A 70,646-nucleotide genomic window follows, 5' to 3' on the forward strand; every position below is an offset into this window, starting at 1 on the left:
TATTGCTCATTCAATTATTTATTGTTGTTGGTTGTTGTTTCCGGACTGAGTCCGAGGAGTTTCGGGGGTCGGATGGATGGAGGACGGAGTTGCCTGTTTATTTGATTTATGATTGTTGGATTATTTTATTATGCATTGTTATGGTATTACATGGTGCATGCACGTGTGTTTGTGGATTTATGTGAAAAGCCTGTGTTTTGGCGTAAGTGTATTGCGGGTGCGTGTGTATCACGAGCCCAAGCCGGGATGGGTTATTATCTCGGTGGAACTCCTCTGGTCACTCGGGAGCGGAATAAACTGAGTGATGTCCCCTGAGTTGTCGAGAGCGATGACGGGAGCGGGGCTAGGGGATGCTTGGCTACGAAGGCGCCGGGCGCGGAACCGGGTATAGCCCTACTCACCGACTCCGTGGCCCTTCGCTGGCGAGGGATAGAGGATGCTTGGCTACGCACGCGCGGGGCGCGGAACTGGGCATCGCTTGTTAGGTGTCGCATGCGTGGTGGTACTCTACGGTGTGACACTGGAGCCAGGGTGTGCGGATGACCGCTAGGGGAGGTCATGGTGCATACGGTTAAAATTGGATAATGGTTTGAGAGGCCAAATGGGACTTTTGGCGTGGTATTGGGCCAGATGGACTTCTGGCGAGATATTGGGCCGGATGGACTTCTGGCGAGATATTGGGCCAAATGGACTTTTGGCGGCCAAATGTGACTTTTGGCGTGTTTTTCGGAAAGGATGTGTTTTGGGCTAAATAGGTTTTTGGCGTGTGTGGAAAACTGGTGTTTTATGGGCTTTGTGCATTGGGCATGGTTCATGCATCTTGTTTGAGTTTTATGTGTTTTTATCTGGTAGTGTTTGGGTTTTACTTACCTGCGGTACCATTCGTGGTTCCGTAGCTTTTGGTGCAGAGTTAGAGGACGAAGAGGAGGAGGCTGAGCCCGAGGATGCAGCTCCGCCGGGTTGCTGATGCTATCTTTTATATTTGTTAAAACTGTATTTGTGTTTTGTAATATTTTATCTATGTACGTTTTAAACAGCTTGTATTACGTTAAGAAAAATTCTGGTACTTAGTTATGACTTTCGTTATCCGCTGCGTGTTTCTCTGTACACATCTGTTGCCTTGCACACACTCGGCACCCGTCGATGGGATAGTGACCCGGGTTGTCACCATCCGGATGTCTCAATTTCCCCGTGTTCGGGCGTCACAAACACTATATTAATATCACATCCAATAAAATTTTGTATATTGTAGCATTTATTGTGCGTCTAGTTTTAAATAAAATTTATGCACATATTAACCCGGAAAAGAAATTAAAATTATTTGAAACTCATCGGACATTTTTTGTGCATCTAGTTTTTAAAAAAATCAAATTTTTAAAAAATGGTATTACAATGTTTCTTGCCTGTCAAGTCTTTAATATTATTTATACAAAAACGAAGTTGAAAAGAAAAATCAAAACATTAGAATTTCATCCGCCATCTATGAATCATACAAATATTATATTATCGCAAAACTTAATACATTAAAGCCTGACGTTCCAATGATAAAAAAAAAATATTAGAACTTTATCAGCCATCTATCATTTATACAAACACTACGTTAATGTCGCATCCAATAAAATTTTGTATATTACAACGTTTACTGTGTCTTGATTAAAAAAATAGTTTTAAAATTGTTGGCATTACATGGTTTATTTTAAAATAATTAATTTTAAAAGAATTGGTATTATTGCCTTTTTTATGTTTCTAATTTTAAATATCATATACAAATACTAACCTGGAAAAGAAATCAAATTATTAGAATTTCATCATCCATTCATCATTGATATAAATATTATATCAACGCAGCATTCAATATGTTAAATTTTGACATTTAAATAATAAACTTTGATACTTTCCAACTGTCATTTATACGAACAATTCTAAAATAGATTGATATTACAACTTTATTTATATATTGTTCAAAAATTAATTTAAAACAAAAAAAATTATTCATTAGAATTTCATCATTCAATACTCTAAAATTTGACACTCGAATAAAAAGAATATATTAGAATCTCATTAGATACCTATCGTTCGTACTACAAACACTATATTATTAACCTATCCGATAAAATTTTGTACAGTATAGCATTTCCTGTGTGCCTAGTTTTAAATATCAATTACACATACATAAACACCGAAAAGAAATCAAAATTATTTGAAATTCATCTGCCATTTCTTGCGTGTCCAGTTTTAAGAAATATCAATTTTCAACAAAAATGGTATTACAACGTTTCTTATTTGTTTGGTTTTTAATATTATTTGTACAATAACTAGATTGGCAAAAAAAAAAACAAAATATTAGAATTACATTGCCCATTTATCAATTATACAAATATTATATTAACACAACATTCGATACGTTGAAGTTTGACACCCGAATGATAAAAAAAATATTAGAATTTTATCATCTATCGTTTATACAAATAGCATATTAATATTACAACCAAGAAAGTCTTGTATGTTACAACGTTTAGAGTTTTGACATTACATCTTTTATTGTGTGTTTAGTTTTAAGTGTCATTATACAAAGATTAGACTGGAACAGAAGTCAAAATATTATAATTTCATCATCCATTTATCATATGTAAAAATACTATATTAACACACCATTAAATACGTTAAAGTTTGACATTTAAATAATAAACTTTTACGCCAACCAGCTATCATTTACACGAACAACTTTAAAATGATTGATATTACAATGTTATTTATATAGAGTTTAAAAACAAATAAATCAAAAAAAAATTATTAATTAGAATTTCGTCATCCAATATGCTAAAACTTGACACTCGAGTAACAAGAATTTCGTCATCCTTATTTGAAGTTTGACATTTAAATAAGGGAAATGCTTTCGGTCCCAATTTAAGTGTGTCCCGAATATTTTTTTTTTAAATTATTATTTAGTGATTAAGTAAGTATTTTTTAGCGTTGTTGTGAACTTTGTTATTTTAAAAAACATATTTAAGAATATAAAAAAAATGAATAAAAAAATGCCTTATTCGGTAGGTTCTCGGGTACATCCCTCGGGGAATGTAGTAGTACCATTTAAATAATAAAATTTGATACAAACCAGCTATCGTTTATAGGATCAATTTTAAAACAACCCGTATTACAATATCATTTGTAGATAGTTTAAAATTTTATTTTAGAATTATTTGTATTATAATGTTTATTATGTCTATTTTCTTTTTCTTATAAAAAAAAAAATTTAAAACTTTGGTAACACGGGACTTATTTTGTGTTTAGTTTTAAATGTCAATATACAAATATTAACCTAGAAACGAAAATAAAAATATTATCATTTATTATCCATAAAGGTATTATATTATATTAATTAATAGAGATTAGAATATAGTTTAAAATTTAAAAAAAGGGACAGCGTTGGCCAAACCTGGTATTCAAATGCGGGTCAATTATCGAGCAGAACCTGGCATTCAAATTTGAGTCATTTATCGAAATCGGAGCAGGCAAGCCTGGATTTTTCCGCACAAGTGTCTTTCGGGACGACCGTTGCCTTGGAAATATTGTATATGAACCTGTAGAAGGTTTTATATATATCCAATGTGGGACTTTATAACTTTAGTTTCCGACAAAACCCACGGCCATTTTGACCCCCCCTCTCTCTCTCTCTCTCTCTCTCTCAAGCCCTGCCATGAAGCCATAGAAGTGTGATTTTGGTTGGAGTTTTAGTCGAAGTGGGTCGTAGTCGCAGAGCTTCATCCCTATCGACCGAGTTCAGCCCGTCTCGGAGCTACGCATTGGCAACTCCTCCTCCCGCCGAATGGGAACCTTCGGTACGCTCCTACTCTCTAAGGCGCCGTACAAGAACGGCAAGAGCGGCGTCCAGAGGGTTCTTCACGACGCCTACAAGAAGAAGGAGACGTCGATTCTCGTCCGGCTTCGCGGGGGCGCGGACGAGTACGCCGAGTTGCAGGCTTGTATCGTGCCCAACGACCCGACCGGGAAGAAACAGTACATGCTCAGGTCGATCGCCGATCCGAATTACACCGTCTGCTTCTTGGATCGGACGGTGAGCCACCTTTGACTTTTCAATTCACTTGATGTATTGCTCACACGGGTATTGTCTTCTTAGATTATCAATACGTCTGATTTCGTTTTCTTTTGTTGGTAACGCTTTATATATATTTTCACACACGGGGGAGGGGGATTCGATCCTTGGTTCTCTTAGTGAGAAACCAAGGTGTTTCCAAGATACGAAACTTTTTTGAATTCGTACAAATCTCCTGCTCGGAAAAAATGACCAGATTCCAAAACTTTTTTGCAAGAATTTGTCAAATTGGCATCAGCCCCAGAGGGAGCTGGGGGAAGTGCCCTAAAATAATGATATATTCGCCAATTGGTTCTCTGTGTTCTACAACTTCAACAGATCTGAGCCCAAGTATTGGCCCTAGCTGAGACCTATACTCCCGCAGTTTGTCTCCCATGGATTTATGGATTAACATTTGGTGATTATTTATGGAAATGCTTTTGACAAGGTCATGGCAAGCTGACCTTGATCAGGCCCACTTGGATAAGGGGGGTTGTTCTTTTATTAGATCAAAAATGTGTTCTGGGTAGAGACCTTAGATTGGTTTTGGTTTATGCTTCGGCTTTGTTGGGTTTTTTTGGGAGGCTTTATTCTTTATTGTTCCACGGGCTTCTCCTCAGCCTATCTATGAGGATGATTTTTAATAAGGAGGCTTGACCTCAATCTTTATTAAAAAAAAGGAAAAAATCTTGTTCATCATCTGAAAGCAACTACTCTTTATCGCCCATAACTGTTTGATATTCATGGCCACCTTTTCTTTCCCCTAAAAAGTCACCTGTTTGCTGGTTTGGTTGTCACCTCCCTTTTTTAACCGACAGTCCTATTTGCTGACCAATTGTGAGTATGGTAGTTCATTACTTGTTTGATTTAGCTTGTTGTCAGTCCTATATAAGTTAGATGAACCGTCATTACATTGATTGTCTAAATTTTGATTTCACAATGATAGCTCCTGCCATCGTGTTGGATGTCCCACGGGACTCCCAGGTAATGCAGGAGAAGATACTTGGGCATTTAATGCCAATTCTCGCTGTGAGTGCTATAGTTAGAATTAAGAAGTGCATCTTCCTCTGAGACTTTTTCTAACAAGATGTTGGCATGCCTAATGTCCTTTTTCAGAAAGTAATGGTCTGGGGAAACCATTGCTCTTCTCCATGTAAATGGAACACTTTCTCCCCTCAATTCTCCTTTCTGAAAAATTGTTGCCACGCATTTCCCGGATCCGTGTGCAGCAATGGATTCTGAAAGAAATGTTTCAATTTTTCTTCTGTTTTGTTACGGGTTGAGAACTTGGAAGACAGCTTTGAGGCGATCGACTCAAAACCAAAGCCCCTTGTTACAGTTTTGCTGTAAAATATTTCCCCAATCTCTCTTTTTTTTTTTTTTTTTGGGGGGGTGGAAGTCAGTGTCTCATATCTCAATGCTAGAAGCAGTCAGAAAGCAAGCAAAGACCCGTAAACAAAAATGTTGGCTTTCACTTTTTGACGGGGAAATATTTTCACAATTTTTCTGATTCTCTCTCCACATAAGCATGAGATTGTCTGCTTGACGGGGATTGCTGTCGACGACGTTAATTACAGTATATGATTGTTGATTCGAATTTAGTTGCAGTTCAAATTCTTATTGAATCTCCTGTTGTCTATGAAATGGCAAGTTGCAAGTAAATTCCGAATCTTGAGTTGGGGCTAGGTATATTGTATTGTGATTATCCTCTTTAGAGTAATGCTAAATACTGTCATGGGTTGTGCAAAGTGCCGTGCACTATTGAAATGAGTGGTTTAATTTTATCGAGCAATGGTACACGCTGCATGCCTAGGTAATTTTATCTTTAAAATTATAAAAATATACATACTAAAGTAATGCTCTCTCTCATTTAATAGAAGTAGGGATTGCAAATTGAATTTCTCAATTTTTACATATGGCATCTAAATTTTTACATAATGCAGGAGAAGGTATTTGGGCATTTAATGCCAATTCTCACTGTGAGTGCTATAGTTAGAATTAAGAAGTGCATCTTCCTCTTGAGACTTTTTCTAACGAGATGTTGGCATGCCTAATGTCCTCCTCCAAAAAGTAATGGTGGGGGGAAACCATTGCTCTTCTCCATGTCAATGGAACACTTTCTCCCCTCAATTATCCTTCCTGAAAAATTGTTGCCACACATTTCCCAGATCTGTGTGCAGCAATGGATTCTGAAAGAAATGTTTCCATTTTTCTTCTGTTTTGTTATGGGTTGAGAACTTGGAAGACAGCTTTGAGGTGATCGACTCAAAACCAAAGCCCCTTGTTACAGATTTGCTGTAAAATATTTCCCCAATCTCTCCTCTTTTTTTTTTTTTTAATTGCAAGCCAGTGTCTCATATCTCAATGTTAGAAGTAGTCAGAAAGCAAGCAATGACCGGTAAACAAAATGTTGTCTTTCACCTTCTGACAGGGAAATATTTTCCCAAAGTAAATTACCGGACAATTTTTCTGATTCTATTTGCACATAAGTATAAGATTGTCTGCTTGATTGGGATTGCTTGAAAATTTGAACACTTGGGTGATTTCTGTGTTTATATGCTTGGGGTTGGCATGTGCTCTATCAAACTTTGTGGAATAAAATATTGTATTCTATTGCAGTCTTAGTTTTTCCCTCGCAAGAGATAGAGAAGCAATCCAGTTGTTAGTCTCTTTTAACTGTGCGACTAAACTTCTCTGCTAGTTAAAAACTACAGCATGCTACATGTAATCTACAGTACATCCTAGCTGCTTCTCTTCCCTTCGTCAGGGAAGCAAGGGAACTTGATTTTTCCACTTCCCAACTATTACAGGATTCTTAATTTTAATTTCTTCATTTTCTGATCTAGAGGAGCCTTCGGGTAATAAGTTGTTAGCCACCCCGTATACTTGCGGCGCTCCCATTTGACATGATTAAAATGCTTCTGCAAGAACTAATGGTGTTCTTTCCGGTCCGGTCTGGAAACAGGATATCCTGTAGACTCTGGGCAGTTGACCGCTTGTATTGTTTCATACACGGTTTGGCCAAGCCGTTATCCGGTATCCACACTACTTCTTGCCATTCAACAAAATTTCGTGGGATTTTAATGAATCTTGTGTTTATTTCCTTCACCTTTTTAGAGGTGGAGCTTACAGTAGTTGTTGGGTTCTCACTCTTAACTTTTTAAATCAGATTTAATCCTGATTTTATTCGAACTTTTTAAATCAGATTTGATCCTGATTTTATTCGAACTTTTTAATTAATGTACCTTTTTGTTCGGTGATCTGAAGACAAATCGAGGAATTTGGAAATGGCTTTTTCTTTTTTTCTTTAGTTTTCTGATCGGATGGGAGAGGGCGACAGAATTTTGATAGGGGGAGTTGTTCGGCTTTTGGACGGAGAATTGAGATGGGTTTCTTTGGTACCTACCATATTTGGTTTTTCTGGTTTTGGGATTGGGTTTTGTATCGGTCTTGTTGCTGGATATTTATTTACATGAGTTTTAATATTCTAGAGGAAAATTGATGTTGGTATAGGCGATAGGCGATCTGCGAGCTCCAATCTGCAGCGGGGTTCATCTCGTCGGCACTATCTGTGCTAATCTCTTGCAGTCGGTGTCACTGGGCTGTACTTTTCTGAACCCAAAGTAACCCTCTGTGCATGTCGGCACTATCTGTGCTGGTTTCGCTGGGCTTCTGTGCTGATTTCTGTGCTGGGTTTCTCGGATAGGAAGGAAAACAAAGATAGAAGAATTCCGTCTGTGGGGTTCTGTGAGAAACAGATCTGCTGATCTGTGAGAATGGAAGCAGGCGGCTGTCTGTTTGTTATTTCTGCTCTGAGAATGGAAGCAGGCGGCTGTCTGTCTGTTTGGGTTCATCGGCACTGTCTGTTTTCAGACTAGTGCTCCCTGGGGACATCGGACTGGTCTGTTTTCAGATCAGTTTTTCTGGGTTCTGGATCATACGAGTGGTCTGTTTTCTGGGCAGTTTCTATTCTTTCGAGTGGTCTGTTTTCAGACTTGTGGTCCCTGGGGTCATCGGACTGGTCTGTTTTCAGATCAGTTTTTCTGGGTTCTGGATCATACGAGTGGTCTGTTTTCTGGGCAGTTTCTGTTCTTTCGAGTGGTCTGTTCTGGGCAGGTCTGTTCTTTGGGTTCATCGGCACTGTCTGTTTTCAGACTAGTGCTTCCTGGGGTCATCGGACTGGTCTGTTTTCAGCCTAGTTTTTCTGGGTCATCGGATTGGTCTGTTTTCAGCCAGCATTTTCTGGGTTCTTTCGAGTGGTTTGTTCTCGGCGGTTTCTGCTCTTCCTGTTTATGATGGATGTGGTTAGGCGTTTTCCGATTGAATCAAAAATTTTCTTCTTCGCAAAGGTGGGTGCCAACCTCTTTCGCCTTACCGAAAGAAACAGACGTATGGCCTTATTTTTAATCATTAACGGGACGTCAGCTGCATGGGTGGTCAGAATGGTAATGGAGGCCACTGTTTCTCGTCGGCGAGAAGGTTTCTTCAGAAAATTGAGGTTAGGCAGCGGGGTTCTCATTCTGCAACTCCTCAAAAACTCAAGGGGATGTTATCTCTTGTTGGAGGAATTTAGCAATGATAGAAGAAAAGGCTCACTGATCATACCCGAGGGAGATAAGGGCTGTGGATGGGAGGGTTTTGCTTGTCACCTTAAGAAGGTAGCTGAGTCTGCGGTCTTGGCAGATAAGGGAGGGACCGCTGGTCCAAATCTGGAACCAAACTTTTCAGCAACCTATGCATCGGTCTTGGCTGGCTCCTCGCCAAAACGTCCTTCCTACCCAGCGGTTGGTGGGGGGTCTTCTGATGAGTGCACAAACCTAGGGGATGTAGAAGGAATTTTATGGGCTGTCAGAGCTCAGCTTTCAGGGGTCTTAGAAGAGGTTTCCTTCTTGGTAAAAAAGGTGGATCTGGGTTTGAACATGGTGATGGGACACGGTAGGGTGGTTGAACTGGGAGGAAAGCATGGTGCTGAGAAGGACTTGCAGGTTTTATCGGGAAGACCAGTGTATATAGAGGAGACCGAAGGACAGAGGGAACCTGTCTGCCCTCTATATCAGGCCTCAAGGCCCCATTTGCAGGCTGCTAACCAACGGGTCACAAGCCCTAGTTGCGGGTCACAAGGCCTTGTCCACGGAGCCTTTCACGCGGGCGGGCTAGTTCCAGTTGAGGTAGACAACTGTCCTCAGCCTCGGGTCTTTGGACCCCTTCCACAGACACCCGAAGCAGCCGTTGACCCGGTTCTCTCAAACGCTCCCACACCGGCGGCATCTCAGGCCAACCACCCACCGTCGCGGAACGCCTTGCCGGTCACCGGCGAACCTTCCAACGTGGGTACGGAACTTCGTTCTCCACTGTTTTCGCCGGAAAATACGCACGAGTTGTCCATGGAAAACGCCCCTCAGGCCTTCACCTCGCGGCAGCCACGGAACGGGCCGGTGGCCTCAGATGAAGCCATACGTGGCACTCCGGACCTTGGCACGGGAGCAGTTCCCGAAACTCTCTCTTTAGGTCTCTCTGAGACCTTGTCCCGGGTGTTGTGTACGGTGGTAGATGAGGTGGACGCCTTTTCTTCAAGGGGGGGGTCTTCAGACATAGGATCTGAGGAGCTACAGCTAGTGTGCAAGGAGTTAGGGGCTGGCTTTTTGTCCACTGTACCAGATGAATCCGAGGAACTACCTAGCCCACTTTGCTCTTTGCCACCAGAAGGTTCTTCGTCTGATTTACAATCGGATTGGGTACTCAAGAAGGTGAACGACATGCGGCTTTGCTTGGGTATATCCTGCGAAGGTTTTGAGGATCAGTTGCAAGCTTTACTCATTGCCATAAGCGCAGGTCAGCCTTCTTTGGCTAAATCTGTTGTTAAGAAAGACAGAGAACTTAAAAGATTGGCCTGTTCCATAAACTATGATGCAAGGGAGGGCAGCACGTGTGGGGGTAGGCTTAAGGATAGGGTGAATCTTGGTGATCCATGAAGCCAAAGATTCTAGCTTGGAATGTTCGGGGCTTAAATGATCCGAAAAAACGTCTCACAATCAGGAACCTTTTGCGGGAATGGAAGGCGGATGTTATTTGTTTTCAGGAAACGAAACTAAAACATATTGATAGAAGCATCATTAGAAATTTGTGGCATTGTTCGTATGCGGGATGGACCACTCTCGCCTCTAAGGGTGCTTCAGGGGGTATTCTGGTGTTGTGGGACAAAAGAGCACTTAATCTCGTAGACGAATATGTTGGGGAATTCTCAATAGCTTGCTCGTTCTCTAGTGTGGATGATGGATTTCGTTGGGGTTTTGCAGGTGTTTATGGGCCTAACTTTGATGGTAGCAGGAAATTTCTTTGGGATGAGATAGCTGACCTTTGCAGCTGGTGGGATATACCGTGGTGTATAGGGGGTGATTTCAATATCACTCGATTCCCGAGTGAGCGGTCAGGGGTTCCTAGCTCGGATACAGCCATGGCGGATTTCTCCACACTCTTGTTTGATCTAGACTTGGTGGATCTTCCCTTGGCAGGGGGAGATTTTACCTGGTCAAATGGAAGGGCATGGTCACGTTTGGACAGGTTCGTCGTTTCTTCCTCTTGGGAAGCCCACTTTCCCACTCTTTGTCAAAAGCGGCTCCCCCGCCTTTGCTCAGATCATTTTCCCATTCTCCTAGACTGTGGGGGTATTCAAGAAGGACGCCGCTACTTTAAATTCGAGAACATGTGGTTGAAGACAGATGGGTTCATTGAGAAAGTTAGGGTGTGGTGGGCATCTTACCAGTTCACAGGCAATCCTAGCTTTATACTCGCTGGGAAACTAAAAGCTTTGAAAAATGATCTAAGAATATGGAATCTGGAAGTCTTCGGGAACATTAATGACCAGCGGAACAAACTCTTCGTGGTACTACAACTTTTTGATGAAAAAGAAGTAGAAAGGAGTTTATCAGAAGATGATAGGGCAAGAAAATTGACTGTTGAGGCTGAACTGGAAAAAGTTACTGCTATGGAGGAGATTATGTGGAGACAAAAATCACGGGCCCTTTGGCTGAAGGAAGGGGATAGGAACACAAAGTTTTTTCATAGGGTTGCAAATTCTCATCGAAGAAATAATGCTATAGAGGTCCTCCATGCGGATGGCAGAGTCTTACTGGGTAGAGACGTCATCAAGGAGCATATTGTCCAGTATTATGAGAAGCTTTTGATAGAGCAATACCCTTGGAGGCCCAAGGTTGACGGGCTGGCTTTCGATACCATTGACCACTCAAGTGCGGCTTGGTTGGAGAGGCCTTTTGATGAAAGCGAGGTTCTCAGAGTGCTAAAAGGTATGAATAAAGATAAAGCTCCGGGACCTGATGGTTTTTCTATGGCTTTCTTTTATGCTTGTTGGGACGTTGTCAAGGAGGATCTTATGAAGGTCTTTATTGAATTTCATTCTCTCATGAAATTCGAGAAAAGCCTCAATGCCTCATTCATCGCTCTCATTCCCAAGAGGGTAGGGTCGGTGGAAGTGAATGATTTCCGTCCCATAAGTCTGATAAGTGGGGTCTACAAAATCATTTCCAAAGTTTTAGCGAAGCGGTTGAGCGAAGTCTTGGGGAAGAGTCTTGAAGTCCCAAAACGCTTTTGTAAAAGGAAGGCAAATTCTTGACTCAGCCCTTATCGCAAATGAGTGCCTAGAGAGTAGAATCCGATCCGGCATTCCAGGTATCCTATGTAAACTAGACATGGAAAAGGCTTTTGATCATGTGCATTGGGATTTTCTGTTGTACATCCTTGGTAGGTACGGCTTTGGGGCACGTTGGTGTCAGTGGATAAAGCACTGTATCACAACAGCCAAATTCTCTGTTTTGGTCAATGGCACACCTGAAGGCTTCTTCAACAGTTCTCGGGGTTTGAGACAAGGGGATCCTCTCTCCCCGCTTTTATTTATTCTAGTCATGGATGTGCTAAGTGGAATGCTGGGGAGGGCGGTGGAAAGGGGTTTTCTTTCTGGTTTCACGGTGGGTGGTTCCACACACGGCAGCTTGACAGTTTCCCACCTCCTTTTCGCTGACGACACTTTGATTTTCTGTGACCCAGATCAGGAACAGTTCCGCTCTTTACGTGCACTTCTCCTATGTTTTGAAGCTGTATCAGGCCTTAAGGTGAATTTATCCAAGTCGGAAGTAGTCCCCGTGGGCTCGGTCAACAACTTAGTACGGTGGCAACCATCTTGGGCTGCAAGGTTTCATCCTTGCCTATGAAGTATCTTGGACTCCCTTTGGGGGCCCCTCATAAATCTAAGACAGTGTGGGAAGGGATTATTGAGAAGATTGAAGGAAAACTGGCAGGGTGGAAGAGAATCTACTTATCAAAGGGGGGGAGAATCACACTTATAAAAAGTATGTTATCTAACCTTCCAACGTACTTTCTCTCTTTATTCCCTGTGCCAGCAGGAGAGGCGAATAGACTGGAGAGGATTTTTTGGGACTTCTTATGGGGAGGTTTGGACGACACAAAGAAATTCCATTTGATCAAATGGAATAAAGTATGTACTCCTCTGTCTTGTGGTGGCTTGGGCATAAGGAATTTGAGAACCTTTAATAAGGCTCTCCTAGGTAAGTGGTTATGGCGGTATCATCTTGAGGGAGACGCTCTATGGAAGAACATTTTAGAATGCAAATATGGAAGTGTGTGGGGTGGCTGGTGCACAAAGGAAGTAAGGGGAGCTTATGGTGTGGGAGTATGGAAACTTATTCGGAACGGATGGGACAACTTCCGTAGTCATTGCAGGTTTGTGGTGGGAAGGGGCACAAAAATTAGATTTTGGCATGATATTTGGTGTGGTGATGTCCCTCTAAAAAACGTTTTCCCTCCCATCTACAGGATAGCGTTAGATCAGAATTCCTCAGTGGCTGACAATATGTGCCCTACCGCTGATTCCGTACATTGGTCTGTGAGATTCTCTAGAGCAGCACAGGATTGGGAGTTAGACGCCATCACTGATTTCTACAGTGCTCTACATGACTTGAAGATTGGGGCTGGAGGGGAAGATAGACTATTATGGACGTGCACAGGGAATAAGAAATTTTCAGTCCGTTCGCACTATAAGGCCTTATTAAATCACCCGCCAAATGCCTTCCCCTGGAAGAACATTTGGAGAAGCAAGGCTCCCCTAAAGGTCGCTTTCTTCGGGTGGGTGGCATCTCATGGTAAAATACTAACGGTGGACAAGCTAAGGAAACGTGGACTGTTCATAATGGATTGGTGTTTCATGTGCAAACACAATGGTGAATCAGTGGACCACCTCCTCCTTCATTGCGACGCAGTTAAAGTTTTGTGGGATGAGATCCTCTCAAGGTTGGGCATTGCTTGGGTCATGCCACGAAGGGTGATCGATTTACTGTCTTGTTGGCAAAGACTAAGGGGGAATCGACAGATTGCAGCTGTATGGAAGATGGTACCTTTATGTTTAATGTGGTGCACGTGGACAGAAAGAAATGGCCGCTGTTTTGAGAATAAGGAACGCTCTCCGGATGCTTTTCGAGCTTTTTTCTTTCACACCCTACTCCTTTGGGCATCTACTATTATTTTGACTGGAACGAGTCTACTATCCGGTAGCTCTTAGTTTGTAATTAGGCTCTTGCTTGTATACTCTCTGTGTATTAGGGCTTTGCCTATTTACGTGGATCAATAAAATTTATTTACTTATCAAAAAAAATATTCTAGAGGAATCTTTCATATATTGGATTGGGTTGATTTAGTCAATGCTCACATAATTTCTGGTCGTGGAATTGTTGATGGATTGATATATTGGATTGGGCTGATATAGTCTTGCAGAAATTTAATTTTTCATACATGTTGAGTCTGATATTAATTTAATAGGCCAAACAATCTTTCTTTTTTAATTTTTTAATTAACAAAAAATGGCTTGTATGAAAAACTAACCATTTTGTCTTGAGGAATTTTGATGCTTCATAATGTGTTTCTTGAATTTTATTTTTGGGTGTTTTCAAGCCATTGTTACCTCCTCGATGTACACGATCGTCAAAGAAAGCATTTGGTAACACAAGTTTGCTCTTCTTTACCATGTGTTTGTGGGTATGTTTTGATTTATTATTGAAACTTTTTCTTGACGAATACCATGACACCTTAGCCTGTTAGTATGGACATAATTATCAGGTCAATGAAGTGAAATAATATTATAAAATCATAGACTTTCTTCATGTATTATTTATGTTGGTTGTTTGTTTTAGATGTTTCATTTTATTTTTTTTTTAATTTTGTTTGCTTCGCTCTTCTTCTTCTTCTTCTTCTTCTTCTTCAATTTGAATGTCAGGTCTGTGCTGAAACTAGCATTTGAACCATCGACCCCATTTCCATATTGAACCCGTCCCGCTCCCACGTTCCCCTCCCTCCCTCTTGTTGCCCAGAACCCTCGAGTGTCGTTGTCCCTGTCGTCGCCCAGGACTGGCGACTCATCGGCCTACCTCTGCCCATTGCCACCCAGTCTGTTTTCCCTACAGACCATTTCGAACAGGAGGGAGGAGTTCATGGGAACCACTCGTCACCCAGCACCCGCATCGCCCTCCCTCCACTAGTGCCACCGCGTGACGCACCTCAACTCGTTGCCGTCCCTCTCGTCGCCTAGCACCCGTGACTCCTACCTCTGTTTCGCCGCCCATCTGCTCAGCAACAAGAGGTAACTCCACATTATTAAGTTCTTTGTACTGAGAGAGGTAAAGTTTGGGGCAGATTTTTTCTTTCAGAGATGGGTATTGGGCTTAGGGCATGAAAATGTTAGTGAGTTGCAGAAAATGCTTTCTTGAAGTTAATGGTTGCTAGTGATGATCTTTGTTGGTTTATGGGTTAGCAAAATATATCACTTTCTTACTTATATTGTCTTGAGTTGTCATGCATTCTCTTTCTCTGTCTTGCGCTCTCTCGAATATCTTCAACTGGTGAATGGATGGCTGCTTCTTATAATTGTGTGTGTTTGATGGCTGTCTAAACTGTAATTAAGTAGAACATATCCACGTTTCAGAGTTATGAGTTTAAGATCAAGATTAACCTGTCTTCAATTGTAATTGTGTATGGTTGTCAAAAAATGAGACATTGATGCCTAACATTTTGCAAAAGACTTGAGTTTAATGGGTGAGACACGGGTTTCGAAAACAATTGTAGGAGTCCACCAGAACAAGGGAAATGGACCCTTGAAGGCATTTGATTCGTCATTTTCTGCATTTTTTGTTAAGCTCCCTCACACACTTCAGAATTGTCTCAAGGTTGGTCATCTCATTTGAGCCTAAATTGGATTACCCGTTGTAAATGTTAGTGGTAAGCTATAAAAAAAACTCTCCTTTTTTGTCAGTCTCGTTTCCAAAGGTTAGCAAAGGATATGGAATGAGTAAAATTGGGGACCTATCAGAATGCCTAATACTTCGGGGAGGGTGTCATTTTTCGCTGTCATATATTTTACATTCAAGAACTATCTGAATGCCTAATACTTTGAGTTAATTCAAGGTGGAACATCTGGTTACTTAAAAAAAACTTGGGTTAGGGTTAGCTTTTTAGTGTTTGTAGATATGATCAAACAAATACTGGGTAAACTACCTCGAAAACCCTCAAAATCATCCCATAATGATTCGAACAATGTCAATGATGGAGTGCTCAATACTCATTCATCCTTGAACTTGTTCAGTGCACCAAATTCTATTAATAGCTCGAAACCCACTTCAGCTTCTTCAAAACCTTCGAGTAATGGGACTCTTGCTCCTCACTTGTTGAGTATATGAATTAATCCATTTCTATTTTACTCTACTCACAGGTGTATATTTTACTCTAATTGAACATCATATTATAGAAGTGATGGTTCAATTTGCAAACAAATTGGCTCAATTTTTCAAAAGATAAGGAAACCAGTTATGTCTTTAGTCACTCTTGATTACCTGTATCTGTTATCTTTTGCAGAACGGTATTATTAATCATTCATCCTCATAGCTGCACTCTTGATTTTCTCATTTCATCACTCTTCTGGTGCTTTTCCGACTTTTCTGTAAAATGGATTTGTTGTGGCCCTATTCATTAAACTAATTTATGTTTTTATCCTTTATTTGGTGGAATAATCTGGAGTGTGATTATATTGATTGTACTTGATCATCTACTTTAGAGTTGCTTCTATTCCGTGGCTTCTCAGCTTCCTTCCTACTATAACTTTTCTGGACTTGAATTTTGATTAGCTGTTGAAATTCTACCAACTTTTGGGTCTGACTAGTTTTGGTATGCATATGTTTCTGAATTAAGTAGCACAGTTCTTGCCAAAATCAGATGCATTTTTTTAATTCTACACATATTGTCAACCCATTAGTAAAAATTAGTGATAATAATGTTTAGTTTCTGATTTTGGTAAGATCAAATTTTGAAATAAGCTCTTACATTTTGTTTTTGGTGACACTTTTGTCAAGGTAAAGTCCTTTGGGGGTGTTTTGAGAAAGATTTGAAGTTTTTGAATGGTGTTTAAACAATATTTACGAATATCAAAACAAACATAGAAATGGTGTTTGATTTTATCTTTGAATTGCTTTCGTGATTTTTTTTGTTTTTGTAATTAATTGCTTCTGTGAATTTTAATTGTGTATGTTTACATGTCTTCACTTGGTTGTCCTGTTCTATGCATCTTGTTCCAATAGAGGTATAGAAAGTTTACCTTGCTTTTACTTTTTACAGCTGAAAAATGTTGGCAGCTGGTTAGGGAAGAAGCGTCATCTCAGAGTGGAAAGTGTACATTCTTAAACTGTTTTGACATGGGCTCTGGATCTAGAGCTTGTGCTGTGAAGGAGGGTGTGAGGTTGTACTTCAACATCAGAGCTGCTCATGTTGAAAAGGTGAGGCATTCTGCAATTGAGTCTACTTTAGTTGATGCATTGTCACAGGGAATGTCTGCTAAAGATGCAGCCAAACAAGCACAGAAAGAAGGTGCAAAGGTGGCAAAGTTGGTGACCCGGCATTGTTTGGCACATATGCTGGTGGTTTCCTTAAAAAGCAAAGACTTGCAAAGGTTGGCTATCTTGTGGGAAGTGAATTGGGCAGTTGGGTTGGAGGTAGGATAGGATTTATGGTATATAATGTGGTTAATAGAGTGCATTACTTGCTTCAATTTGTTCAAACTGAATAAAATGTTGTTCGTGAAATGTCAGAAGTAGCAGGTGTTTAGCTTCATCCAAGACGTGCAAAAACCAACTTCAAGTGTAGAATCAAACTTATTTCCATCGTCTATTATTATGAGTTTTTTGAGTGATGCATACTAAAGCTGTTAAATCTAAAGATTTTCACTCTACCAAATAGCAACCACTCTTTATAGCCCATAACTGTTTGATATTCATGGCCACCTTTTCTTTCCCCTAAAGAGTGACCTGTTTGCTGGTTTGGTTGTCACATTCTTGCTTCTCACCCTATTGCATTCCTTTTTTGGAATTGGTTTCTTATTTTTTATCTGTACCCAGTGTTTTTTGTTTGGATCTTTGATGCATGAGTGGCTTTTTAGTTCATTATTCTTTGGGTTATGAAGTAATTCTTTTGTGTAGTTGAAGCTGATTCTATTAGTCAATTATTATTAACCTGTCAGTATGATAGTCTGTGTAGCTCCATTAGAAGTTGCTATTTCACATGGTTTAGAATTCTCATAGTACCACCAAGTCATTCACATTTTTTCTTTTGAAATGCTTTTGGGTAATTGAACACTTACGGTGGAGGAAGCTATTCTATTTATGATGCTTCTCTAAAAATGCCTCCTTGGCTGGATGTCTGTGCTTCAAACAAATAGAATCATGCTATCACTATTGTCCCAAAAAGAAGAAGAAGAAGAAGAAGAAGAAGAACGAAACAAAACAAAAATGAAAACAAAACAAAAACGAAAACAAACAAAAATACAAAAACAAAGGGTGGCACTCTCTAGTGTCAACTGTAAAGCTTCTCTAAATAGTAAAAGGTGTTTCTACTCGAACTTTTTAAAAGTTACCACTATTTCATTCGTTATTTTGTAAATTATATTTTTATTTAATTGTGAATGATGCTAAATCAAAGTCACAAATATAGAACAATTGAGTAAACGTACCCTTTTATCCATCCAATCACACAACTCAACCTCCAAAGAAGTACAATATCCTAACCGTCCAATGCACATCAAAGGCAAGGAAAATCATCGAAATAATATAATATCGTGAATTCAAAATTGTTATAACATCGACCATAGGGGTGTCCATGGGTATTGTAATGCCAACGCCTCTATAGATCATTATATATATAGGGAAATATTCTAGTCACAAAGAAATTACATAAAAAATATTTCACAAACTGAAATGACTTGATATGGTTCGTAAGATTATAAGGTTATTTTTATTGTAAAGTAGATCTAATGAATCAGATGAAACTACATTAGTTTGTTAGATTATTTTTGTATCAGATGAAACACGCTGGCCATGCCACGTGTATGGTTAGAATTCATAGGTTACTGTGAGGGGGGTTATTCCCAATGTTGGGCCAGACCAGACAAGCCCAGCCCACGAGGCATTGATAGGTCTAAGGACAGCCCGGTGGGATGAAATCGGTATAAGAGAATAGGATGAGTTGGGCCAGGCCAATAAGGGTGAGGACGGCCCAGGAAGCCATAAAGAAGTAGCAAGGTAGCACGCGTGGGGCATGAGACTGAGTCAGAAGGCCTGATACTTCTATTGGTCGACAATCCGCATGCACGCACTGGGTCAGGGACAACCCTGGCCCTTGGGCACCGACGACTGGATAGACCTGGTAGGTGGGCACGCCTGACCAAGGCCACGCTGCATTTAATGAAGGACGGAGGCAGACACGCCACGACAAGGACCAAGGCTATCAGCGGTCGCCAAGATCAGGCATGGACAGCCTGTCTCATGGCAGGGAGTTAGCAGAGGACATGACCTAGGTACGAAGCGGCACCACCACAATCAGCTTGTCAAGGGGTCGCCCTTACCAGGTATATATATCCCCCCCTCGAAGGGGGAAAAAAACTCTCTAGACACTTTCATTTTAAGCTCCTTTAAATCACAAACCCAAAATCCAAGCTGACTTAGGCATTAGAGGTATCCCCCACCACCCCGAGCCCTCATTTCCTTTTCACCGGAACAGATTGACCCAGTACGTGGAGTTGCTCAAGCTACGAAACACAAAATCGACATGACCTATCTAATGACACTAGTTGAGTATTTATTGGTGTTATTATCTTGTCTCAAACAGTTTATCAATGAATGCTAAGTTAGGGAACAATAATGAGCGAGTAAGTGGACGGCAGACAAATGAGAAAGGTTTCGGTTTCATCTGGACGGACGGGATGATTTATGAGGTCCAACATGTTGTGCTTTGGGGTACCGTTTGAAGAACTGAGGAGAGTGTGTTTACCAAAACAACGGTACAAAATCCACGCACCATCCAAGCAGTCAAGGCCGTCTGCATGAATTTGGCATCACTAGCCTCTCTGGTTGCTTCAATTTTCTTAGCAGTAGATATTTTGACTGTTATAAAACTTTATGTTTTATTGTTTATAAAATTATTATAAACCTTAAAGAATCTTGCAATAAACCTTGCAGTTTCTTGTTATAAATTTTTTTGTTCTTCTTTTATCTAAACCAAAAGTCAATAATCACAAGAATATAAGTTTGATATCAACCACAACCAAGGAAGCAACCATATCGTAAATATTACCAGATTACAAATACCAAACAATATTAACAAGATGAAACATGAATCAACAAGGATATACTCAGATTATCAAAGAGATCAAGAAAATATAAAGCTGTAAAAGAAATAAGGAAAGAACACACTGATATACGTAGTTTGACCTTAATGGTCTACATCCACGGCAGGAATGAGCCTCAGGGATCTTTATTGATGAACAATACTTCATAAAGAAGCCTCAGTATACTTAGAGTTACAAAACCCCCACAGAAACCACAAGAAATCACACAAATTTTCTCTCTACAAGGAAACCCACAAAATCCTAATATCGCCCCTCTCTGCTCTCTCTTCTCTCTGCCCTTTTAGTTTCCAGTCATATACCAGAATAAAGAAAAAATCGATCTAGGGTTACAAGTATAAGCTGATATATATATATATATATATATATATATATATATATCATAATAGATGCCACCACGTGTATAGATCCAACGACCAGGTATTCAGATGTTTTCACGAGCCCCTCACGTGCTTCAATAACTCTGGCCTTTTACATCATGAAACCAGATCAAGCCACATATTTAATGATCAATTTAATCACATAACATAAGACACATTAGTTATTAAAAGAGTAACAAATAAAATGTATTGACATACATATTACAATTCTCCACCTTGGCAAAACATTTACTTGCCAACTGTTTATATAATCCTCATCATTGGCTCATTCCTGCACTGTCCCCCTAGTGGGGACTGACTCTAGACTCCATGCCAACTAAGTCTCTGAACTTAGACCAAGGAACTGACTTAGTCATCATATCTGAGGGGTTATCCTCAGTTGAGACCTTTTCTACACCTACTACCTTAGACTCTATAACATCACTCACAAATGAAGCTTCACATCAATATGTTTGGACCTTTCATGAAAGACTTGGTTTTTTGCTAAGTGCAATGTGCTTTGATTGTCACAGTGTACTGTGATGTTGCCATTGAAAATGTTTAACTCACTTGCAATATCTTTTAACCATATGGCCTCTTTAATGGCTTCAGTCAATGCTATATATTCAGCTTTTGTGGTGGACAAGGTCACCACAGATTGTAAGTCTGATTTCCAACTGATAGCTCCCCCAAAAGCAGTAAACACATATCCAGTTAAGGACTTCCTAGTGTCTACACTTCCTGCAAAGTCAGAGTCTACAAAACTAGTCAATTCACTACCCTTTGCCACTTTACTCCCAAAACTAAGACCCAAATTAGTAGTGCCTACAAGGTACCTTAGTACCCATTTAATGGCCTGCCAATGGGGGTTTCCTGGGCTCCCCATAAATCTACTAACTACACTCACAGCATAGGTCAGGTCAGGCCTAGAGTAAACCATTGCATACATTATACTTCCCAACATGCTAGTATAAGGAATTTGCTGCATAAAACTAATATCTGAGTCTGTTTTAGAAGCCTAATCCATAGACAGTTTAAAGTATTGACCTAGAGGTGTATTAACAGGTTTCACTTGTTCCATACCAAATCTATTGAGAATTTTAGAAATGTAATACTTCTGAGACAAGTATAGCATTCCAGCATTTCTATCCCTTTCAATTTCCATTCCTAAAATTTTCTTAGCAGGTCCTAGTTCCTTCATTTCAAATTCTGATTTTTGCATGCATTTAACTTGTTCTATTAATTCAATGTCTTTACAAGCTACTAGCATGTCATTAACATACAATAGAAGATTTTCTTCCTTGTAATAAACACAACTATCATAATAGCTTCTTTCAAAATTGTTGTTAATCATGTGTGTATCAAATCTCTTATACCACTGTCTAGGTGATTGTTTGAAACCATATAAAGAATTTTTAAGAAGACACACTTGATTATTTTTAATTTTATTAGTAAAACCTTCAGGAGGCTTCATATAAATTTCTTCTTTAAGTTCTCCATGTAGAAAAGCAGTTTTAACATCTAATTGTTCTAGATGCAAGTTTTCAAAGGCTGTATAAGCTAGTAGTAACCTAATTGAGCTATGTTTAACCACAGGGGAGAAGATTTCATTAAAATCAATTCCTTCGCTTTGGGTAAACCCTTTTGCTATAAGCTTAGCCTTATACCTAGTTCCTTTATGCTTTCCTTTTTCTTATAGATCCACTTGGATCCAACTAGTTTGACCCCTTCTGGTTTAGGCTAAAACCCAGGTCTTATTCTTATTAAGAGATTCCATTTCCTCATGCATGGGAATAATCCATTTAGGGGAATCCTTGCTAGCAATTGCCTCTTTATAAGTTTTAGGTTCTTGGTAAACAACCTCATCAGCTACTGTTAGGGCAAACATTATGAGTTCTGTTTGCCCATACCTTATATGTGGTTTAATAACTCTCTTTTGCCTATCTCTAACTAGATTATAGGACTTAGCTCCATCTTGATCCATGTCCCCTGAGATTTCTTCAACAGGCTTACTACTTTCCCCAATTTCAGGTTCAAATTGGGCATTATCTTGCTCCATCACAATCTGAGATCCCCTTGGGGATTTATCAATTCCTTGGTCTACCTTTTCTCCCTATACCTGAGTCATCTATGCCTCATTAAAGGTCACATCCATGCTTACAATGCAATTATACCTTCCAGGTCCATCTACCCACAATTTGTAACCCTTAACTCCTTCAGGATATCCTATAAAAATGCACTTAAGTGCCCTTGGTTCCAACTTGTCAGTTTAATGCGCATAGGTAACACACCCAAAAACTCTTAGATAGTTATAGTTGGGAGGTTTTCCAAACCATAACTCATGAGGAGTTTTAAACCCTATGGCAGATGATGGACATTTATTTATAAGGTGAACAGTAGTAGTGGCAACTTCTGCCCAAAATGTTTTGGGCAGTCCTGAGTTTGATATGCAACATACACCTCACCCTCTCTAAGATGGTCTTATTCATTCTTTCAACTAAGTCATTCTGTTGAGGGGTTTCCTTCACTGTCTTATGCCTAAGAATTCCTTATTTTTGACAGTAATGTTAAACTCATTGGAAAGAAACTCTAGACCATTGTCAGTCCTTAGGATTTTTAGTTTTCTTCCTACTTGGTTTTCCACTAGAGTCTTCCACTCCTTGAATTTTTTAAATGTATCACTCTTGTTTTTAAGGGTGTATATCCAAACCTTCCTAAAGTAATCATCCACTAGGGAGAGGAAATAACTTCCTTCACTATGTGAGTTTACTCTTGCAGGTCCCCATAGGTCAGAATGAACATAATCTAGGGTTTGTTTAGTGTTGTAAGTTACTGACTTAAAACAAACCCTCTTTGCCTTTCCATAGATACAATCTTCACAGAAAGGTAAATTCCCTAGATTTTGGCCACTTGGCAGCCATTGTTTTTGTAATTCTAGAAGAACCCTTGACTTACATGCCCAAGCCTCCTATGCCATAACACAGCTTTGTTTTCAACTATATTTTGAGTTAGGGATGCTTCCCCAACTACTGTTTTTCCAAGTAGTGTATACAATCCATTTTTAACTACCCCTTTCATGATAACTAAGGAACTTTTGGTAACTCTAAGAACCCCTGCCTTAGATTTGAAGGTGTAACCTGCTGTATCAAGCATACCAAGAGAAATTAGATTTCTCTTTAATTTAGGTATACACCTGACCTCCCTCAAAACCTTTTCAGTCCATCATGCAGTTTAAGTCTAACTAACCCTATTCCCATGACTTTGTAGGACTTATTATTTCCTAGAATTATATGTCTCCCATCTACCTCAGAGAATGTCTCAAACCAATCTCTGATTGGACATATATAAAAAGAGCAACCAGAGTCCATTATCCACTATGTTTTTGAACCAACCTCACTCACTGTAAGTACCTCAGCACTCTCGTACCCTTCTAAAACCACAGAAGCACCCCCTGCCTCTTTAGTCTTATTCCCAGTGTTATTTTTCCTGTCAGGTCAATCTTTCTTAAAATTCCATTCCTTGTGACAGTGTGAACATTTAAACTATTTCCCTTTTAACGTAGACCTGGACTTCTTGTTTTCATTATTACCCTTCTTCTCTCTTTTTTCTGTTCCACCCCTAATAGACAAACCTTCCTCATGATTCTGTTTGGTATCTCCTCTATTTTGTAGTTCCCTAGTATGAAGTACAAATTGTACTTTATCTAGTGTCAAAGAATCTCTACCATACATCATGGTTTCGTTAAGGCTTAGGTATGATGAGTCCAAAGAGCTCATCCTCATCTTCCACCTTAATGTCTATGTTAGCTAGGTCTAGTATAATTTTGTTGAACTCATCAAGGTACTACCCTATTGGAGTCCCAGGTGTCATCTTGAAAGTATACAGTTTGGTTTTCTTGTGTAGTCTGTTTACTAGGGATTTTGTCATATACAAATTCTCTAATTTTAGCCATATGCCTAAAGCCGTGTCCTCACTAGCCACCTCTCTCAGAACTTTATCCCCAAGAGAGAGGATTAGGGCACTATGGGCCTTCTGGAAAATGTCGTTATGAATAATCCATTTTTCTTACTCTTTTGAGGAAGAACCCTTTAGTTTTTCACCAAAAAATACATCTTGCAGTTCATGTTGGACTAGCAGTACCCTCATTTTTATTCTCCATAAGCCAAAATCATTATCCCTAATAAACTTTTCTATACCAAACCTCATGGTCCCCATGAACCTAGCTCTAGATACCAATTGTTATAAAACTTTATGTTTTATTGTTTATAAAATTATTATAAACCTTAAAGAATCTTGCAATAAACCTTTCAGTTTCTCGTTATAAAGTTTTATGTTCTTCTTTTATCTAAACTGAAAGTCAATAATCACAAGAATATAAGTTTGATATCAACCACAACCAGGGAAGCAACCATATCGTAAATATTACCAGATTACAAATACCAAACAGTATTAACAAGATGAAACACGAATCAACAAGGATATACTCAGATTATCAAAGAGATCAAGAAAATATAAAGCTGTAAAAAAAATAAGAAAAGAACACACCGATATACGTGGTTCGACCCTAATGGTCTACATCTACGGCATGAATGGGCCTTAAAGATCATTATTGATTAACAATACTTTACAGAGAAGCCTCAGTACACTTAGAGTTACAAAATCCTTACAGAAACTACAAGAAATCGCACAGATTTCTTCTCTCTAGAAGGAAACCCACGAAACCCTAATATCGCCCCCTCTCTACTCTCTCTCCTCTCTGCCCCTTTAGTTTCCAATCGTATATCAGAATGAAGAAAAAATCGATCTAGGGTTACAAGTATAAGCTGATATATATATATATATATATATATATATATAATAACAGATGTCACCATGTGTATAGATCCAATGGCCAGGTATTCAGATGCTGTCACAAGCCCCTCACGTGCTTCAATAACTCTGGCCTTTTACATCATGAAACCAAATCAAGCCACATATTTAATGATCAATTTAATCACATAACAGAAGACACATTAGTCATTAAAAGAGTAACAAATAAAATGTATTGACATACATATTACATTGACTTTTCATGATGTTGCAAGTCTAGTTCAAACGTACGGCAGCATTCTGGCTTTTGATTCTATCGTTCTTTCTTTCTTTGTTTTTTTTAATTTCTTTTCTCTCCTCTTCCTCTTCTTCTTACGCAAGGGTTGGCACTTGAGTGTGATTCACAAGTTTGCCATTGCCGTAGAAGATATTTGCCGAAACTACCTAGAAGTTAGCAGCTTACTTGTATATTCTAGTCAAGACATTGTGTATGAACAAGACAATTGAATCTGGATTTACATGACAGACCACGAATCCATATTTTGAATTTTATACAATGGATGACGTATTATGCTATATATATATATATATCTTCTATATATAAAAAGTGTGTATGAAACGGAAAATCTTGTTTTAACGGTTTTTCTTGTTTTTCCGTTAAAGTTAACACCGTTTGTTTTAACGGTTTGGCACATAAAATGAAGACATAAATATTGAGAGAGATAGCATTCAATGTTGTTATATGATTTATTAATCTCAATAATTATAATACTTAATAGTTTATATAATAATAAGTAATTAAAGATTAGTTATTATATTTTTCTCTTTCTCCTTAACATATACACGTGTATTAGGTGCATAAGACGTGAATCCCTAAGTATAATATACGTGTATTATACGTTTCATTAACTCAGATTATTGAGTATTCCAAATTTAAAAATCTCATATAATATATAATACAAGTGTGTTTAATCAAAGTATTTTTTTTCCCCATGGTTGTAGGACGTAGCTTCCGCTAAGTCATATTCCATACGTGGGCTTGCTATAATAGGCACGTGACAAAGGCCGTGATCCTTGAGCTAATCAAGAAAGAGTAAATTCGGCCAACAATTTCAAAATATATTTTATGATTTATATATATGCTATATATAGAAAATATTATACCACAAATTTTATAAAAAGATTATGTTTTAACTTTATGTTGTCCCTGATCGACTCAACCAACAACAAAATAAGAATTTCAATGTTGTCTCTATTGATTGTCTACAGGATGACATAAATTGATGAATTATAATACAAATATCAAACGACACATATTTTGAACTATCATTTGTGTTAGACTTTTATTAAATTTTTCGTATACATCTTTGCTAAAATTATAGATGTTATAAACATGTATTGGATTATATGATACTTTGAACTAATTTTTTTTTATTTTCTCCAATATGCCTTAAATTATTAAGTGACATCAATAATTTTTATAAAATATATATTATTTTTTACAAATAATCATTTCATAAAATTAGATAAACGTGCTTTGCACGTTACTCCCACCTAGTATATTTATATATATGAGTTTTGTTACATATAAACAAAATCACGTATTAATTTACGTATCGATTTCGATTCATTCATATTTAAAATTTAAATTAGTATTATTTTTTATAAAATTTACTTTTTAACTAATCAAATTAGATTAATATATATATTAGTATGCAATTATACTTTAAACTAGATTTTTACGTTTTTTTTTTTATATATAAACACGCGCGCCTTGGATGTCTCCGGACAAAGGCAGTTTCAGATGCTGCTGGGTAGGGACAAAACCATTTTCATTTATTTATTTTCACTGTTGAGCGGATGATTGCCTTTTGAAATTGTAGTTAACTTTTGATAGGAGCATTCTGTCCTCTGTGCAAATTTGACAAATCCACGTACGTTTCACATATGGAATAAGCACACAATCAGATAACGTGAAAACTGAGAGCAGAAGTTCTCATCTTGGCCAGTCCTCATCTCCTTGAGAAGCTTCCATTTTCAACTGTGAACTAGCACACCTTAGAAAACTACAATCATTTCGAGACAATCCTATTTTCATCGTATTAGATGGGACCCATTTTCTTTATGTAATTGGAGTATCATCGTTCATCTCCAGGGGACTGGATCACGTTAATAAAGTGATGGAGGAGGGTGACACCAGATGGACCCGCTTCCACTGACTACAGGGGAGGGGAGATTGCTTTGGTGACTTTTCTATTATTTCATGTCTTCTGAACTTTTTATCCTCTGAACGCTATCTGCCTAACATTTATGGAGTATAAAAAAGGAGCCTTTGAGATTTTCTGGCTGCTCTCCTAAGTCAAGGTCAAAGTGCTGTGTCTCCATTAACACTACAATGATTTCTTCGTTGACTGTAGAGATTGGAGGGTGGTTGTGTTTATAACTGGGGTAGACAAAACCCAACACCGTTTTACCTCTCTCTCTCTCTCAAGCTCTACTGTGAAGTAATGGAAGTGTGATTTTGGTTGGAGTTTTTAGTCGAAGTGGGTCGTATTCGCAGAGCTTCATGCCTATGGATCGAGTTCAGCCCGTCTCAGACTCAAGGTCCTCCCCAACCGTCCTCTCCATCGAGTGCCTCAAAGGCAGCTCCAAAGCTGACGAGTGGACCGGCGATTTCCTCCAGACAGGCGACATAGTCGAGGAGCTCCGCATCGGCAACTCCTCCTCCCGCCGAATGGGAACCTCCGGTACGCTCCTCCTCTTCACAGCGCCGTTCAAGAACGGCAAGAGCGGCGTCCAGAGGGTTCTTCACGACGCCTACAAGAAGAAGGAGACGTCGATTCTCGTCCGGATTCGGAGGGGAGCGGACGAGTTCGCCGAGTTGCAGGCTTGTATCGTACCCAACGACTCGGCCGGTAAGAAACAGTACATCCTCAGGTCGATCGCCGATCCGAATTACACCGTCGGCTTCTTGGATCGGACGGAGTCCGAGTGCCTCGAGCTCCAAGGTGAGCCACGTTTGACTTTTCAATTTCCTCTGTTTGCTGTTTGTGGTTAAAAACAAAAATTTATATATAATACTTTGATGATCCAGCATACATCGATTACCATCACCACATAATGACAAACATGGCTTAGAGCTTAGTCTCGTTTGATTATTAACGTGAGATGAGATGATATGAATATTTTAAATAAGAATAAATAAAATATTATTATAATATAATTTTTTAATATTAATTTTGTATTAAGATTTGAAGAAGTTAAATTGTTTATTATATTTTATATAGAGATTTAAAAAAATTATAATAATGAATTGAAATGAGATAAGATGAGATAAGATTTTTAATTTTGTGTAACCAATTCGCGCCTTAGATTACCAATACATTTGACTTCGTTTTCTTTTGGTAGTAACATATTATTTTACTTTTTGAACTCAAAGACAAATTTCCCAATCACAAAAAATAGAAATGCTAAAGCCACACATAGGACTTTTTTTTTTTTTACTTAATAATTAAGAAAATGTTTTTTAATGATGTAGTGATTTTTTTAAAAAAAAATTATTAAAAAAATACATTAATAAAAATAAAAATAAAAAATGCACTGTCGGGATTGCCCATTTGTGGCTGTAGAGCCACTCCAGAAAAAATGACCAATTTCCAAAATTTATGCAAGACTTTGTCAAATTGGCATTAGCCCACAGGGAGTTGGTGGAATATGTTTTTGCATCATTCACCAAAGCTTTATAAAAAGATCAATTTTATAAATTTAGACTTGGCTCTGAAGTATGAAGTGCCCTAAAATAAAGATATATTCGCCACCTGTTTCTCTGTTAGGTTCTGCAACTTTCATAGATCTGAACCCAAGTGTTGGCTATATTGGCCATAAATGAGACACTCCTGCAGTTTGTGTCCCATGAATTTATGAATTAACATTTGGTAATTATTTATGGAAATGCTTTTGACAAGGTCATGGGAAGCAGGCTTTGATCTGCCGCACTTGGCATGTTGACGATTTCAGCAATTATTCTCATTTAAAAATCTTGTTCATCATCTTAAAGCAACTACTCTTTATCGCCCAAAACTGTTTGATATTCATGGCCACCTTTTTTTCCCCAAACAGTGACCTTAATGCTGACTTGGTTGTTTACATCCGTTTAAGATCAAGCTTTACTTTTCACGATTGAGTTTGATTGTTGGTTGGCAGAGTTCAGCCTATAGGAACCTGCTGGATAGATGGAATGTTTCTAAACATTCAGCCTCTCATAGAAGTGTATTTTCCTATTATGATACAAAGAGTTTCTTTCCTTTTTTTTTTTTCTTTTTTCTTTTTGCAGTTTATCACTCTCTCCTTAATGTGGGCTTGTTCTTTATTGTTTCTTGAATTGGTTGGGGGTGTGTCATCTTTTACTTCTAGTCCCCATGAAAATTCATTTATGATAGTGCAACCCCTTTTTGTGGTTATTTAAGCTATGGCGGCTCTGGTTATAGCTCTGGTTCTATGTTGCCATGATATTTAGAGTCACCCTTTGTAAGTTACACAACATATAATGTAATTAATCATTATCTAAAAAAATATAAAAATTGGAAAAGGGGGAGGAAACAAGAAAAGCGGAAGGCGAAGAGAGAAGAAAAAAGGAGGAAATGGGGAGTGCTCCTAGCTTCTCCCTGGAAACTCACAAAGGATGAGGGTGATCTCACCCATGGATATCACCCATGGAGCACTGAAGACATTGTTCCTTAGCGTTCCATGGGCCCTTTAGCCAATCTTCTCGCCTTCTCCTGTGAATGAATATTCCATCTATCCTATATTGCATTATGGATGTAAAGTCAAAATATTAATAACGGGTAGCAATAAAAATTAGTTCAAAACTTCTCTTGATCCAATTTCTCAAGATCCAAAAGCATTTTCCATCCAATTTCTCACGATCCAAAAGCATTTTCCTACCCGTTCTCGCTATGTTTACTCATATCTACATATCAAAAGTGAGAAAAAAATATCATATCTAGGCATGGCAAACACTACATCAAGATTTGTTTTTTTGAGCCACTATCTCAAAATCTTACATGTGCATGCCTTGTGCCACAAAGCAATTAAAGAAAGCAACCAGTTGTTATTCGTTTGTTATAGGCATGACTCTTCTGGATCGCAGTTATGTTAGCATGAACCTTGAAACACCAGTGCACTGATGACATTTCAAATGAGTTAAACTCATTTCTTTAGAACTCTGATCAAGCATTGTTTGGCTGTTCTTCTTATATGTTAACCTATATAATTCTCTCTCTCTCTCTCTCTCTCTCTCTGTCATGAACAATAATCTTAGCAAGAATCCAATGAACAGTTGGTGCTGCAGTACAAGAGCCAATTTACACTATTTGGAGAAAATTAAAATTCATTGTTTTTCCACCTGTTTTGAGATTCTCCATGTAATGTGAAATAATGAGCTCTAGCTTGCAGCTTCAAGGAGTGACAGGATGGTAAATGCACTATCCAGCTCTCGCCTTCAAGATGGATATGTTGCATATCCATGGGAGAGGAGAATGCAGGAGTTTCTATCAGTTCCATTTTCAAGTTGCTTTCTTTCTATACTTCTTCTGCCAAAAGCTTCCGATCAAGTTGCTTCTCGCTACAATGATTTGGAAGATACCCTTGCTAGGGCAAATGCATGGCTTAATGCATCTCAAGCCACTGGGGTTCCTATAGCCTTTATGAACGTTCAAACTGAGCCACTACTTACCAAGGTAAACATTTTTCATCTCACCAAAGCAATATGAGCAAAACCATTTTTGTCATTGTAGTGTGATGGATAAGCATTTTCACCAGTAACCTTTGTAACAATTAATGGCATGCCTTTAGGCCACATTTTTTGGAAAGTAATTATACACAGATCACCTTATATTACATCTTCATGCTTATTATTTTGAAATAGCTCTATGAAGGATGAGTGACAGAATGAACTTGCCAAAATATCATAGCAAGTTTCTAAGCAGCAATTCAAGTTGATGTTAAGACCAATTTTAAAATTGGGGATACTTAACTAATGAGAGACCATTTTGAGGTCCAGATATTTTGTGGGAGTCACTTCATGCTTAACAGCTATTCTTTCTCCACCATCCAGACCACCCTTCATTCATGCATGCTATAAAAATTATTGTTGGTGCCAGTGTCCAAAACTTATGAAAGTTTTTCTTCCTTATACTCTGGAATAGTTCTTAAGCAGTTTGCAGAAAAGTAATTTCTGCAAAAGCGGCGGGGATCATCTTTGCTTTCTTATTTTTTTAAAGCAGATCGACTTGGATTCTTGAATAGTCCACAACACTTTTGCTTTGATTGCAACAAAAGATTCATTTTTTTAGCATATTGTCTAAATGCATGAAATGCCAAAAATATGTGACACTGTATGTCTCTTCAAAGTGAGAGTATAACCTATAGTTTCATGCAATCCTAGTATCATGAGACAATTAGAATATACATTTCTCATGTCACAGATATCTGGCGAGACGGCCTCTTCTACAGTTAATGCTGGGTCCTCATCTGATTTGTCTAATCTAGCAAATGCTAGTCTATATGGTTTTGAGGATTACCACGGAGTGGATATTGGTGTTGTTAAAGCAGTTCGCCTCTGGTACGCTCCTCTTGGAGGAGAGTTTGCAATTGAAATCAAGCTAAAAGAAGGCGACACAAAGCTTGGGTTCGCTATCAGCCGCACAGAAGAGGTTTCCTAACTTGTTCTCAGGCCCTTGCATATTCTAAAATCAGTAGAATGTATGCATCATCTAGGCATTTGCTTATCATTTGTTTGCAATGGACAGGGATTTATTTTCATCTCCTCAGTTATTGATGGTAATGAAAATGCTCCTTCAACCCGGTCAGGGCTTGGTAATTTGTATAAAGAAGCTACAAATGCATCTAGGCTACTGGTGGTCTCAAGAGTTGGCAATCAGAAGGTCCTTCCCTGGATGGTTTCCTCAACAGGAGCAATCCGATGCTTTGACACCGTTTCACTCAGCATGAAACTCTCATTGCACCGGCATACCAAAGTTCCCATTCTCATTCATGTATTAGTGTGGGACCGAGCTTTGACTGTTCCAAGTGGGGCCAACAGATTTAGGGCTCCTACGCCACATGTCCTGCCTTCACCACCTAAAGTTCAATTGGCATCCTGTCCAAATGAGAATCAAATACAGCCCGTGCCACATGAAGTTCCTACTGGAAGTAGAGTTGTCAGTGATGGACCTGAGATAAGGCCTGAGAGAGATACGGCCGGGGAACTCTCATTTAGATTCCATGAGTTTTCACTTTCAAGCAATTGGGTATGAATTTTGTATGAATTTATTCTGTTGTTTATTAAATTGTTGTAAATTGAGAGATCTCAAGCCTAGGCGTGTCAGTTAATTGTACGTTTCGCTTATTCACCATCAGCTCATATAAAATCCTTGCAGAATAGAAAGTATAAGGAACTGCTAGCACACTAGAAAACAAACTACTTACGTACTGTAGTACTACAAACTGATAGCAAGCAAGTCATTGACTTGTTTTGTACTTGTGTAGATGTAATAACAAATCTTCTGATAGCCACTGGTATTGCTTTCTTATTGTGTATATTGAATAATTGGTTGCACAAAAAGGGCCGGACCTACCTGGAAACATAAATAAGTTAGACTCTCCAAAGAAAATATGGAACAAGTCTTGTCCCACTAAACCAATAGAAATATGCAATCATGTCTTTGTCTCACCCACTTATTTTGTACACTAGCTGCATTCTGGATGCCATCCCCATCTTTATGCATGTAGGAATTGAATTTTGTGCCTATCACACTCTGCAGAAGATCAGAGCTTTTTTTTTTTTTTTTTTTTTATAGGAAATATTTTATACACAAATGAATTACATAAAAATAAACTCACAAACTGATATGGCTTTATGTAATATGTCAGATTATAAAGTTATTTTTATTGTAAAGTAGATTTAACGAATCTTATTAAACCACATTAATTTGTGGATTTACTTTTGTGTAATCCCTTTATATATATAGCAATTCTCTTTTTTTATTGACCTATATGATTGCAGAGCTTGTCCATGACACTTTCTGACCTTAACAAATGCATGCACAGACTCATTAACTAATAGCACTCGTGCTGGAGTTCTGTTGAAGGTTGTTCTATCTAAGCTTTGAACTGGAAAAATGCATATGAAGATTCTGACCTACTACTTGTGTTACATTGATAGACCTAGACGGCAAGGAAAAACTCCCATAAATAGTGACTCCTAGGGAATGAAGTGAGTTTTTTTCTCTCTCTTCTAAATTTCATTATCTAATAAATAAAAGGGAAAAATATAGATCCCCTCAATTTACTACTCAATTTCGATCACACGGTCACACCTCTCTAACCTAGCAATTTCGATAATCACCTTGGAGAGGGCTCAATGTTATTATCAGGCCTATTAGGCTAACCAGTGGATCTAGGTTACCAATCGAGCCACTAACCCACGATCCCTTAAGAACTTGGTCCACCTTCAAGGTCCAGCCCATCCTAACCACCAAGAGGATAACTACCTGAGAGTCTATTGGGCAAGGAAAGCTATCAATTGGGTGTAGCTAAGCCCTCTATCCCAACATTTAAATTTCAAATAGCAGATAAGTCTGCTATCTCATAATAATAGAAATGCTCAAGGGTTCTATATATGCAGAGAACCCAAGTATGTAAAAATCATCTGATTCATTGGAATTAAAAAGAGAGTTTCCCATCTTGATTACTGACTTAGGCATCGAAGGTGTTTTCCAGAACCCCCCAAGCCACTCTACTCTTTGGTTGCAAGTGACCATATGTGGGTGGCGGTGAAACATGTCTATAATAGTTGGCATTGTCTATTAGATTGTTTTGTCCTACAACCAGCATATTTTTCACATGCCTACTACTACTCGATCGCAAGCAACTAGAGATCAAAAGGTATCATCGTAAATATGGATGAAAGACTTGCGGAGATGGAGGAAGTAGTGAAGAAACTTACTCCCAAACTGGAGTTGCTACGGAAGGAGAACGAAGTCTTTAGAGTCAAGAACAGTCCTTCAGGGGAGGACACAACGCCCAGCTAGGGTGATAGAGTTGAAATGGAAGTGCACAGTGCGGGGCAAGTAAGCCCCCCAAGAGAATAAGAAAACAAAGAAGATGCACCACGATCTATGTAGTTTGATGGACAAATATGAGGAGATGGCCAAGAAGATAGGGATGTCTTCCTTGATTGATCAGTTGTTGTCTGGCAACAATCTACTGTTTTGCTCGGAAATAATGGCGGCACCATTGCTGCCAAAATTCAAAGTCCCCTCAATAGAACTGTACGACGGGTCTGAAGATCTTATGGAACATTTGGAGACTTTCAAAACTCACATGACACTCCACGGGTTTCCCGGTAAAATCGCATGTTGAGCTTTCACTCTAACCTTGAGGGGGATGGCTCGATGATGGTTTAGGGCATTGTAGCGGGGATCCATAGACAGTTTTGAAGAATTGGGCTAGCAGTTCTTGACCCAGTTTATGGCGATCCGAAGGCGTAGGAGGTCAGTAGCATATTTATTAATAGTAAAGTAAAGAGAAGAAGAGAGTTTGAAAGCGTATCTTGCGCAGTTCAACAAAGAGAGAATGACAGCTGACGACTAGGATGAGAAGATTATGCTAGCTATCCTCCTCAAGAGCATATGGCCGAGGAGCCCCTTCATGGTTGAATTGGCCAGGAGAACCCCTTCCACTTTGCGGGAATTTATAGATAGAGTCGACAACTTTGTCAACACCGAAGATACATTAATCGCCTTAACTACCCAATCAGAGTAGAATGAGGAGCGTGTGTCGAAGGGAGGCCAAAAGAGAGATCAGGATGGAGGATAGAAGGCATGGAGGGGTCAACATAAGGAAAGGCGGCACAATGAAGGTTACGTACACTATTCTAGTGTGCATAGCCACGACAAAGCAAAGGAGGCCAAGCATGGCAAAGATCATGGGCGGCACTCCTAGAAGTACTGCACGTATCACAATATGAGTGGGCATAAAACTGAAGATTGCCACTCTTTAAAGCATAAAATTGAAGACATGAGGAATAATGGCAAGCTGGTGCGCATGGTTGCCCAGAACGCCACTTCCCCATAGACGACCGGAAGTCAGAGCATAAGCCCCAATGGATTGAAAGCCTAAGGAGGAGGGGAAACACTCGAAAAGAGAGGATGAACATAGGAACAATAGGGCACTTGAGTGTAGGAGTAGGGGGAATTCAAAGAGGAGAAGTGAGAAATAAAGAGTTAAGAAGCTATATATATGTGCGACGGTTGATGTGCAAAAGAGCATCAAGATGAAACGACGCTCTGACGGCAAGGCATAGATGACGAACGACGTTATGATTACAAGTTCCAACGTGCTACGTGTGATGAGACTTTACGGGGTAACTAGAGATGGCTCAATGTCATCATGTGGCCCATTCGGCTGACCGGTGGATCTGTATTACCAATCGTGCTACTAACCCACGGTCCCTTAAGATCTTGGCCCACATTCAAGGCTCAGTCCATCCTAACCATCGAGAGGATAACTACCTGAGAGCCCATCAAGCAAGGAAATCTATTGGTTGGGTATAGATAAGCCCTTCATCCCAACATTTGAATTTTGAATAGCAAATAAGTTTGCTATCACATAATAATTGAAATACTTACGGGCTCTATATATGCAGAGAACCTAGGTATGTAAAGATCATCTGATTTATTAGAATTAAAAAATAGAGCTTTCCATCGTGATTATTTACTTAGCCATCATAATCGTTTCCCAGAACCCACCAAGCCACTCTACTCTTTAGTTGCAAGTGATCATACATGGACGTCTAATATGTATGTCAAATCATTTTCTTATCTGCTGGTTATTTAATTACTAATGGTTTATTCTGTGTTTTAAGTGTATGATGACCTTGTGGCTCGAACTGGTCCCGTGAAGCTAAAATCTGCTTACAACAGGCACGTGAGGAGCTTGTGCCTTTAATCCGAGTATATGAGCTGAGCCGTTGGATCCGATACACGTGTTACAATCCTGATGCACCATATATATATATATATATATATATATATATATATATATATATATATATATATATATATATATATATATATATCTTGTTCTCTTGTAACCCTAACGCAGAGCTCATTGTGTGTATCGGCTGAGAATAAGAGGCAGAGAGGGAAATGGGGCGATTCTAGGGTTTTCTAGGGTTTGTGAGTGAGGAAAGAAATCGGTGTGATTTCTTTGTGAGATCTGAGTGTTTCTGTATGTATCTGAACTGAGGCTTCTCTGTGATTGATTTGATTCATCAATAAAGATCTCTGAGGCCATTCCTGCCGTGGATGTAGACCATTAGGGTCGAACCACGTATCTCGGTGTGTTCTTTCCTTGCTTTCTTATTTCCTTTATTTTCTTGTTCATATGTGATTACTGTAATCTCTTGATATATTTGTTCTTGCTTATCTTGTTGATCTGTGCGTTATATCTGATCTGGAAGGTGCTGTATATATTGATACATGGATCTGTGTTGGTATAATGTTGGTCTTGTGATCATAACTGTTATGTACATATGTTGCTTTTGATGTAATCTTAAGCATGCTGGTTTTAAGTCACAAACAGAAAGAAGTACGTGCTTTTGTTTTCTATGAATAAGTCTTTTATATATAGAATATTAAACAGTGAATTTCCTTATTAAATCTTGGCAATTTTGTAACTATAAAACACAAGTTTTATAACAAGTGGTATCTAGAGCCTAGGTTCAATGGGGACCATGAGATTTGATATAGAAAAGTTCACTGGTGACAATGATTTCGGCCTATGGAGAATAAAAATGAGAGCACTGCTAGTCCAACATGGACTGCAAGATGCTCTCCTAGGTGAGAAACAGAAGGGCTCTTCCTCAAAGGAGGAAGATAAGGGGATTGTCCAGAAGGACATTCTCCAGAAAGCCCATAGTGCCCTAATCCTCTCTCTTGGGGATAAAGTCCTGAGAGAGGTGGCTAGTGAGGACACGGCTGCAGGCATTTGGCTAAAATTAGAAAACCTATATATGACAAAGTCTTTAGCAAACAGATTACATAAGAAAACAAGACTGTATACCTTCAAGATGACCCCTGGGACTCCAATAGGACAGCACCTAGACGAGTTCAACAAAATCATATTAGACTTAGCCAATATAGACATTAAGGTGGAGGATGAGGATCAGGCCATCCTCTTGATGAGTTCTTTGGACTCATCATACCTAAGTCTAAAAGAAACCATGGTGTATGGTAGGGACTCTTTGACACTTGATGAAGTACAATCTGTACTTCATACTAGGGAACTTCAAAGTAGGGGAGATACCAAACAGAATCATGGGGAAGGCTTGTCTGTCAGAGGTAGAACAGAAAAGAGAGATAGGAAGGGTAAAAATGAAAATAAAATATATAGGTCTAAGTCAAAGGGGAAACAATTCAAATGTTTCCACTGTCACAAGGAATGGCACTTTAAGAAAGACTGCCCTGATAGGAAAAATAATCCTGGGAATAAAACCAAAGAGGCAGGGGATGCCTCAGTGGTTTTAGAAGGGTATGAGAGTGCTGAGGTACTCACAGTGAGTGAGGTTGATTCAAAAACAGAGTGGATAATGGACTCTGGATGCTCTTTTCATATGTGTCCAGTAAGGGAGTGGTTTGAGACATTCTCTGAACAAGAAGGGGGACATGTAATTCTAGGTAACAATAAATCCTGCAAAGTCATGGGGATAGGGTCAGTTAGACTCAAAATACATGATGGAATTGAAAAGGTTTTGAGTGAAGTCAGATACATACCTGAATTAAAGAGAAATTTAATTTCTCTTGGTATGCTTGACTTGGCAGGTTATTCTTTCAAATCTGAGGCAGGGGTACTTAGAGTTACTAAGGGTTCCCTAGTTATCATGAAAGGAGAAATAAAAAATGGGTTATATACACTACTTGGGAAAACAGTAGTTGGGGAAGCATCCCCAACTCAAAACATAGTTGAAAACAAAGCTGTACTATGGCATAGGAGGCTTGGGCATGTAAGTCAAGGGAGGCTTTTAGAATTACAAAAACAAGGGCTGCTGAGTGATCCAAACCTAGGAAACTTGCCTTTCTGTGAAGATTGTATCTATGGAAAGACAAAGAGGGTTAGTTTTAAGTCAGCAACCCACAACACTAAGCAAACCCTAGATTATGTCCATTCTGACCTATAGGGACCAGCAAGAGTAAATTCACATGGTGGAGGGAGCTATTTTCTCTCTCTTTAGTGGATGACTATTCTAGGAAGGTTTGGATTTACATCCTTAAAAACAAGAGTGACACCTTTGAAAAGTTCAAGGAGTGGAAGACCCTTGTGGAAAACCAAATAGGTAGAAAAATCAAGATCTTAAGGACTGACAATGTTTTAGAGTTTCTCTCAAATGAGTTTAACATATATTGTCAAAAGGAAGGAATTCTTAGGCATAAGACAGTGAGGGAAACCCTACAACAAAATGGCTTAGCTGAAAGAATGAATAGAACCATCTTGAAAAGGGTAAGGTGCATGTTGTCAAACTCAGGGCTGCCCAAAACATTTTGGGCAGAAGCTGCCACTACTGTTGTACATCTTATTAATAAGTGTCCTTCATCGGCCATAAGTTTTAAAACTCCTCATGAGTTATGGTTTGGAAGACCTCCAAAGTATGACTACCTAAGAGTTTTTGGGTGTGTTGCTTATACACATTCAAAAACTGACAAGTTGGAACCTAGGGCACTTAAGTGCATCTTTATAGGGTATCCTGAAGGTGTTAAGGGTTACAAACTATGGGTAGATGGACCAGGAAGATATAACAGCATAATAAGCAGGGATGTGACCTTTAATGAGTCACAAATGGCTCGGGTACAGGGAGAAAGGGTAGACCAAGAAATTGTTAAGTCCCCAAGAGGATCTCAGATTGAGGTGGAGCAAGTAAAGGCCCAATCTGAACCTAAAATTGGGGAAAGTAATCACCCTGAGGAAGAAGACTCAGGGGACATGGCTCAAGATGGAGCTAACTCCTATAATCTAGTAAGAGATAGGCAAAAGAGAGTTATTAAACCTCCTATAAGGTATGGTCAAGCTGAATTAACTATGTATGCCTTAACAATAGTTGAGGAAATAATTAATTAGGAACCTAAAACTTATAAAGAGGCAATGGCTAGCAAGGATTCCTCCAAATGGACCCTTGCTATGCATGAAGAAATGGAATCTCTAAATAAAAATAAAACCTGGGTTTTAGTGCCTAAACCAAAAGGGGTTAAGCTTGTTGGATCCAAGTGGATCTATAAGAAAAAGGAAAGCATGCCAGGGATAGAAGGGACTAGGTATAAGGCTAGATTGGTAGCCAAAGGGTTTACACAGAGGGAAGGAATTGATTTCAATGAAATCTTCTCTCCTGTGGTCAAACATAGCTCCATTAGGCTACTGCTAGCCTATACAGCTTTTGAAAACTTGCATCTAGAACAGTTAGATGTCAAAACTGCTTTTTTGCATGGAGAACTTGAAGAGGAAATTTATATGCAGCCTCCTGAAGGTTTTAATAATGAAATTAAGGATAATCAAGTGTGTCTTCTTAAAAAATCTTTATATGGTCTTAAACAATCACCTAGACAATGGTATAAGAAATTTGACACACACATGATTAACAATAATTTCAAGAGAAGTTGCTATGATAGTTGTGTTTATTACAAGGAAGAAAAAGGAATATTTGTTTATCTCCTTTTGTATGTTGATGACATGTTGGTAGCTTGTAATAACATTACTTTAATTGATCAAGTTAAAAGCATGCTAAAATCAGAATTTGAAATGAAAGAATTGGGCCTTGCTAGGAAAATTTTAGGAATGGAAATTGAAAAAGATAGAAAGCTATACTTATCTCAGAAAAATTACATCTCTAAAATTCTCAATAGATTTGGTATGGAACATGTGAAACCTGTAGTTACACCCTTAGGACAGCATTTCAAATTGTCTTTAGATCAGGCTCCTAAAACAGACTCTGATATCAGTTTTATGCAACAAATCCCTTATGCAAGCATGGTGGAGTATAATGTATGCGATGGTTTGTACTAGGCCTGATCTTACCCATGCAGTGAGTATAGTTAGTAGATTTATGGGGAACCCAGGAAAGCCCCATTGGCAGGCTATTAAGTGGGTATTAAGATACTTAACTGGTTCTACTAACTTGGGCCTCACTTTTGGGAACAATGTGGAAAAGGGTTGTGAACTGGTTGGTTTTGTAGACTCTGACTTTGCTGGGAGCATAGACACTAGGAAATCTTTGACTGGTTATGTGTTCACTGCTTTTGGGGGGCTATTAGTTAGAAATCACACTTACAACCTGTGGTGGCCTTATCAACCACAGAAGCTGAATATGTAGCATTGACTGAAGCTATCAAAGAGGCCATATGGTTAAAAGGGATTGCAAGTGAATTAAATATTTTTAGTGGCAATATCACAGTACACTGTGATAATCAAAGCACCCTTCATTTAGCTAAAAATCAAGTCTTTCATGAGAGGTCTAAACACATTGATATACGACTTCATTTTGTAAGGGATGTCATAGAGTCTAAAGTGGTAGGTGTGGAAAAGGTCTCAACTGAGGACAACCCCTCAGATATGATGACCAAATCTGTCCCATGGTCCAAGTTCAGACACTGTCTGAACTTAATTGGTATGAAGTCAAGAGTCAGTCCTCATTAGGAGGACAGTGCAGGAATGAGCCAATGATGAGGGTTACTAACAAACACTAGGCAAATAAATGTTTTGCCAAGGTGGAGATTTGTAATATGTATGTCAAATCATTTTCTTATCTGCTGGTTATTTAATTACTAATGGTTTATTCTGTGTTTTAAGTGTATGATGACCTTGTGGCTCGAACTGGTCCCGTGAAGCTAAAATCTGCTTACAATAGGCACGTGAGGAGCTTGTGCCTTTAATCCGAGTATATGAGCTGAGCCGTTGGATCCGATACACGTGTTACAATCCTGATGCACCATATATATATATATATATATATATATATCTTGTTCTCTTGTAACCCTAACGCAGAGCTCATTGTGTGTATCGGCTAAGAATAAGAGGCAGAGAGGGAAAGGGGGCGATTCTAGGGTTTTCTAGGGTTTGTGAGTGAGGAAAGAAATCGGTGTGATTTCTTTGTGAGATCTGAGTGTTTCTGTATGTATCTGAACTGAGGCTTCTCTGTGATTGATTTGATTCATCAATAAAGATCTCTGAGGCCATTCCTGCCGTGGATGTAGACCATTAGGGTCGAACCACGTATCTCGGTGTGTTCTTTCCTTGCTTTCTTATTTCCTTTATTTTCTTGTTCATATGTGATTACTGTAATCTCTTGATATATCTGTTCTTGCTTATCTTGTTGATCCGTGCGTTATATCTGATCTGGAAGGTGCTGTATATATTGATACATGGATCTGTGTTGGTATAATGTTGGTCTTGTGATCATAACTGTTATGTACATATGTTGCTTCTGATGTAATCTTGAGCATGCTGGTTTTAAGTCACAAACAGAAAGAAGTACGTGCTTTTGTTTTCTGTGAATAAGTCTTTTATATATAGAATATTAAATAGTGAATTTCCTTATTAAATCTTGGCAATTTTGTAACTATAAAACACAAGTTTTATAACAGGACGACAGTGAAACACATCCATGACACACCTCCCAAGCTATAAAAATTTCCAATATAGTAATATTTTTTCTTTTTTATTTGTTAGGGGTAACTTGAAAAATGGGTACAATTTGAGGGGGGGGGGGTCTAGTTTTACGAGTTGTGTGGTAGTTTGGGGAATTGAATTTATAATATATTAGATTAGAAAAAAAGAATTTATAATATATTAAAGATATGGAGTTTCTTTATTGAGTAAAATGTGAGTAGTAGTAATAATAATAACAACACTAATAAATAAATAAAAATACTGCTGCATACAAGTCGTATGTAAGTACAATTTGTCGTGCGACCTATTATAATTTTATACTGATTCTAATTGAGTTGAATTTTACACATATAATTGACATAATTATATTTCTTTTTAAGATTATGTTTAAAAAGAGTTTTTTTTTTTTGTACAAAATATGGTAGAATTAAATATATATTAAGGGCAGATTTGGAAGACACATCTCAACTCAAAATTCTCATATCATCATTATAATTTTTTCAAATTCTCGTATAAAATATAATAAATAATTTAACTTTTTCAAATTCCAATATAACTTTTTCAAATCCTAAAACAATAATAATATTCAAAGATAACATTTTAAACTTTTATCTTACTTACCAAACCTGTCATAACTTTTTCATTATTGTATCTAATAAAAGGAGTAGAAAAACTGAAAAATAAAGCACAAAGTTCTTTACTTTATTTAAATGAACATTCAAATTAAGGGGAAAAAGATTATTTTGTATTAAATTTGGCACTATGCACAAAATACTACCATGGCCACATGCTTATATTTGGTACTTATCTTCTTCAATGAGAATATTTTAGGTAAAAAATGAGGATAGTTGAGATCAAATATATTAATTACATTCTTATATAGACTCAAATCATATTCTTATTCGAACTGATGAATGGATTCATATTATTTACTCTTTTATACATAATTTTAAATAATTAAATTATATTATATATAATTTTTAATTTTCTTATTTATATTGATATAACCAATTCAAAATTATCATGAATCACTTGATTCATTGAATCGTTTTTTTATTTTTTTTTTATTCTGATTTTTTGAGTCGTGGTTTTTATAGTAGTTAATGTGGGAGGTTTTTATATAAGTTATAAGTTGATTGTGTTAATAAGAAAGCTTACAAACAGGTTTTTTCTTTTCTTTTAAAAAAGAAAATGAATTAAAATATTCTACCACAATTTCTTATTATAATTATTATGAAATACGATGGGCCTTATGGTCAATCCGCTAGGACCCGTTTATCCAATTCGGGTTTGTAGTTTGAGAAATGATATTTATAGTTTTAAAATAATTTCATGCTTTCGAAAAAAATTAGTTAAATTTGAGATATATGTAGAGGTGTAACCGATCCAATTTAGTTTGATTTAGGACATATCTTAGAACCGAAATGGTATATATTGATTTCGTGATTTGAATAATTAATACCGCCTGGTATAATACCACTAAACTGATATTTTTAGTTTTACCAATTTTGGTCTGATTTTTCAAATATATTATATAGTCTATATAATATAGCATACTATAGTATATAATAATATAGTGATAATATATATTATAATTGTATTATAGACTATAGTGATATATTATAATATATAATATAATGATATATTATATTATATTATATTATAATATATAGTGAGATAGTATTAGTATAACTATTAATACAATAGACTATCATGATAATATATATGATTTTAAAATTTAATATTATATTATTTAGTAATTTATCATATAATACAAAATTATTTTATATAAAAATTATATAAAAAACATTTTTTTCAATATAAAAAATTAAAAAATATATATATAATGAACGGGTCAATCTAGTGTTAGAAAAAGAAAAAGAAAAAGAAAAATCGGATCGATTTTACCTAATTTTAAGAAAAATAAAACCGGTATCTGATCGAATCAAATCCATACCATATCGGACCGGTTTATTAGTTTACCAGTTTCTTTTTCACTCCTTGATACAAGTGAAAAAATGATTTTTTAATAATAAATCTTATTTTCTTGTAAAAGAGTGTTCTTTAGGTTATTTGGATAGTGAGTTGAGATAAAAGTTGAATAAAATATTATTAAGATATTATTTTTTAATATTATTATTATTTTAAAATTAAAAAAAATTAAATTATTTATTATATTTTATATAAAAATTTAAAAAAATTAAAAAAATTAAATAAAATGAGTTGAGATAATTTGAGATTGACATCCAAACTTGCCTTAGATTAAAAAATCTTATTATCCTATCAAAAAAAAGCTAAAAAATCTCATTGCGTTAGCTGGTTTATATTGCCACGGATCGTGATCCGCGTGTCACTGCTTCAAAGATTATCAGCCGTCGATTGTCTGTTTAATCAACGGTCGATTGGTCTTCTTTTAAAAGTTTCGAAGAAACACGGAAATTTCTGAAATTCCCGCTTCCCTGTCACTCCCGCTGTACCACACTATAAGTATCCCCAAGACGCGGATGGCTTCCCATCAAATTCTCGAGTAACAAATCAGAATCTTCGACGCTTCGTAGCCTTTCCCACTATCTCCGAATGGCGCGTACCAAGCAGACTGCGCGGAAGTCGACTGGAGGAAAGGCTCCAAGGAAGCAGCTAGCCACTAAGGCGGCTCGGAAGTCGGCTCCGGCCACAGGAGGAGTCAAGAAGCCCCATAGGTTTAGGCCCGGAACCGTGGCTCTGAGAGAGATCAGGAAGTATCAGAAGAGCACTGAATTGCTGATCCGAAAGCTCCCGTTCCAGAGGCTGGTTAGAGAAATCGCTCAGGACTTCAAGACCGACCTGCGCTTCCAGAGCAGCGCAGTCGCGGCTCTACAGGAGGCTGCCGAGGCCTACCTTGTGGGGCTGTTCGAGGATACCAATCTGTGCGCAATTCACGCCAAGAGGGTCACCATCATGCCCAAAGACATCCAGCTTGCTCGTAGGATTAGGGGCGAGAGGGCTTAATTCGGGATTGATAATTTTTCGGCATATAATTAACGGGGACAAGAAGTTGTAGCAGTAGATCTGGTTTTCCAGCGTTGTCTTTCTTATCCAAGTTTATTATCTCTAGATCAATGTATTTATATGTAATCCATTTCCTTCTTATCCATCTATCTACGGATATGTGTAACTGGTTTGGATTCGAATCTCTGGAAATCTAATGGTTATTTTTGTTTTCTTTTGTATATGGTTTAGATCCATTTTCTTGGGTCTCTCTGAATAATTCTGATGCATTAGCTTCAGCGAAAACGTGCTTGTAATTTTGTAAAACGGTCCGCTGAAATTAGAAGCTGCCCATTTCCATGCTCGATTTTGCTTGCATCTCTAGAACCCTAACGAGCTTTTCCTTTCGGGGAATTTTTTTTTTAAAATTGTTCTGGGCATAATTCGTAAGTCCACGCCATCTTCCCACACTATACGAAGAAAGGATAGCGGAGAGAATTTAATCACTTGGTTTAACATGCATATGTAAAAGCTTAATGTTTGAAGTTCGGTGTGGGCCATCCGAGTTCGGCGCGCGAGATAAGCACCCCACGCAAGTTAGAGGGAAACAAAGTGGCGGGAAAAAAGTAAAGCAAATATCGATTCAGCCCGTGGTCAATTGGTTCCCTAACCTTTAAAAGACTCTTTTTCCCCATTTCCCCGAACTTCCAACTCCGTCGAGACTCTCCGTACGCCGAATCCCGAAAAGTCTCTCCGCTTCATGGACAAGTACTTGCTCCCTCTCAAGCCCTCCTCACCCCAAAACCCTAAACCTCTTCGACGGTACAACTATTCTCAACTATTTTTTCTTCTTTCTCTGTTTTTGTTTTTAATTTGAATTTGGAAGTCTTTTTTTTTTTTTTTTTTTAAATGGAAAAAAATTCGAAGGCTACAATGGAATCGATGCGCCATCGAATTGAACGGCCGGTTCGAGCCCAAGTACCGCCACGAGATCTCCAGCTTGCTCAAGCAATCGTACTACGAGGTTTGGCCATTACTTCATTGCCAATTGGTTTGGTTTGTTTAAACTGTTTGTGTATAAAATAACTCAGAATTTTTTCATGCTCTTGTTGTGGAGAAAAGATTGGTGCGTTTCCGCATTTGTATCACATCGACAGCGTGCCCTGTCAAACGCATGTAAGGGAAAGCACAGCTCAGTTTTTTGGTTTTCCTTTTTATCGTTGATTGAGCAGTTTTGTTGGTGCTTGAAATTGTTTTGCTTCTGTTGTACAGGAAAATATGATTGACAATGGCGCAAGATTCGCAGGGCAGATGCCAATTAGAAAGTTAGTTTCTACAGTTACGCTATTTACTTTTTCAATTACAATCTTTATTTTATGTAGAATGTGTTTTTTTTTTTTTTTAAATCTCAATTCGACCAATTTTGTGAATGAATGTGTGTGCACTTACATGCGAGCACTTACCACTTATGTACCGTGCTTAAAATACTTGCAAAAGAAGCAAAGTGTCTACCTGAGATTGGGTCCTGTTTATACGTATAGCAAAAAGGTCGTATTTTTTTTACGTGTTGTGGTGTACACAACATGCTGTTACTCTTGTGGTTGTAAAGTAATAATTTTGCCTTTTGAAATGGACAAGGATGGACAATAATTGACTGATCATGTTATTTGTTGTAGGGGTGGGCAGAGGGCCTCACACCCCAGTATCTCGCTCCCATTCGCCCCGCATGGTGGGATGGGCAACCCCGCCCCGCATATCTTCCGCCCTGCCCCCCCCATATATATATTATATATATAAATATAAATATATATTTATATTTTACAAATTGTGTATATATGAGTATGTATATTACAATTTGTTAGACTTGTTCACAAAGTATGCACTAGCAAATTTAAAAAGTACATAGTTTAAAAACTACAACTTACATAAAATATGCACTAGCAAATTTAAAAGTTATATAGTTTAAAAATTACTACACTACAACTTATACAAAATATGCACTAGCAAATTTAAAAACTACGTAATTTTTAGAATATAGTCATATTTACAAATTTAAATTTATAATTTGAATATAAAAATATATTTTTAATTACTTTGAGACCTAGAAATAATTTTTAAACCTAGTGGAATATAATCTACATTTTAAGTGGACATGAGGCGGGGCGGGGGGTGGACCCCACCTCCGGGATGCGGATGTGGGAAGGGGGCTACCCCGCACCGTATGGTGCAGGTAGCACCCCTAATTTGTTGTATGAGATGTTTTCAATTTTTAAACTGAAGTCATGGTATCCATTACATGCCCAAACAGCTTTGTCGATGACATCTGCCATTTTTTTTTATATTCATTATATAGGAATGAGGGTGCTTCTGGCTCGACATCGTTTGTTCTGTTCCACTAAAAAAAAAAAAAAAAACTTTCTCCTGCTTATATGGTACCATTTTATTATCTTTACATGGGGTGGTTCTTTTTCAGGCAAGGCATCTCTGCAATGGAGTTTGACAACAAGGTGAATGTGGAATTACATTTTTTGTAATCAATTCGTAACCACAAACTACCATATATTTTGCAACGTGCACCCAAGAGTACAAAAAGTTTTAATGTACATCCTCAATTATCAATAGGCTCAATGTGAACACTCGGTTAATATTTAATGCTTAAGATGAATGAAGAAAGACCTTGTGGCATAATCTTAACTCTTTCATTAGGCTCTGGTAGTGTACATTGTCCTTTTGACATGATATTACTAGGATGTTTCTGATACCATTTTGTCATGATCAGGGAATGTACTCACCAAATTTTTGTGATACACCAAAAGAACTAGTCATAATCATGGCTCCATATAATCACTAATATAGCACAATTGTAACTAGACACGCCAAGCGTGGGAAGTTGCGCATGCTTTCATAATCCACTCCAATCTATTCTGGATATCACGATGAGGCTCCTAAACCATTCAAGTGAAGAACTTGTTAGATTGAACAAAACTTGTATGTTTCAATTCACAAGCTTTAGGGCTTGAATTTCATGAAAAGACGGTTTCCCATTCTCTATTCTGTTTTTCTATTATCACCAAGTTTCATATATGCTCATGTTAATTTATCTAATCAACAAAATTTGATAGTCCTAAAAATTCATCTCCAAAATTTGTATGTTTTCTTTGTTGAGAATAAAGCTAAAATACTTTTGAAAGTAGCAGTATTTTTGGTTCTTTTGTTTTGTCTCCTAGGTTTAGTATCTGTCAGTGCATTTCAGGAACTTGTGACTAATTATGTAGATAATGCTTTGAGGTCAAACCCCATAAAGACTTCTATTTGTCATTGTGTTATAGTTCTAGGTTGTCTTGTATTGTTATTTTTACTTTTTACTTCACTTATTCAAGCTTGGGTATTTCTCCCATTTATCTCTACTAACTTTCTTCCAGGGTATATATCTGGCATCAGTGACAAGATCTGGGTGCCTAACAGTACATGATTTTGAAGCTCTTTATTGCCAGAGTAGTGAATCATTGCCAAGTAAGTTCCTACAATACAACTTGTACTGTTTCTCTCTCTTGGCACATATCTGATTTAAAATGTAGGCTTATTCAGGTTTTGGATAGATTTTCCGTCAATATTTAACGAGTTGCACACATGTTCTTGAACTAAACTCCAGTGAACAATTGTTAGAAGGCATTGTGTGGACAGTCAAAACTTGCATGTACATTATGAAATGTTCTTAAATATACCTTTGTTTACATGTGGCACAATTCTGCCTTTTATTTCTCATGCGCTGAACGTGCATACATTGACTTCATTGTGGGCCCTTGTTTCCTTCTGCAAGACATAATGCTGGGTGTTTACAGACGCATATGCTGCCCCAAGAACTGAAAATGAAAATGCCATTCGATGTGTCTAACTTAGCAAGCAACATCACTTTCCAGTGTCTATGCAACAGTGGAAGGATATGCTTTTATGAAGATAAAATCATATTCGTATCCTTCAAATTGTCCATGTTCTTCACCTTGCCACTATTTTTTCTAGAAGGCAGGATGAATTGGAATAATGCTACTAAATTTATTTAAAATCTCAGTGAAATCGTGCTTGATCTTCTTTGCTATCTTCTTCAGCAATTGTCTGGTTTTCTATCATATGACTATTAGATCAATTGTCTTACCAAGGATTGCCATGTATCCAAATATCAAATCCTTCAAATACAGCTAGCTATCCTTGGCATAAACCCACTTTTTTCTCCCTAATATTGGAACATATATGAACTGCCAATTGGTCAGAGTCTAGAGGGTTTATGTCAAGGATAGCTAGCTATATTTGATGGATTTGATATTTGGATACATGACAACCCATAGTAAGACAATTGTCTTACCAAGGGTTACTTCCTAGACTCTGATCAATTGGCAGTTCATATATGTTCCAATAGTAGGCATAATGAAATCCACATCCCAAATGAATTTTGTAAGAGTAGCAAATCTTATGCATGTTGCATCGTACTGCAGTCACTTCTGTATCCCTTATGCTTTGGAGTCTGTAATAAGTCTCCTTAGATGTCATTTTTTGAAATGGTGTTTGTATTCATTGCCAATTCAGCTAAGACCCAGTCTGATATCCACATTATTCTATGCCTTTTTTAGTAATTGCACAGTATAACATGATATTATTCTGAAACTTGTGGCAATAGATGTGCTTAGTGCATAGAACTTTTGCATTCTGACCTTTAAATCCTCTCTCTATATTTCAATCTGCTATCTGACTTGAATCCTAGAGTTATACTTGCACAATAATTTTGAGTTAGCCTATGCCCTCACAAAATCTTGGAAACTCTCTTTTCACATCACAAGTTTTGATTGAAATATCTTTGTAGTGTAATTGAAGAACAAACTCATTTTCCATTTACTATTTATGTCATTTAAAAAATGTTGGTAGGCTCAAAGGAAGACGAAAGTAAGCATTTAATGCACATTTCTTTAAATCAACAACTTGATGTTGTCCGGTGGAATCGTGCCAACCAAGATGAGGTATGGATTCCACTTTGCTTCCACTTTCTTGAATTCATTAAGATATTGATGCATTATGGTTGATACATTACAGACCAGATCTGTTATGCTAGAATGTGCCTTCTGCTTCCATTAATGGTGAAGGTTGCAGTATTGCAGGCCAAGTCTCAAAGATAGTGCCAGTAATATGCCTGTTGAAGGTCGAATCCTCTTGGGTGCAAACAATTTCTAGGGGCCATCGGATTGGGGGACTTCCCCATGAATTAACTGAGGTGCAGTTGTGGGAAACTCCTTGCCAAGGGCCTATGCAACCCTGGGATTAGCCGGGACTAAAGTTCTTGGACCCCTGGTGCCAATAAAAAAAAATATGCCTGTTTAAAGGAAATTTGCACTTGTAGACAAATATATTATACTTTTGTACCAGTTGTTTAAATGAGGAAGTAAAGAAGTCCATAAGTAATCTTAGTGATTTTAATGCTTACCAGCTACTAACATAACTTTTGAAATGGTGTCTCGTCTTCTTTTCAATGAGTCACTATAACTTTTAACGGATGCTTTTTTTTATCTCTTCGATATAAATCATATCCAAGTAAATGAGTGCAGTATGGAGATCTTTTTCTCTTTCTGATGTAGTTCGTCCTCTTATGAAGAGAGCTAAATGATGACTTCATCACTTCATTTCCTTTTTTTCATTGGATGGATGCATCTCTAACTTTCCACAATCCATCTCAAATGCACAATGCCTTAATCCCTGTGAAATTGGGTTGACTCATGGATCCTTGTTCGAACTAATGGGGTTCAAACATATGCATCTTTCCCCAACACTTGATTGTAATCCCCTGATGATTTTGTGTGTTTCTTAATGCAGTAAGTTTGGCTCCTTAATGATTCAATGCAACCTTTTCTTTCTAGTCTTTAGGAGCTTTTCAGCCTTAACAAGTGTTAGGCATGCATCTATAGGAGGATTGAAATTTTAGATAACAACTTAGAGGCTATCATGAAATTTGTAAATGAAATTCTCATTTTCCAAAGATGCCAAAATCCATGAAATTTGTAAATGAAATTCTCATTTTCCAAAGATGCCAAAATCTTTACTTTTATATCTTTATATGAGTTAGGTTTGAAACATGGTTGACTGGTTTGGTTCATTCCCATGATTAATTTTAGTTTTCAGTGGTCAATCATTTATCATAAATTAGCTATTCTCTTTCTTCCTCATTCTTGGTTTGCCAGTCACTCATCAACACTCAAAGCATTATCCTTGAATTTTTTTGTATTCTCTCTAAGACATGAAAATAGAATGTGAACTTCTATTTCATGGTACATAGGCATGATGTTATGCTTGTCTCTAACTTTCAGAGAGCTAGTAGTCATGTGAGTCAGCCTTAACATCATGTTGTTTGTGCTTTGAATGATAGTTCTTATTTGGAATGAAACAAATATACGCATCTCTATCATGTTCCTACTTTGGGAAGCATCAATCATGTTATGAGATGCATCTGCGCTTTGGGTGATTAACAGTGTTGTACTTTTCTCATGTCTTAATTTTCCTCCTGGAATTTTAAACTTAATATATACTTTTTTTTTTCCACTTTTTTAGGTTGCTTGCACATCGGTGAAACGTAATGAAGTACTTATTTTTGACATCGGTTACGTCTCTTCTAATCCAGTTGAAGTAAGTTTTTCTCTTTCATCGTATTTATGTTTTCACCACAACAGTCTCTTTGGAAGCATACATTCTAATTAACTTCAATAGGCTCTCAAGTTCTTGTTATCTATCTCTTGTATACGTCGTATATACTTGAGTTTTGCCTAGATGCTCATTCTTATTAATAATTACTTATATAAAAAAAGTACTCGTTATCTATGTTTTTCATTTGGAACCTTCTCCATTGTAGATTTCTTCTATGCTAATTAGTTATAGCGTGTAATTATCTACTAAAAATTTCTTTTTATAGAAGTTAATAGACACCCCACACTCCTCATTCCACACATACACAAGATTTCTCAAATACAGCGTAGATGACTTAATTCCACGACTTGAAACATTGTTGCTTAGAGTCTTGGTAGTCTGGTTCTTTGCAAGTATTTGATGGGTCCTTCGTGGGACCAGTAATCTCTGTTCTGGCATTTCTTTGTTGCATCCTTAAATATTTATTGTAAAGGTGTTGTTTGGTGCCACCCATATTTTTCTTTTTATAGGAGATAGTAGACCCTGCACACTCCACACTGCATGCATACACAAAATTTCTCAAATACTGTGTATGCAACTTAATTTCAGGACTTGCAACATTGTTGCATAGAGTCATATTGGACGGGTCCTTCATGGGAAAAGTAATTTCTGTTCTTAAATTTCTTTGTTGTATCCTTAAATATTTGTTGTCAAGGCTGCATTGTGGTTTTGTGCTGTGTTTGGTCATAATTCTAGTATAGCATCTTACATTTTGAATGTACATGATGACAAATTTTGTTCACTGTTCATTGTTGATGCAGGTATTAAGAACAAGACATACTGTCACTGTTCATGGGTCTGACATTCATAAAGGTCTATCTGATCTAGCTTTTACTTCAATGGATGATTCAAGGTTGGTAAAATAGGGTAACTTAAGAGAAAGCAGTTTTGTTGGCAGACTTCCGAGAGAACTAACTTATATTAAATAAAGGATATTTCAGTCATTAGGCCTAAACGTTTAACCCAACATATATCTCTTTTGAACTCAATATCTATATGGATATGAGTTCACCTGAATCTGAGTGCAGAATTTGCAAGTTGGACGGATTAATGGTCAGCATCTTCTAGTTATGTGATTCCCTCTTCAAGTCCAGAACATAGATCCTATAATATCTGAACACTGCTTTGGGAAAGTCGAAAGAAGTGTATGGATCAATAACAATTTCTTAAAATCATGTTATTCCCTTACAAAACATATTTGTTCGAAATCACTTGTTAGAGTATGATAAACACTTGTTGTCATGCCATATGGTGGTGTGGTTTGGCAGAATTATGCTCTAAAGGCTGTGACTGCTCTATTTTTCAATGGCTTTATTGCTTTTAACTGAAATCATGTACTAAGCTCTTTATCCTCGTGCATTTTCCACTCAAGTAAAATTGAAAGAACAGCAATTATTTTCATCTATAAATTTGGATGCATTATGGATGGAAAAAGATATTAAAGTTTACAAAATTTGACCTTTGACCACCATTTGTTGCAAGGTTTTGGCCTTACATTTTGGGGTGTTTCATAGACCTTAGTCAGTCTATTGTGAGTAATAGATCTTATTGCAAGTGTGGTTTGATCCAGAATTGTAACCTTGAGAGTTGAGATTTCAAATTGGTTTAAAGATGAGGTCTTAACACTTGAAGCATGATCCAGGCTGTAGTTTGCTTGAATAATAGATTGTGGTCCTTATCTTTTCACATATTAGATCTAATATTTAGTGTTATCCTTTTGTTTATGACTTTTTAGTGGAATCTTGCTTAAGTGATTTAGCCAGTCTTTCTAATAATATACATTTTTATGGTCATTTTCAATAGGTTACTTGCTTCTGATACATACGGTGTGATCAGTGTATGGGACAGGAGAATGGGCACTCTCCCATGTCTTGAACTTACTACTAATTCCCATAGTGCCCTTAATAGTGTTGAATTAAATGCGGAAAATCAGGTTGGTGATCGTCATGACCTTTGTCGTTCATTATTAAGTTATTATAAAGAAGATATAATAGTGCCTTTGGGGTGATCAATAAAAAATCTCACTGTGTTATTATATGTTCTTGAACTATGTTATCTTCTTTCTGCATGATGTACATACTTATTTGATAATACAAAAAGCTATATAATAGAACTGAGTATGCATGCGAGAATTCCTCCTGGAATTCAGTTCATGAGAGTTGAGAAAGGCACTTTAGGTTTGGGAAATTACAGTCAGATAATTTCAGGGTAGGGTGCTTTCCAATGCTGTGCAGTGATCATATTTTGGGACCTTTCTTAGAAAAGTTCTACGCTTAGAACTAGAGAACAAGAGCCTTGAGGGAAGGCTGAAAAGGCAGAATGTTCTTCATGCTATGTACATTATTTGGTTTTGATTGGTAGTTTACACGAGTGATTGGCATGTCTTGAACCCAAATTATATTCATGAATAATTAGTATCTTTTGACCATTCGATAGAAATATATTTCTATTCCTGGTTAAAGATCTGCATAATGTTAGTGTTGACTGGACTCATTAGCCAATTGGCTCTGGGCTAAATGGTAACAGCACCCCCCCCCCCCCCCTCCCCCTCCTCCTCCTCCTCCTCCTCCTCCTCCTCTTAAGTGAGGGCGAAGGGTTAAGGGTAGGGTTAGAATTTCAATCCTATCAATAAAAAGTCATGAATGTACTCCTCTGCTGCTTGCTTTATATAAACTTGTAACGATTCTCATGGTCCCAAGAAAATGAAAGATTCTCAGGCTTTTTTTTTTCTGAGAGAGGGGGGTGTCAATACTTCTTACCTTATTCAAACTTCAGTTAATGGTCAATAGAAAGAAATGTATAAGTACTTATCAAAAAGAAAGAAAGAAATGTATAAGTGTGTCTGTTTGCATGTTTTTATCCCTCCAAGCTGCGCCTAGATTTTGTCTTTAAATCTTATGGACCTTAGTTATAACTGGTTTGTTTATTCTGTAGATCATTTTTGGGGCTGGTAAGCACGGGATAATTTATATGTGGGATCTTCGAGGAGGAAGAGGATCTGCAGCTTTTCAAAGTCATAAAGAGGTAAAATAGTTCGGCTCTCATTTTTCTTTACAGGTGCTTATTTATTACAACAATTTGAATCAGCATGTGAAATGGCAGTGAGCATTTACTTGTTTAAAAAGAAAAATATCGATAGTTTTTGTAAAACTCTAGGGAGCCCAAGCTACATCTGGGCCTATACTCCACAAGGACTAGTCAATTATACAATTGGAGCTCCGTTAGAACTATTATAAAGAGCAAGAAATTCTCCTTCCCAAGCAATGGGGGATCCCATACACCATCTACCCTAATCACTTATCATTCAATATGAGGTTACATTCCCAATGGCTCTAATACCATTTGTAATGCCCCAAGAGAGGCTCAAGCCACATTTGGGCGTACACTTTAAAAGGATTAGTCAATGATACAATTGGAGCTCCATTTGAACCTTTATAAAGAGCAAGAACTTGTCATTCTAAAGCGATGTGGGATCCCACTACCTACCCTTATCGCTTATCTTTCAATATGGGGTATCACAATTTTTTGGTGTTGGCCGCATCAGCAATTTTATCTATGACTCTGTTGTGTCATTTCTTAGAATATTTTGTTTTGAGGTGCTTATGTAGGACAAACTTGTCTGTGCTTTTTCAGGAATTTTGTCAATCTGTCATTTGAGTTGCTGCTACATCTAATACAAGATAGAACACATTACAATATACATTTTTCTTCCACCTACTAATTTGTGAAATCACATAGGACATATTAGTAAGTGGGTAGCAAGAATGAAAAGTTGTTTGGATAAAAAATGTTTGAGATGTGTTTTGTAGGATAATTTTTTTAAAAATTTTTCTTATTTTATTTTTATTATTATTATTATTATTATTATAACTAAATGGTTAAATTATATTAATACGAATAGGCATAGCCCAAGTACACATTTTGTAGGATAAAAGTTTTCTAGATGTGTTTTGTTTTGAGTTTTGTGAAAGTTGTTTTGGTTTTTGTTTTGTTTTTTTTTTTTTTTTTTTTTTTGTCTAAAAACCAAAAGCAAATATTTAGATGAAACTTTTGAGAGATGAAAATTTTTTTGGAGTTCAAAAGATGTATGGATTCAGAGAGAAATAATTTTAAAAACTTTTGAAAAATCTCTTAAATCAAACATGCACATAGCTTCTTAATGGTATTGTGAATCCTACTTGTATATAATTTTCTATTTTATTGCTGTTCAGGTATGTTATCCACCTCTAACATCGTTGAAGCTAGCATCAATGCTAGACAAAATTGAGTCTCTGAAGGTATGATTACTTCATCCTTATGTATGTCAATTTGACTGTCTACCCATTATTAATAAACTTATAACACCAGTACTTCTCTTTTCCACATGACAGGGCATGCACATTGGCCTTCTATAGATTTTCATTTTAAGATGCCTTTGAATTGCACGCCATTTATTCCTTAGAAATTGAATTTGGTATTCTTATTTTTGTAATATATGCCCAATTCCTTAGATATAATAAAATTTTATTTTACCTTAAAAAAAATCTGACCCGCGTTATAGATATAAAAATTCTCTTGCCCATTGTAATTGTGTTTACTTCAGATAAAATAAAAAGTTTAGTTTTTGTGCTCATTTTCTTATATGATGCTTCAATGCTCCAGAAAGCTTTGTTTACCGATACAAAAAAAATGCTCCAGAAAGCTTTGTGAAGCTATGAATGCCCATAAATGTCATAGTACTTGTTTGCACTTCCTATTTACCTTAGGCATTTGGAACACACGTGCATTGATTCGGTTAAAAACTTGTTACAGATGGAATGTGAGAACCAAAGTTCTTTTCCTGAATGAGCGTGTAATTATCAAAGTTCAATGTATCTTTTCTCTATCATTTCTTAATAATATAAAAAAATGTCACTACCAGAAGTATATATTTGATGATTATATATCCATGTATTAACAATTTAACAGTACTTGGCAGAAAGTTTTAACATAATTGAAATACTTTTTCTAAGTGGATCTACCGTATTTGGGTTTCCATTAATGCACCCCAAGGATAAGAAATTATGAATTCTACTATTTCCATTAAAAAAAAGGTGCTTCAGTTTCCCTAATGGGGAAAATGTATTGAAATGTTAATTATTTAGAGGGTCTCTTCTGATTTATTTTTTAGTACTGATTGAAGGTCAACTTTTGCATACTCATAGTTTACCCTTCATCACTCTTCATTATTTGAAAATGCTCTCTTTATCACATGTTGTCAGTATCATGCAGGCACAGTCACATATCATTTCGAAGGAAATACACTCCATTGATTTTGATCCATCTTGCCCATATCAACTGGCATTCCATCTTGATGACGGCTGGTAGATTTGGAAATGAATCCGATTTTTGTACATTTTGTATCTTCTATTCTTCAGATGTTTTGTGAAATGTTGAATTGATCAATTTTGACAATAATTAGCATGGATTTACTCATTGTAGGTCAGGTGTTTTGGATATATACAATTTCCAAGTTACACATGTTCATTGCCCTCCCCCTGCATGGCTGTAAGTGAAGTTGATCTGAAATTGAACCTTGTTTTTTAATGTCCAAAGCATTAGAAACTACCATGAATTAACTTTGTGCTTGTTTCTGTTTGATTGGTGGGGGGGTGTTTAGAAATGATTCCAGCACTTCATCAGATTTATTGTATTTGAGGAAACCATCATGGCTGCCAACATTTTCGGTAAGGATTGTCATACATTGGCTTACTATGGTGTTTTATGAGTATGGGCTTTTATTGGTTATTTATCCACTGGCTTTAAAATTACGTATATCCTTTTTCTTATCAGGGCACTTAGTTTTACAATAGCAACATTTGATTCATAATTACCCAAGAAAAAAGTGACTTGTGTGGTAGAAAAATTATACAATTCAAAGACTCAAAACAACAGTATAAGGGAGCCATAGAACAAGGCAAAATTGAATGTACTTTAGTTTTCAGCTTCTGCAATCATTTACTGGCCTCAAGCCTTGGCCCAGGTGGTGAAGATGTGGATGTGGGCTGGGGTTGATCTTAGTGCAGTCTTGCTTAGCAACTATTGTATGTCTATATTGTTTCTAGAAGTCAATCTTCAACATTGATGATGATTGGCACTACACATAAAAACTTTTTATTTACCCCTTGTAAATTTTTTTTATGTTGAGTTTAGAACTGTATGATTTTTAATCTTCAAGGGCTTACTTTAATCAAAGCATTAGACCTGGCTTCTTTGACATTCAAAGCTTTAAGCTTGGCTCAATCAATTGATAAGCAAAAAATTGTCGAATCCAAGTCAGCAATATATATATGTATGAAGTATGGTTGAGCTTATATTGTGATAGCCATTGCTGTATGGGGAAAATGTTTCTCCATCTAATCAAATCTGAAAGTATAGTTTTACGCTGATGTCTTCTGATGCAGCTTTATGCGGTTGGATCAACATCTGACAAAGGTATTCATCTTTTGGATTTCTATCCAGACCCAAGTTCTCCCTGCCATGTAGACCACAAGTAAGAAACTCCTCTCTATGGTAAACATTGTAAGATGGCTCCCTGTCGTTCAAAGGAGCTATGTTCTGATTTTATGACCAAATTTACCAGCATGGGAAACTGATGGTACAGCAAATATAAAAGTATGAAGTAATTTAGATAATAATATATGTCCTTCATAGTGGTCGATTTGGGGGGATGGGTGCTATTTTCCTGAAATGCTTTTGCAACTCTATACTTCTACCTAGCTCTTTTACCCTTGGAGTTCACTGAAAATCTGAAGCATGAGAACTACAAGAAGCACAAATATGCAGAAACAGAAATCTAGAAGAGTTCGAAGGTAGAACAGTGGGTTCTCCTTGCCTGGAATTTTCAATGATTTTGGCTATAGCATTGCTAAAACTACACCTAGGAGATATTCACAACACATTGCCAAGTGACTGAATTTCCTTTGGTGAAGAAAATTACATGTTGCATTTTCTACACATGGGAGAAGACCCTTTTTGTTTGCACTGCATGTATGTGTGCACGCATGCATGTATGAACTTTCCTCCTGTTCCTTTTCTCTGTGTTATAAACTATTGATTAATTATTTTTCTTATTCTAGTGAAAATATGGAGAGATTTCCTGGGGTAAACCACCAAAATAAGCAAAACAGGTTCGTCTCTTTGTCGGAAGGCTTTACTGCATGTGCTGCTCACCCCCTCAATGGAACCATTATAGTTGGGACAAAGGTTTGTAGTCTAGTTATCTTTTGGTTATTCATCATGCGAAAATACTTTGTAAAAGTAAAAGTAAAATATCTATTTGACCTTCAATTCATCATTTTTGGGTTTTGCTTTTCTTATCATCCTTCTGAAAAGCATTGCATATACCATCAATTACTCAAGCATGTATATGGTTGAGCACATTTTACTAGTATAAACATGCATGCAACCATGTGGCTTCTTTTTATGTTTTTACACACCCTGAGTTTGTATCTAACATTACTCTTGCCAAACTGGATACAAACTGCAAAATGAAGGAGACAATAGTTCCATTTATTTGTGGCTTAAAATATACAGTTAATATTTTTCATATTGATTAATTTGTCTTTTCTGCCTTTCCTCGTTGATTAACGGAATATGAAATTTGATGGATGAATGGTTTCAGCAATCATCTCTGCTCATGATTTCCCAGAGGCACCAATCATTTTAAGATGGAGATTAATTAGCTAAAGCAGTGGGGGGAACCCACTGGGCTGGAGACTTTATACATCCTCGTTCAATCAAGCATGTAAACATGTCCATAAATTGTGAAACAACCACTGAAGCCATCAAATTTGGAACTCCTAATATGTACGTAGGTCCAATCAAATGGTCTTTTGGAGGTAAGTCCCTCAATCTTTTGTCAATCAAGCGATTCAAGCCCTTCAGCGGAAGTTGATATATTAGGACAATTCGAGGGTCCTGCTCAGAGTGCTTTATGCTGCTTCTCTGGCTTTCCTATATATTTTCAGAATTATGAGATTGAACAGACTTTTTCTCATGTCTATTGTAATGTAATTCTTTGGTAGCAATTAAAATAATGAGTATATTTCATGGATATTTTTCAATTTGTACTCCTATCTCAATTGACATTAAGGAGTCCTTAATCATCTGTTGCCATATCATTCGTACTTGCTGTCTGAGTTTGAAATTTGCTGAACTATGCTTTTTATTCAGAAATTTGCCTGTGCACAAACATAGAATACAGCAGTTGTAATTGAGGAATTCAAATGTTAGCACCTTGTATTTGGTCCAAGGGTTTTAAAATTAAGGCTATGTAATTTCCAATTTTTCACCATTCAAGGCTCAAATAAGCCGAACAGATAAGAAAAACGTATGAGAGGAAAAGCTCAAAAAAATAAAAAGGCAGAATCTGTGGGCATTGCATACACGAGAAGTTACAAGTCAACCAGATTGAAATATTTATCATGTTTGGTTTACCAGATTTCTTCAAAAATAATTTCTAAAAAAATATTGTATTTCACCTTTGCAATTTTTCATCTAATTATCTTCAAACAACCTAAAACTTACATAAATTTCATCTAAAAAAATTATATTAGCAATTTTCGACTTTATCTGCCTACCTTCACAAACTTCAAAATAATATTTATTTTTTTAAAAAAATTATTCAAAATCTTCTCTCTTTTCTCAAAACCCAATCTAGATTCTAGAAAGAAATTCTCAAATATTTTAAACATTTTTCATAACCAAATCACTTGACGAGGGAATTTGTCTGTGTTCCTACCAGTTCATCATGGTAATTCCAGCTTTGAATCTGAGCACCCTAATCAATCCACTCAAACAAAAACAGAACACAAAGAAAGAATGAAAATGACGGGAAGTTAGACTTAAATGCATTACAGGGGGAGTCCACGATCATCGAACACTATAAAAAAGAACTGAGATCTTCTAACACAAAATCCCACTAGAAGTAGTAGATTTGGCTACAACAAGTAACCAAGTTACAAAATACAAGATGATAATATATCCTCACAACAATGTGTTCAGTAGACTTTTGGGGGGAGTGCAAAGAGCAACGAAACCCCTGTCCGAACTTGAGTATTTCCTGTATACCTCCTTGAGCTTACTTTCTGCAGCAGTTGTGTGAAAGCCAACCAAGAGTTTGGCACAATCCCTGTCACAAAACACAAGACACCCACTGAAATCTGTATTTGTTGATTATTTTCCCTTTTTCCTGGCATGCGCTCAAATTAGTCTTTCAAGAAACACCAAGACAATGTATATACAGGTTGCATAGGCACTGCAATGACTTCTTAACTGTAATATTCCACACCATGATTTATACATGGAGACATGACTCATCTCCAGACAGGCATGCACAATAGCAAGCTTCTGTTAACCATATGCGCACTTATTCTACAGCCTGCAGATAAGAATTACAAAGAAAAGAGAACTTACGTTATCTGCTCAGCAGAGTAGCCTGAGTAGTGCTTCAAAGTTTCATTCCAAAAAGGATTCTTGTTGAGAGTGCAACGTGCAGCATAGACAGCTGCAGCTGCAATCATTGATGGGCAATACAAAATGGTTGTTGGATAATGCATGAGACCCAATTCAGCCAGAAAAAAGACCATATTCTCCATCTACATCAATAGAAAAACATCAGCAATTAGTCAGCCACTCAACCAGACTTAACGGGAATTCACGAAATTGCAAAAAAATAAAAACAAAATACAGTACCTCCTGATCAGGTGCAATAGAAGCTTTGATGTAACGAACCAGAAAAACATACGGTGTAGGAACTGTCAAATACCACTCCAAATTCTCCAAAATTGATTTCTCCATGACAAGTATCTGATTACTTGTATAAGAATAGTCTGATATGCAAACCAGGTTATAAACCTGCAAATTCCAAAACTACCTATCAGAGTGAAGTTTTACAACATGAGTAGTAGGAAGAACAGAAAATTCCAACATATTACGAGAGAATACTGCTAGCTACCAGTAGACTGTAACTTTCTTCGTACTTGCAGGCTAAGACCATGGAACTTATGCCAACTAATTGAAGTTCTCTCCTTGATACAATCTTCATGGAAAGGTACCGGTCAATTAAATTTATGGTGAGGTAGAGGGTTTCAGGCATGAGTTCAAATCTTCTATGAACCTCAATCAGCCAGTCAATGAGAATAGCCCGCATCTTGACATTGATTTCAGGCTGTGAGTCCATGTAATCATGCACTTGACTGTCATCCTAGATTAAAAACAAAAAAAACCTTCAAATCATTATTAGAGAGAGAGAGAGAGAGAGAGAGAGAGAGAGAGAGAGAGAGAGAGAGCATGAAATCAAAAGGAGGTGATGATTTCATTAGTAGAAAAAGTACTTCTGTGAGCTTGTAAAACTTGTAGATGTCATCTACATATTCTACTGCTGCCAAATCATTATTTACATCTCCTGCATCGATATTCACAATCAGACTTTCCGGCTTAAGCACAACTCCACAAGCAGCCTGAGGGAAATTAAGAATGGTACATTATTAAAACAAGCCAAGAAAATTTCAAACATGCTAGGACAAACGGCCAATCTACCTTGCTTCGAGCAGTGAGGATTGCAGTAAGAGTCTTGATTTCCTTCCTTGAGGACCTTTCTCTTGTCTTTCTTCCATTGAGAGGTTTAACCTTTTCATCTTCATCGAAACTAACCACAGCTTTAGTCTCGGGTTTAGGCCTATCAATTGCATGCTTTTGAGCTTCCTCAACCTTTTTAGGGCCGCTCTTTCTTTGAATAGCTACCTTATCATCCATAACTGGTACAACTGGGTTCTGCAATAATACATGATTCAGTGCATCGAGTATGTGCATTTCCAGTTTAAAGTATTCATTCATAGTGAAATGAGAGTTGCCAAGGTCCACTACCTTCTTCTTCTCAGCTTCGGCTTGTGCATTTTTCAATAGTTGTGCGTGGAAACCCCTGCAAGGGCCAAAACTCCCAATGTGAGTGTGTTTGTGTGGGTGGGTTTTTTTTTTGTTTTTGTTGGGGGGGGAGGGAGAGATACCTTGTAATGGGGCGCGAAATTTGCTTGCCATCTGCAATAGGAAACACCTCTAGATTACCAATGTCTCCAAGAACTCTCCGATTCCTTCTTTGTCCTTGCTCATTATTCACCTTACCTCCCCCTAACAAACAAGAAAATCTTGGATTTCAACTGGATGCATTGGAGATGTGCAAACAAGATAAAAAAAAAAATAAGAGGCCCCAGAAAACGTGAAGTGTGAAACAAGTAGATTGAAACAATAGGAACTTGGAAATCAAATCCCGAAATGTATTTACACAAAGCAAAGGAACTGTGAAGTTTTTCTATACAGACAGAGCCCACACAACCAATCCAAGTTGATCCACAAATATCATGGAATAAATGAATAGAGAAGTACCCATAAAACCATTCCATCCGGATTTCAATAATATAATTAAAGAAGTGGAAGATCCTCATGCAAATTAATCACCCTACCCAGATGATCAGAACTAGTTGAGACGGATATATTAGAAGGACCCAAAACCCAGAAAATATCATCAACTGATGCGAACCGCAGTTCCAAGTCTGCATAAATCATCGTCACCCATGAACTTGAAGAAACAAACAACATGAAAGAAGTACGAAAAAGATACTCTTGCTCCAGTTACCCAGTATTTAAAGGACGTTTTAGACGCCTTATTAAATCCAGATGAAAATCACACAAATGTTTATAAAAATGATCATCCAGAAAAACCAAATCTATGTTACTCAAAAATTACACAATCAACCAAGTAAACCCACATAACTTTATAAAGAAGTGATTTATAAGAGCGAGACCCATTTCAATATTGAATAAATTGAAGAAAGAAAATTCGAAGCTATTGGGTCCAAACAAAGACCAATCAAGAAAACCAACATGATTTTCATAGAAGAAATGAGTAGAACTTGCCCAAAAAGGAAATCGGTTTTTAAATTAAAGGCAATGGCAAAACCTCTGGGTTTCGGCGGAAGATCGGCTCTAGCTTCCATCGCTTCTTGGTGATTTCGTCTGAAAAATTGATCTGGGTTTGCTCTTTCTCTGTATTGCTGGTTAGTGCATAGTTGCTTGCTTTCTCATAGGCCTGATAAGGAAGCCGCCGAATCGACGCAATAAACCCCAACGGTCATATTCTCTTTAATTTGAAAGCTGACCGTTGGATTTTCTAAGATGATCCCACGGCGCAGAAGATCATCCAAGGGATTAGGGTTACGAGAAGAATCTCAAATACACAAATTTTATTGTACAGGTCTCAAATTATACAATTTATAGCTTTGAATTTAGCTAATAATAAGCCCCCAAGGGTTAAAAAAAAAAAATCATTTATTTTCATGGAATTTACTTTTTTTTCAAAATGCCTGCTGAAGACCTAAAATTTATAGCTAGCATTATTTCATAAAAATTCATGATCCAGTAGATAGTCATAATTAATACAGTCCTTGGAAAAACACTCCTTCAAGATTTGAAGATATCATAAAGTTGGTTTTTGAATTTACTTTCACACTAAATTATTAGCCTTTTTGTGCTTTTGCCATCAACAACTTCAACAACGCATTATGTGAAAATAATCAACAATTAAAAAAAAAAAAAAAAAAAAAGAAACTACAAATATAGTTTAAAATATATAAAATCCTTAATTTTTCATCTTATTTCTAAGTTCTAACCACCTACCAACACTATTACCTTTGACGATAATTAGCCAAAATATTATTAAGTTTTGTGAATCTTCCTGAAACTTGGAATATTAGGCTAAAAAAAACAAACTCTACGATCAAACGCACAATGAACCCATGAACACCTAAATCAAAAGCAGCAAGAAATCCGATATTTCTTTCTAGACAAACACCAAAGTCCCCAAAAATAAAAATAAAAAAATAAATAAAATCTACCAAAATCTTGAATATTTATTTTGTACTCTTAAATATTTTTTTTTTCAAGTATTGGTCTCTAGTACTTGTAACGTTGGAAGAAGTAATCGATTTCTTGTACTTTCAGCGGCGAGAAAAAATTCAGAGAGCTTTTCAGAGCTAAACAGCCGAAATATAAACAAGATTAGGTGTAAAGATTCAGAAAACAGAAAGCGCAACAATTTGCTTGATCACAAATATAAATTACTTGAATTAGCACTAGATTGATCAATACAAACACGTAGAGAGCTAAACAAACAAACCAACGGAATTCATCAAAAGGCGGAAAGATTTCTAATTAGGCATTAGAAATCCGCAGATTTACATATCTAGATAAGAGAAACAGATACCCAGATTTAAAACATCTTAAAATGCAAGTAATTTCTCTACGCCCTCTCGCCCCTAATCCTACGAGCAAGCTGAATATCCTTGGGCATGATAGTGACCCTCTTGGCATGAATAGCGCACAGGTTGGTGTCCTCGAATAGCCCAACTAGGTAAGCCTCGGCCGCTTCCTGTAGAGCCGAAACGGCACTGCTCTGGAAGCGGAGATCGGTCTTAAAGTCCTGGGCAATTTCTCTCACCAACCTCTGGAATGGAAGTTTCCGGATAAGAAGCTCCGTGCTCTTCTGGTACTTCCTGATCTCCCTCAGTGCCACCGTCCCGGGCCTGAACCTGTGTGGCTTCTTCACTCCTCCGGTAGCCGGAGCCGACTTCCGAGCGGCCTTGGTCGCCAGCTGCTTCCTCGGAGCCTTCCCTCCGGTAGACTTGCGAGCAGTCTGCTTGGTACGGGCCATTTCGATATGGTATGAGTTCTGATGGATTGGTTGTTTTTTCTCGAGAAAGTGCAGAAAATCTGAGTGGTGGATGGAATGGTGTGGTTTCAGGGAGTATTTATAATGTGAAACGGAGGAGGGAAACTGACGCGGGAGTTAACTTGTAAAATTTTTGTGAGCTTCTTGAAATTTTTGGAGGAGTGAGTATAGACCGTTGATAAGAGGGGTTAATCGACGGTCCTAGATCTCCTAAAGAGCATGACGCGGATCACGATCTGTGGCAGTGCGCAACTACCCAATACGCTTTATTTTTTAAAAGTTTCGGTGAGATCTAAAGATGGATGGGGTGTTTCAACTTTCATAGTTACCTCAAATTTGACCAGAAAATTTTCAGCATTTCTGTTTGAAATCTAAAAATTTAATTTTATTGAGTATTATTCATTATAAAATATTTATCCTTCTTATTTTTAACGCCTATGTGTTTTTTATTACTCTAATTCCAAAGTTGTAGCAAAATTCCAAAAAATCCTAATTCATTCTTTTATCAAATTTATTTTTTAATAAAAAAAATCACTGAGACATTATTTGGTTACATAGATGAGATGAAATAAAAATTGAAAGTTGAATAAAATATTATTATATATAATTTTTTAACATTATTTTTATTTTAAGATTTGAAAAAATTGAATTGTTTATTGTATTTTTTATGAAAGTTTGAAAAGGTTATAATGATTAAATGAGATGATTTATACAACTAAATAAGGCATAAACCTTTAAGAGAGAATGTGTTATGCAATCCTATTGGTATATTTTATTTTTTGAAAAGAATAAATAAACTTGCTCTAAGATGAATTGAAATAAGGGTGGTAATATATGACATAACTTGTGAACTCAATATAAACACGACGCGAAACTAACAAATTTGGATTTGATGTTCAAGTCAAACGGGTTCACCCGTTAAGACAATATTTATAAATGGATTAATAACATGTCAATATGCTTAATACGAAATCAACATGTTTGAAATTTATTTCAAAATTAAAATTTTATTATTGTTAAATTTTTATATTGGTATTTCTCAAAATGTTTATATTTTTATTGTTTTTATTTTTTGAATTGTAATTTTCGATATATGCTTATATTTGTTATTGCATAGTTTGTAATATTGGTTTTATTATATGTTAAAATTTGAAAAAATATTTATATATATATATATATTTTTAAGGCATTGTGATTATTAATAAATATAGATTTTAGCTTTTATGTTAAATTATATTAATCATGTCAAATGATTTATGCGTTTTTTTTTTTTAATAATAAGAAACTTCATTCAAAAAATCAAATATTATATTTACAAATGAGAATGATCAAGCAAAATATTGAGATAGATAAGAAGGAATAGATCCCATACATATCTCCAAATCTGAAACTGACCATGCATGCTTCGCGAGATAGTGAGCAACTTGATTACCACCTCTAAGCACATGTTAACCTTAATAGTCTTCAAAATGGCTGAGCAGACTTCTAACTTCCTTCAATAGGTTACCTTGAATTGATAATGAATCTTCATTAGTAGATAAGGCTTTCAGCATGAGTAAACTATCACTCTCAAGCACAATTTTGGAAAGCCCCAAATGTAAACTAAATTGAAGGCCTCGTAACATGGCTAGTAATTCAACTAACTCTGGTTCATTAAGCTCATGCTCAGCTTTACTCACAGTGACAAGTACTTTTCCTTTCTCATTCGTAAGCACAACACCCACCCCAACTTTTCGAAGATCAAAAAATAAAGCAACATTGACATTAAGCTTGCAAAAACCTGGTGGAGGACCATGTCAACAGTCCACTTTCTGCAGAGAATAGCTTGGTTCTATATTTGTTGGGGGAACAGGCTTTTGCAAGCTAATTGCATAATTTGTAGTATGCAAAGGGTTCAGTAGGGAATGCTCAATAGTCCACTTGTTATGCCTATACTAGAATGACCATGTAATTAAGGTCCCCTCTGTGTAACAAAGACACAATTGCATCAGTAACTATACTAAGTGCTGGTAGATCTGGTAAAACAGGCAATAGGTTCAACCATGCATCTGCCTAGAAAGTGGGTGGTAGTCCAACGTGCAATCTCATGCTTCTAGCACACTCATTAATGGTTCTATTTATACGCTCAGCAACTCTATTTTGCTGTGGTGTCCCAGGAATGGTCTTCTCCATTCTAATACCCAGAGTTGCACAATACTTCTTGAACCCACCATTGACATACTCACCACCATTGTCAAACCTCAAACATTTCAGTTTCAAGCTTGTCTTAGTCTCAACCATGGCTTTCCAAATTTTGAACACATTAAATACATCAGATTTATGCTTCAAAAAATAAACACATACATTCCTACTATGGTCATCAATGAACGTAACATAGTAGCGAGAACCTCCAAGAGATGCCACTGGGGAAGGACCCCACACATCTGTGTGCAGAAGATCCAGTCTTCCTGTCTTAGGCGTCCTGCCACTTTTGCAAGAAGCTGACCTTCTTTTGTTTTCCCATAACACAACTCTCACACATATTGAGATCAACTGACTTCAGTTCTGGTAGCTTGCCTCTAGACAGAAGTTCTTTTATACCCTTATGACTCATATGGCCAAACCTGCAATGCCACAAATCTGTTGTGCTCTCTGTAACGGTAGTAGTAATAGTGTCAATCAAACCAGTAGTCATATATAGTGTACCAGTTTTCTTACCTCGAGCCAGTACCAATGCCCCTTTTGTGACCTTCCAGGTGCTATCTGAGAATACCACTAAATGACCACACTCATCGAGCTGCTCAATAGAAATGAGGTTTTTCTTCAACTCAGGAATGTGCCTGACCTTTTGCAAGGTCCATTTGTTCTTGCCAGGGAGTGCAATATCAATGTCTCTCATCCCCACTACGTTCAAAGTCTCTCCATCAGACAAATACACTTTCCCAAAATCACCTGCAACATAGTTCCGCATTAGCTCCCGGTGGGAAGATGTATAGAAGGAAGCCCCTGAATCTAGTATCCAGTGATCAACTGGACTATGAACTGCAAGCAATAGTGCATCCTGTACTTCTTCAGTTACCACATTAGCACTATCATTTTCTGTCTTCTTAGGGTTTTTGCAGTTCTTCTTTATGTGGCCAGCTTTGCCACAATTCCAGCAAGCTGCCTGTTGACCAGGCATCGACTTGCTCTTGCCCCTGTATTTTGATTTTGATCTTCCTCTGTTTGAGTTCCTATCGTGTGATCTCCCTCAAGAGTTAACATTTAGAGCTGAACTCAAACCCGAGGTTTCGCCTGAATCTTTCCTGCGCACCTCATCAGCCAAAATCAAATCACGAATATCATCATATTTCAATTTAGATTTACCAGTAGAATTACTAACAGCCATTCTCATGGCTTCCCAACTATTTGGCAATGAAGTCAATAGTATCAGTGCACGTATCTCATCATCAAATTCAATTTCAACAGACGACAATTGATTTGTGATAGTATTAAAATCATTCAGATGTTGTGCAATAGACGTACCATCTGCTATTTTCAAATTGAATAACTTTTTCATCAAATGTACCTTGTTATTCGCTGACGACTTTTCATACATACTTGACAAAGCCGCCATGAGATCCGCAGTCGTCTTCTCCTTGATGACGTTGTGTGCAACGGATCTCAACAGGGTTAATTGAATGTCCACCAGAACCTGTCAATCCAATAGGTTCCAATTAGCATCATCCATCTTTTCCGGTTGCTTTCCCAAAGTGGAAGATGAAGTTTCTTCCCATAGAGGTAGTCCTCTATCTGCATCCTCCAGTATCCAAAATCTGTGCCATCAAACTTCTCGATCCCCGATGTCTTCAATTCATCTCCAGCCGTCATTTTTTCTCAGACCCAAACCTTGGCTCTTGATACCAATTGTTGTGAAAAAACAATGACAATGAATTGAAAAAAAAAAATGGAACGAGAAAACAATCACACACGACACAAGATTTACGTGGTTCAGCAAATCGCCTACGTCCACGGGAGCTCCAGAGGATTTTATTATTGAGGAATATCACACTACAATGATGGATCACTCACTGTACATCCACAATATTTCTACAGTACGGCCATATGACATAATAATCATATATATAGTCCAACGGCGGAAAAAACCTTAGAGATGTGTAAAATGCATGTTCGCTCGAGCGGCGTATCGAGCGCGCGTCGAGCGAACTTCCGCTTGAGCTCACTGTCGAGCTGACATCGAGCATCCAACTCTGCCTAACTTCGTTCGAGCGGCCAATGCCTCCGCTCAAGCGAAACTTCCTTCGGCGTCTGCTCAAGCTCACTGTCGAGCTAACATCGAGCGTTCGAATCTGTCTGACTTCGCTCGAACGGCCAATGCCTCCGCTCGAGCGGTGTGGACCAGACTCCACAGTACTCAACAACCTTGAATTGATAATGAATCTTCATTAGTAGATAAGGCTTTCACCATGAGTAAACTATCACTCTCAAGCATAATTTTGGAAAGCCCTAAATGCAAACTAAATTGAAGGCCTCGTAACATGGCTAGTAATTCAACTATCTCTGGTTCATTAAGCTCATGCTCAGCTTTACTCATAGCGATGAGTATTTTTCCTTTCTCATTCGTAAGCACAACACCCACCCCAACTTTTCGAAGATTAAAAAATAAAGCAACATTGACATTAAGCTTGCAAAAACCTGATGGAGGAGCATGCCAATAGCCCACTTTCTGCAGAGAATAGCTTGGTTCTATATTTGTTGGGAGAATATGTTTTTGCAAGCTAATGGCATAATTTGTAGTATGCAAAGGGTTCAGTAGGGAATGCTCAATAGTCCACTTGTTATGCCTATACTAGAATGACCATGTAATTAAGGTCCCCTCTGTGTAACAAAGACACAATTGCATCAGTAACTGTACTAAGTGCTGGTAGATTTGTTAAAACAGGCAATAGGTTCAACCATGCAGCTTTACTATCGAGGCATTGTAACACAGCATGAGATACATCCTCAACAAGATTATTGTAGAAATTACATGCAGCATTTTCCTAAAATTTTTCGCTTAAACATATTATGTTTTGATGGAAGGCTTTCCTTACAAACTCTCCACGCAAACACTTTAACTTTGTTGGGAACCCTCATTTGCCAAATGGATTTCCACATTTTCTGCTCTTCTTTGGCATTTGAACTCTCAGCAATATCATGGTTAAGTTGAGAGATGAAAAACCTGTAGCCAGTTTGAACATTGAAGACCCGACTCTTCTCATGTTGCCACATTCACACATCTTCATGTTGACCTAGACTTTGGAGAAATTTCATAATATTTGAATCTGTTTTTGGATTAAAGAGAGCTCTTACTCTTGAGCCATCCCACCAACTTGTCTCAATATCTATCAAAGAAGCTACCCTTACTGAAAGGTCCCTCTCTGCATTACCAAATTCCTCCATTAGTAAAGATTGGTGACCAGGAATCCATATATCTTGCCATATTCGAGCAATAGCCTCATTCCCAATCCTCCA

At 37.4% G+C, this 70,646-nt stretch overlaps 7 protein-coding genes across 11 annotated transcripts; 4 read left to right on the plus strand and 3 right to left on the minus strand.

Moving 5' to 3' along the window:
- Nucleotides 1-3,560: 3,560 nt before the first annotated feature.
- On the plus strand, nt 3,561-17,272 carry LOC122293436. Of its 5 annotated transcripts, none has more exons than XM_043102012.1 (3): nt 3,561-3,618; nt 3,765-4,075; nt 16,798-17,272. In XM_043102012.1, the coding sequence occupies exons 2-3, from the start codon at nt 3,827-3,829 to the stop codon at nt 17,161-17,163; spliced, it is 615 nt and encodes a 204-aa protein (XP_042957946.1). In that variant the 5' UTR covers nt 3,561-3,618; nt 3,765-3,826; the 3' UTR covers nt 17,164-17,272. The 5 variants fall into 5 exon arrangements, 3 of the variants coding, with proteins under 3 accessions (XP_042957946.1, XP_042957947.1, XP_042957945.1); XR_006237277.1 differs by lacking the exon at nt 3,561-3,618 and adding an exon at nt 14,394-14,756 and having other exon boundaries at nt 3,627-4,075; XR_006237276.1 differs by lacking the exon at nt 3,561-3,618 and adding an exon at nt 14,394-14,756 and having other exon boundaries at nt 3,628-4,075; nt 16,781-16,919.
- Nucleotides 17,273-27,001: 9,729 nt separating this feature from the next.
- On the plus strand, nt 27,002-32,581 carry LOC122295211. Its single transcript, XM_043104329.1, has 4 exons — nt 27,002-28,014; nt 30,461-30,744; nt 31,492-31,719; nt 31,816-32,581. The coding sequence occupies exons 1-4, from the start codon at nt 27,573-27,575 to the stop codon at nt 32,320-32,322; spliced, it is 1,461 nt and encodes a 486-aa protein (XP_042960263.1). The 5' UTR covers nt 27,002-27,572; the 3' UTR covers nt 32,323-32,581.
- Nucleotides 32,582-44,226: 11,645 nt separating this feature from the next.
- LOC122294087 (histone H3.2) lies at nt 44,227-44,931 on the plus strand. The gene has a single exon (XM_043102544.1). It carries the CDS (start codon nt 44,300-44,302, stop codon nt 44,708-44,710), a length of 411 nt encoding a protein of 136 aa, XP_042958478.1. The 5' UTR covers nt 44,227-44,299; the 3' UTR covers nt 44,711-44,931.
- Nucleotides 44,932-45,081: 150 nt separating this feature from the next.
- LOC122294084 lies at nt 45,082-59,485 on the plus strand. The gene is made up of 18 exons (XM_043102541.1): nt 45,082-45,511; nt 45,617-45,713; nt 45,812-45,865; nt 45,962-46,014; nt 47,163-47,196; nt 48,112-48,202; nt 49,607-49,698; nt 51,278-51,352; nt 52,171-52,262; nt 53,213-53,342; nt 54,344-54,433; nt 55,621-55,686; nt 56,660-56,751; nt 56,870-56,935; nt 57,048-57,114; nt 57,832-57,920; nt 58,507-58,633; nt 59,052-59,485. Exons 1-18 carry the CDS (start codon nt 45,450-45,452, stop codon nt 59,094-59,096), a joined length of 1,422 nt encoding a protein of 473 aa, XP_042958475.1. The 5' UTR covers nt 45,082-45,449; the 3' UTR covers nt 59,097-59,485.
- Nucleotides 59,486-60,248: 763 nt separating this feature from the next.
- LOC122294085 (G2/mitotic-specific cyclin S13-7-like) lies at nt 60,249-63,704 on the minus strand. The gene is made up of 9 exons (XM_043102542.1): nt 63,387-63,704; nt 62,437-62,557; nt 62,297-62,351; nt 61,970-62,203; nt 61,765-61,890; nt 61,386-61,634; nt 61,124-61,285; nt 60,845-61,026; nt 60,249-60,560 (listed from the first exon to the last, which is right to left on the minus strand). Exons 1-9 carry the CDS (start codon nt 63,421-63,423, stop codon nt 60,416-60,418), a joined length of 1,311 nt encoding a protein of 436 aa, XP_042958476.1. The 5' UTR covers nt 63,424-63,704; the 3' UTR covers nt 60,249-60,415.
- An 816-nt stretch (nt 63,705-64,520) lies between these two features.
- LOC122294086 (histone H3.2) lies at nt 64,521-65,222 on the minus strand. The gene has a single exon (XM_043102543.1). The coding sequence runs from the start codon at nt 65,133-65,135 to the stop codon at nt 64,725-64,727; it is 411 nt and encodes a 136-aa protein (XP_042958477.1). The 5' UTR covers nt 65,136-65,222; the 3' UTR covers nt 64,521-64,724.
- A 1,385-nt stretch (nt 65,223-66,607) lies between these two features.
- On the minus strand, nt 66,608-67,433 carry LOC122293812. The gene is made up of 2 exons (XM_043102271.1): nt 67,334-67,433; nt 66,608-66,933 (listed from the first exon to the last, which is right to left on the minus strand). The coding sequence occupies exons 1-2, from the start codon at nt 67,431-67,433 to the stop codon at nt 66,608-66,610; spliced, it is 426 nt and encodes a 141-aa protein (XP_042958205.1).
- Nucleotides 67,434-70,646: the final 3,213 nt, after the last annotated feature.

The sequence above is a fragment of the Carya illinoinensis genome, chromosome 14 (assembly GCF_018687715.1).
Source record: "Carya illinoinensis cultivar Pawnee chromosome 14, C.illinoinensisPawnee_v1, whole genome shotgun sequence".
Classification (NCBI taxonomy): domain Eukaryota; kingdom Viridiplantae; phylum Streptophyta; class Magnoliopsida; order Fagales; family Juglandaceae; genus Carya; species Carya illinoinensis.

Coding starts and splice junctions, on each gene's coding strand:
- LOC122293436 (XM_043102012.1), top strand. CDS start 3,827: ATGGGAACCTTCGGTACGCTCCTACTCTCTAAGGCGCCGTACAAGAAC. Junction 4,076..16,797: donor TCTGCTTCTTGGATCGGACG/GTGAGCCACCTT, acceptor AAATGTTGGCAG/CTGGTTAGGGAAGAAGCGTC.
- LOC122295211 (XM_043104329.1), top strand. CDS start 27,573: ATGCCTATGGATCGAGTTCAGCCCGTCTCAGACTCAAGGTCCTCCCCA. Junction 30,745..31,491: donor CTGAGCCACTACTTACCAAG/GTAAACATTTTT, acceptor CTCATGTCACAG/ATATCTGGCGAGACGGCCTC. Junction 31,720..31,815: donor CTATCAGCCGCACAGAAGAG/GTTTCCTAACTT, acceptor TGCAATGGACAG/GGATTTATTTTCATCTCCTC.
- LOC122294087 (XM_043102544.1), top strand. CDS start 44,300: ATGGCGCGTACCAAGCAGACTGCGCGGAAGTCGACTGGAGGAAAGGCT.
- LOC122294084 (XM_043102541.1), top strand. CDS start 45,450: ATGGACAAGTACTTGCTCCCTCTCAAGCCCTCCTCACCCCAAAACCCT. Junction 45,714..45,811: donor TCAAGCAATCGTACTACGAG/GTTTGGCCATTA, acceptor TGTGGAGAAAAG/ATTGGTGCGTTTCCGCATTT. Junction 51,353..52,170: donor TCTCTTCTAATCCAGTTGAA/GTAAGTTTTTCT, acceptor TTGTTGATGCAG/GTATTAAGAACAAGACATAC.
- LOC122294085 (XM_043102542.1), bottom strand. CDS start 63,423: ATGGAAGCTAGAGCCGATCTTCCGCCGAAACCCAGAG. Junction 61,286..61,385: donor AAGAAAGTTACAGTCTACTG/GTAGCTAGCAGT, acceptor TGGAATTTGCAG/GTTTATAACCTGGTTTGCAT. Junction 60,561..60,844: donor TACTCTGCTGAGCAGATAAC/GTAAGTTCTCTT, acceptor GTTTTGTGACAG/GGATTGTGCCAAACTCTTGG.
- LOC122294086 (XM_043102543.1), bottom strand. CDS start 65,135: ATGGCCCGTACCAAGCAGACTGCTCGCAAGTCTACCGGAGGGAAGGCT.
- LOC122293812 (XM_043102271.1), bottom strand. CDS start 67,433: ATGGTTGAGACTAAGACAAGCTTGAAACTGAAATGTTTGAGGTTTGAC. Junction 66,934..67,333: donor GAAGTATTGTGCAACTCTGG/GTATTAGAATGG, acceptor GTCCTCCACCAG/GTTTTTGCAAGCTTAATGTC.